Source organism: Salvelinus namaycush, chromosome 34 (assembly GCF_016432855.1).
Source record: "Salvelinus namaycush isolate Seneca chromosome 34, SaNama_1.0, whole genome shotgun sequence".
NCBI lineage: Eukaryota > Metazoa > Chordata > Actinopteri > Salmoniformes > Salmonidae > Salvelinus > Salvelinus namaycush.
Genome location: NC_052340.1, coordinates 5678871 through 5750959, shown reverse-complemented (window position 1 = coordinate 5750959; position 72089 = coordinate 5678871). Strand labels below are relative to the sequence as shown.

General features: G+C 42.3%; 1 protein-coding gene across 1 annotated transcript; it reads left to right on the top strand.

Moving 5' to 3' along the window:
- Positions 1-26581: 26581 nt before the first annotated feature.
- Positions 26582-70674, top strand: LOC120029138 (prostacyclin receptor-like). Its single transcript, XM_038974446.1, has 2 exons — positions 26582-27441; positions 70384-70674. Exons 1-2 carry the CDS (start codon positions 26614-26616, stop codon positions 70672-70674), a joined length of 1119 nt encoding a protein of 372 aa, XP_038830374.1. The 5' UTR covers positions 26582-26613.
- The last annotated feature ends 1415 nt before the right edge of the window (positions 70675-72089 follow it).

Below are 72089 nucleotides of genomic sequence, written 5' to 3'. Positions count from 1 at the left end.
AGACACACGTTGCACACACTTGTTTTTGTCGATTTACATCTCGCACTATTTTAGATTAGCTATTTACATTTTTGAATTTCAATAGCTCTTTGGTCATGTGACCTACTGACTTCAAACAAGGTTCAGAATATACACTCAGTGGGCCTACACATTGCACACCCTTTAGTTTGTCCATTTCCATCTCACAAGATTTTACATTAATTTTTCAAACTTTCAAATGTCAATAGCTTGTGGTTCATGTGGCCTACTGACTTCAAACAAGGTTCAGAATGTCCACTGACTACCCTTATATAGTCGGTGGACTATAGTTATTCCATTGTACTGGATCTAATACATATTAGCATTTTACATACATTCATAAGCGTAATCATTTTTTATGACATACTGTGAAAACCTCTCTTGGCTGCTGGCTCTGTCACTTTCAGACATGCGCAGAGCAGACTGAAAGGGGAAGGGTAGCTCTTGACTTGAACCACAGGGGTTCTCTGTAAAGAGAGAGTAATCCAAAAGGCACAGACACACCCCTTGACTTTCAATTGGCACCCTTGACCTGTATGTATTCTCTCCTGATTGGTCTCCGTGGTGCTTAGTCAATGGGAACTCCATTACCGGCATCATCATAAAGTTTTGACAAAGTCTGTCAGTCTGACTAAAGTGCCAGAGGTATGAGGAGAGCCATCCTCCTTTGTATTTATGGGAACAAATATTTCCTAACACTTAGGATACTATTCTTGGACAGTTAGACACAACGCGTCAATGAAAATAAAATAAAAAAAGTACTAATTACTGTCCATGAGTAACCTCAACCTGGGTCTGTGGGTGTTTGGGCCAATAAAGTGCCAACTCAATTCTACCACTGACTAGTCTCTCATGCCCCTATGAACGGGGACACAGGGCAATAGTTTTTAATCTAAACCAGCCCTTTTTTTACTGGAGTACACTAACCCCTAAGTGGGGCTCTTTTCTTGACACATAGTAGCAGTTTACCAGATAAGAAATCAAGAAGATCAAAAAGTAGATTGTTGTAAGTGTGTATTACGTCCTGTGCTGCCCCATTGTCTTATCCATTCTGGATTCTGAGTGGTAAAATCATAGCTGGAAAATGCCTCTATGAATGTGTATACTGTATGTGGGAATGTCTTATGTCCGTCCTACATGTAGTGTTGATACATGGAATATTCCTCAACTGCATATATCATAAATTGCTATTGCAAATAGAAGTATTATGTTCAACAACTGACATTTTCAGATATTATTTTGACAAACACACTTTAACACACTTTGGTGCTTACAATTCATTCTCTATTGTCATAGACTCGATGGGCACTGTCATCTGTGATCTTTGTGATATGACTTTCTTTAAGCACGTACTGATGAAACTGTCACTTAATATTTTTTTCTTAAAGTCTACAAATGCTCTACATGTATTCACTCTGTGATACGGTTGGATCCTATATGCTACTTTTATTATTGTCCTGTAAATGGTTCAGTGCCTATAATTTAGGCTGTGTGTAGAATGGGGCATAAAGGAAATGACCTCTACTAGATTACAGTGATAAGGAAATCAGCATACAGTTTTTGTCACGCCCTGATCTGTTTCACCTGTTTCTTGTGTTTTGTCTGCACCCCCTCCAGGTGTCACTTATTTCCCCCAGTGTATTTATCCCTGTTTTTCCTGTCTCTCTGTGCCAGTTCATCTTGTATGTTTCAAGTCAACCGGCGTGTTTTCACATGTTCCTGCTTTCTATTTCTCTTTTGCTAGTCCTCCCAGTTTTGACCCTTGCCTGTTTTCTGGACTCCATTCCCGCCTGCCTGACCACTCTGCCTGCCCTAACCTCGAGCCTGCCTGCCACTCTGTACCTCCTGGATTCTGGACTGGTTTTGACCTTTTGCCTGTCCAGTACCATTCTCTTGCCTACCACTTTTGGATTGTTAATAAATATCAAAGACTCTAACCATTTGCCTCCTGTGTCTGCATCTGGGTCTCGCCTTGTGACCTGATAGTTTTGGCCTGTGTATTAATTTGCCTATAAACTAATCAGAATTCCATTATGTTTACATAAAAAAGAGAATACATCAAAATGAGAAGATCCTGCTATGGAAAAGACGACTGGGTGGACATGAAGTGGAAAGGAGGGGAATTAACTCACACCATGTAGCAGGACACCTTCAGGTGCGGGGTCTTGTAATGCAGGTTTGATAGTTATATTTTCAATAATGAATGGTTAGCTGTTATGTGACAATTAGGTCAAAAATTCGATAATTTTTTTTGGTGTAGATGGCCAAGGAAGTTGCACAGAACTTCCCCAACATCCACTTCCAAATTGATATAGAACCTTCACAAAAACACATGGAGCAACTGCGAAAAGAAATGGCTGAGAATATAATAAAAATGTCTGGTATTTAATTCAAAGTGAATGTAAATTCTTTATTTTTATGGATGGCTAATTCGTCATACTGCATTGATATTTGATATTATTTATAACGTGCGATGCTTTGTTTTGTTTCAGATTGAATGTTTTGCATGCCAACGGTGGTTCCATGCCAACGGTGGTGCTGTACCTAGGAATGAAGACAAAAGAGTTCAACAGAGTAAAGAACACAAACTGGAAGTGCAGTCTTTGTTGTTGAAAATGTATGCTATAACCCATCCACACTGAAGAGGCTCTGACATGTACATCAACCAGGGATAAAGAGAAGGTTAACACTGTGAAATGTTTTGTACTTATTTTAAGTAAAGTGTCTGACATGTTGGAAACGATTAAAGGTCTACAATTTCTGTTTAATTTGTCAATATAACATTTTTATTCATTGATTTTCTGGCCACTATTACTGTGGTTACATGTTCAGTATATGTATTGACCAGCAAACCCACTGCAGCCTACCTCACTAGCTCACTCTCCATCCCTGCTTCCTTTGACAATGAACAACATGACTCTCGTAGTTTGCCCTTTTCCTTTATGGTTGATATTAATGACGAAAGGAGATATTATCTGTCTCTCTCCTATTGTGTACCACTTAAATACTGTGGCAAAATAAAAAAAACTGGGAAAATAAGTACTTAGAACTACCAATTATGTAACGTCCATCGTTAAATGAAGACCAAGGTGCAGCGTGGTAGGCGTACATTTTCTTTATTAAAATGTTCCACCAAAAAAACAATAAACCACTCAACGAACGAACGAAAAGCTTAGGAGCGCAACCCATGCAACAAACAAAGACAAGATCCCACAACAGAAGGTGTGAAAAAGGGCTGCCTAAGTATGATCTCCAATCAGAGACAACGATAGACAGCTGCCTCTGATTGGGAACCATACTAGGCCAACAAAGAAATATAAACATAGATTTCCCACCCTAGTCACACCACACAAATTATTATAAATATTAAAGAAAAGGGTAAACACAGCACTGGACTGAACCCCCTAATTGTCAAACTAATAATAATGTACAACAATATAGAAGATACATGACTAGAGGTTACGCAATATGGGTGTATATCCACTGCACGCTTCTTAGGTGTGTAATTGACATGACCAAGGAGCTATTGAAATTTAAAACTATGAAAAATGTTTGTTACACTGCGTGATTTTACAGCACACAAACAAGAGTGCAATATATAATGCTAGTCCGTGAACCTTCTGAAGTTTGAGTCCAGTAGGTCACATGACCAAGGAGCTATTGAAGTTTTAAATTCTGAAAAATCTATGTAAAATTGGGTAAGATGAAAATGGACAAACTAAAGGGTGTGCAATACATAAGGGTAGTCAGTGGACATTCTGCACTTTGTTTGAAGTCAGTAGGTCACATGACCAAGGAGCTATTGACATTTTTAAGTTTGAAAAGTTCAGGTAAAAACGTGTGAGATGAAAATGGACAAACTAAAGGGTGTGCAATACATAAGGGTAGTCAGTGGACATTGTGAACCTTGTTTGAAGTCAGTAGGTCAACATGACCAAGGAGCTATTGAAATGAGAAAGTTTGAAAAATTCATGTAAAAATGTGTGATTTGAAAATGAACAAACCAAAGGGTGTGCAATATAGAAGGGTAGCCAGTGGACATTTTGAACCTTGTTTGAGTCAAGTAGGTCACATGACCAAGGAGGTATTGACATTCAAATGTAAAAAAACATTGTACTTTGTTTACGCTCCCTAACTAATTCAACTAGGAATACAAAATGCTGTTCACATTTCCACATTTATTAGCTTTGGAAAGCGAATTAATGTCCAAATCGTGAAAATAAGGCCTGTGCAATGTTGTGCACAATTTTTCCAACATCATGACACTTATTTGCAGTCTGTGGCTCAAGTGGTTTGAAAGCGGGAATATCCGTTGAATATCCATCTTGAAACTGGCTTTACCTCGGTTGCAGGCCCTAACAGTTTCCGGGCACCGTTTGTCACCGTTATAGTGCAATTAATGTACTGTTTAGTGTTGTGTTTTTGCTTTGCTGGCATGCATCCCACCTTTTTTTTGTTGCCCCACCAAGATTTACATACTGTAATGAAACATGCAGGGAGCAGGTCTTCTAGCCCGAAGTCCAGCACGCTATCGACTGTTCCGTAAAAGCATGCTCCAAAGGCAGAGTCGATTTCCGAGTTTATAAACCCAGGGTCGTTACACTACTTCCTCCTTTCAACGAGCGCGTTCTCGCGCTAGCTATCTACTCTACGTCTTACAGGGATGCGCTCACCGGCCAAGCACACGCACTGTCGTGGATTCAAGGTCCGATCACTTCTGACACCAATGTAATGCCCTGACTAGATCATAAAGGAACAATTGTCCATACAGAGGATTGAGTTTATGAATTGACGGTTTATTAAACCAACTTTACACAGGCTACTGTTTGGCCGTAGCCCACGCAAAATAAATGAAAGATACCCCACAAGCCAACCTTGACCTTCTCATGTGAAGGCCAGACGTAAGAGAAAGAACAATGGCTAAACCTGGTTTTAACTTCCAATGCTCCATCCCCCTGCCCAACCCCCCTCCACGCCACTCCGCCAACCACCAGGATGCCCGGCTTCAGAACATTCCAGGCATTCCCGTGATTGGCAGATAGCAGGTTGATTGGCATGTCGGACCCCGCGAACACTGGTAAGTACAACACAACCCACTAATAGCCTAACACATAACACACCGCTGTCTGTGCGGGTCGCTACAATACTAAAATCGCCACTGGTGTCAGGCCAGAATATTGCTTTTTCCAGTAATTAGTATTGACAGTAGCCTAGGTCTTCTTCATTTGTTTCATCTGATCAATATTGGTTAAATTAAACGTGGGTTAATCGGATGGAGTTAGAATTCAAATAAACTGACAAGGTAAATGGGCTAATGGGACGATTTTAAAACGCATGGTATGAATGTTGCACTTTGACAGGCAAGAGTATCATTCACTCTTCGACTGGTCACGGTCAGGGCATTCCAGTCCTCCGTCCCGACGGTATCCTAATGGTAAACAGTTTTCACCTGTCCGGTAGGCGAGTTCCCTGGGGGTGTGTTATAGCTACACGGGGCTGTTAAGTAAAATGAAAGCAATATTTTATCAAAAGTATTCAAATATGGAAAAGTGTGTAGCCTATTTTACCCAAATATAAAAAATATATATGTTTGTAGATGGCGCACGTTGGTAACACCTCCGTTGAAGTCGTTGAAAGTGTAAGGAATTGTTTCCTAGTTGTAGGCCTATCAGCTATTAATTGATATTTTCGTTTTATGTAAATAATATTAAATTATGGAATCTTGTCATCCTTTTTATCATTGACATTTCAGGAGCCTAAGTAAGAATTCCATTGAACATGGATGGTGACCAGGGCTACGGCAGCGTGGCAGTGGGCCCTGGAATGTCAGGCAGTCTGGGTTGCTCTGCGACGGTCCCGCTGCTGATCACGGACCCCTAACCAGAGACGCCGAAAGGGCAGCCCATGTCCAAGGTGCAGATGGAGCTCGAAGCGGCGGGCTTGGGGTGGAGGAAAATACACTCCCGCCTAGTGCTGGTCTTCTGTTTGGGTTGGCTGGCCTTGCTTGGGCGCCTCTATCGCCATCAAAGTGCAGAGCCCCCGGCCGGTCGCACTGCGGCTACTGTGGTGACAGAGGGCGCTGTTCTACCGCCTACAGCCCCCACTGTTCATGGACGCCCAGAACGAGGTGCCAGGTGGTGTCGACGGTGAGTTAAATTGGGTTCAAGAATACAGTAGCTGCACTGTGTAGACTGTCTTTACAATGTAAAGTGTGCATGCGCAGGGAAAGTGGGAGGGAAAGTGCGCAGGGAAAGTAATTTATTGTTATTGTCCTTAAGCACAAAACGCACGAAAAATGACAAAGCAAACGTAATTAAATTAAGTAAATTAATCCATGATAAGGCCTACTTAGATATACACTATATATACAAAGTATGTGGACACCCCTTCAAATTAGTGTATTTGGCTATTTCAGCCACACCCATTGCTGACAAGTTTATAAATTCGAGCACACAGCCTTGCAATCTCCATAGACAAACATTGGCAGTAGAATGGCCTTACTGAAGAGCTCAGTGACCTTAAATGTCATAGGATGCCACCTTTCCAACATATCAGTTCGTCAGATTTCTGCCCTGCTAGAGCTGCTTCAGTCAACTGTAAGTTCTGTTGTTGTGAAGTGGAAACGTCTAGGAGCAACAACGGCTCAGCCGTGAAGTGGTAGGCATCACAAGCTTACAGAGCGGGACCTGAGTGCTGAAGCGCATAGCGTGTAAAAAGTGTCTGTCCAGGGCTCCCGAGTGGCGTAATGGTCTAAGGCACTGCATCGCAGTGCTAGAGGCGTCACTACAGACCCATGTTCGTTCCCTGGCTGTATCACACCCGGCCGTGATCGGGAGTTCCATAGGGCAGTGCACAATAGGCCCTGCGTCATCTGGGTTAGTGAAGGGTTTGGCCAACTAGTGACTCCTTGTGGCGGGCCGGGCGCCTGCAGGCTGACCTCGGTCGTCAGTTGAACAGTGTTTCCTCCTGCGGCTGGCTTCTGGGTTAAGCGGGCGGGTGTTAAGAAGCGCGGTTTGGTGGGTCATGTTTCGGAGTACGCATGACTCGACCTTCGCCTCCCGAGCACGTTGGGGATTTTCAGCGACAAGACAAGATCGAAATTGGGGAGAAAAAAGACAAAAATAAATAAGAAATCATCTTTCCTCCGTTGCAACACTCAGTACAGAGTACAGCCTCGAAGAAACGTCGGCACGGGAGCTGTTCGTCGGCAGCTCCATGAAGTGGGTTTCCATGGCCGAGCAGCCGCACACAAGCCTAGCATGCTGACCACACCGCTCGGGTCGCAAAATAAATGTAAACATACATGTTATTCAATTATTGCACCCACACTGTTCGCAAGGGTGATTGAAAGATGAACTAAGTTTGTTCGGTCGTCATGGTAACTATGAAAGTTAGATGCCAATCGCCATATAAAGTCCAAAGAAGAGAAAGCCTGGAAGGAGGAAAGATGACTAGAAACGATATGGTTGACCGTTTTATGTGTGGATTAATTGTTGGAGTAGAGGGCATTTCAGGTAAAATAACTCAACTTTTATATCTCAGGACAAATTAGCTAGCAAAAGCAAGCTCTACTAAATAGGACAAATTAGCTAGCAACTGTAAGCTAGTTAGCTAAATTGCCATAAATGTTTAATGCTTTTCGACCTATAATTTGTTCGACCTGTAATTGGTTCAGAGTTTGTTTTGATATTTCAACCTGCGTGTCGTGATCGCGTTTGGTGTAGGGGGACAAAATCAATTTGCGCACGATGGTGCACGCACGCGGCCGATTTGGGTACTGTGTAAGATCACCATGCGCAATGCCAAGCATCTGCTGGAGTGGTGTAAAGTTTGTCGCCATTGGACTCTGGAGTTGTGGAAACGCGTTCTCTGGAGTGATTAATCATGCTTCACCATCTGGCAGTCCAACGGACGAATTTGAGTTTGGCGGATGCCAGGAGAACGCTACCTGCCCCAATGCATAGTGCCAACTGTAAAGTTTGGTGGAGGAGGAATGGTCTGGGTCTGTTTTTTACATGGTCAGGCTAGGCCCCTTAGTTCCAGTGAAGAGACATCTTAACACTATGACATTCTAGAAGATTCTGTGCTTCCAACTTTGTGGCAACAGTTTGGGGAAGGCCCTTTCCTGTTTCAGCATGACAATGCCCCCGTGCACAAAGCAAGGTCCGTACAGAAATGGTTTGAGATCGTTGTGGAAGAACTTGACTGGCCTGCACAGAGCCCTGACCTCAACCCCATCGAACACCTTTGGGATGAATTGGAACAATTAGGCCTGCGAGCCAGAATCTCGTGGTATGGGACAGGATACGGAAGTGTTGACGCCACTTTCCCAGTGTAGGATTAATAACCCCTCCCACGAATTACTTATTCATCACAAATGACCATAGGCCTAATCCATAGAAAACGCTGGTTAAAGGCCAATAAGCCTACACAAGACAGTCTCAGGATGTGAATTCACTAACATTTGATAGAATAAGGTTGCAAAACACAATAATAATTAAATGGGTCTTCCTTGCTCTACTCTTCTAACCATCATAACTAAAGTCCTTCCTTTTAACCATTTGCAAACTGTACATGCAGTTCAACCATGTAAGGAAGTAGGGTGCCCTCTGCTGTTTTTTTCCGAACTACATCGAGAACACATTCCCTGTTTGATACAGTATTCAATACCGGTATGTCTGTCAGCTGTAGACCACTATTGTGGCCCAATGGTCACTGAGTCAAATATAAACATGCTGTGCATTTTCACATTTCCACTCTGTACACTCTCGCATACCTTCCCTTATTTCGTTCATTCTCCTGTTTCATGTATGTTTAAACCAGTCACACGGCCTCAGTCCTGTTGCGTACAATTATCTCAACCTAACAGTATCTTTCTCTGTTTTATGGACTTTAGTCAAGTAATTGACATTGCACCATTTTAGTGTGTGGGGAACCTCTGTTTGTAAAGCTAATCTCTGAGTTGATTTGTGGTGTGTGAGCTGCTACCTGGGTGTGGGGGCTCTTATTCTGGAGGGTCTGTTTCATCGGGACGCGTCCCCTCCGGAACTCAAAGAGATCAATGAGCGAGTGGGTACAGTGCCTCAGATCCAACAACTGCTAATGGAGAGCCACAAAGCAGGTATGTACCCAAAACATCATTGCCCTTACAACAAGACAACTAATGCCAGATCTAAACTGAGGCCATCTAGCCTGTATCCTCACAAGGACATTTCCAGAGCTCTTGAAAGATGCACTTAACTTATCGTATGTTCTGATCCACTATTCACATGGTCTTCCCCCTTTAGGCATCAAAGTACTGCTTGACTTCTGTGAGCTGGACCTATTCGGACCCTAAGACTCAGTAGGCAAGGACTCTGCTGTGCCCTCTGACCTCTCTCGCTCAATACATATAGGATAGGTCTTGCATGAGTAGCAGTGGTGGAAAAAGTACCTAACTCTCAAAGTAAAGATACCTTAATAGAAAATGACTCAAGTAAAAGTCACCCAGTAAAATTCTACTTGAGTAAAAGTATAAAAGTATTTTGTTTAAAATATACTTCAGTATCAAAAGTAAAATGTATTAAATAATTTCAAATTCCTTATATTAAGCAAACCAGATGGCACCATTTTCTTGTTTTTATTTATTTACGGAAAGCCACGGGCACACTCCAACATACAGACATAATTTACAAACGAGTAACAAATGTGTTAAGTGAGTCCGCCAGATCAGAGGCATTAGGGATGTTCGGTTGGTAAGTGCCTGAATTTGACCATTTTCCTGTCCTGCTAAACATTCAAAATGTAATGAGTACTTTCGGGTGTCAAGAAAAATGTATGGGGTGAAAAGTACAATATTTTCTTAAGGAATGAAGTAAAGTAAAAGTAGTCACAAATGTAAATAGTAAAGTACAGATACCCCAAAAAACTACTTAAGTAGTACTTTTAAAGTATTTTTACTTAAGTACTTTACACCACTGATGAGTAGAATTGTTAGATCTTGGTTTCAATTGTTATGTAGACTGAATGAGTTTTAATAATAGTTCTGTTACCCCACTATGCACTCAGATTTTGGTTGGAACAGGGTGTGGCAGGATTTTGGATCTGTGACAGACGCTGCATATTCAGACTGTTGAACAATGCTCAAAATTGGTTGCCAACCAATCAAAGCCAGACCAATTTATTTCCAGTTCATGTAAGCACAGATTTTTAACTGAACGTTATGTTGTCTGTTCGTTTTAGACCCTGACCAAGTGGGGGTTGCATTAACATCTGCTAACCATGTGTATGTGACCAATACAATTTGATTTGATTTGATGTTCAGCACATCAGATGATGAGAGGTGCTGTGGCACTACTAACACTTAACATACAGAACAAATGATACACAACTTACATGTACTGTTATACCTGTGTTAAGCAAAATTATATTTGTGTTTTAGTCACTAATATTGGCTGATATATGTAAGGAATCTGTTAGGATTGAGGAATATGTAGTTAATGTTTTATAGCAAAGTAGTTGTGGTTGAAGTTGGAATGTAACCTGCGTGTGTCATCTGTGCAGGATTGTAGTGGTGAAACAGTCTCCACCTGCCCTGAATACCTCTAGCACATCAGCCAACATCTCATTGGTGGAGCTAGTTATGATGTCACTACTGCCGCACGCGCATCACCTCCTGTCCGGACAGGAAGTGGCCATTGCTGTGGAGCGACACCTGTCAACATCCAACGGCAAAATTTGGCCCAGTTGGACGGTAATGACCCGACATTCTTTCTGTTCGTTCTTTCACAGGCTAGCGAGGATGGTGTCCAACTACTTATTTGCAAAATTACATCAATACGGTGTGTGTGATGCCAGGTGGGCGGTGAAGCATCACCGGTGTTGCACAGAATACTCCTGGTTCAGATGATGACACTACCTGGATCACCTGTTGTCAAGTATGGAGAAGAAATAACCCATTCACCGGTAAGAGACCTGAGTCCTAGGGATGCAATACAGACTACCTGCATCTGATGTGCTCATGCTTTAGTACAGTGCAACACCAGTGAATCGTTTTCTTTCTGTGGTGAAGAATGTGTCTGCAGAAATGAGCTGGGAACATGAGGCAGATAAGACCAATGGACTGAACGACTCTGTTGGGGTTTGTAGTCCAAACGGGCTATTTTAGTCTAAAATAATATCAAGCTTGTTGGTCTTCACATACCTACAGTATTACCACATCTGAGCTCCGTGGTTCTACGACCTCTGGCAAGTGGTTTATGTTTATACCACAGAAAGTCTCTCAGAATGACAGGCCGATTTTTCATTTGATCTGTTTCTCCATTTGACACCTCTGTTCCTCCCTTCTTTCCTTCAGGAACAGAGGATGCTCAAATGCTCTGCCTTGGCTCTTGTTCAGCTCCCTCAGTCGCTGTCGCCTCAGAGAAGAATCTCTCATTTATGGGAGCTTCACCTTGCTCCCCTTCAACACCACCTCCCTCCCCCCTACTCCTCCAACTCCACCCTGTCCCCCCCCCCCCCCCCCGTCGACCCCTGTGCTAGCCTTCCTGCGCTCCTTGGGCTGTGTCCACTTTGTGGTGCTGCTCAACCTGGGGCCCGAGGCCCAAGCCCTGGTCCCAGCCTGGGCTCCCAGCCTTCCCACTGCCGGGGTGTTTGTGACCAGCACAGGGATGGACCGCCCTGGCACCACCTCCCTGGAAACACTGAGGCTCCAGCCAGAGGAGTCCATAGTCATCAAACTGTTTGAGTCTGGCAGCTCCTCCTCCTAGGGCCTGTGGTCTGGGGCATTGGGCATAGTGAGAGGGGCTAGGACTGGATGCAGGGGAGGATAACTAGGCAGCAATGGGAACTATTTAGCCATCGCTTCTGTTGCGCACAGTTGGTAATATGTGCCAGGGAGGAGTCAAGAAATTGTTTTTTAAAAGGCTGTATCAAAAGGTTTTTTGAAAGGTCTTAAAATAATAAATTGTATAGTAATAATTAGTTCTGACGACAGTGTCAACTTCAGAGGGTGCTAAATATTTGGAATACAATGCAAACACATTTTCAAGGCTATGGCTATATTTACACAGGCAGCCCAATTCTGATCTTTTTTTGACCAATTGGTCTTTTGACCAATCATATCAGAACTTTTTCAGAGTGTATAAACACAGGCATTGTACTGTTTGTTGTCATGAGTAACAAACACTTGATTCAACATGTTTCAGTCGAGAAACAAACATTGTATGACGTATCCTGAGGTATGTAGCTGAATAATGTGGTGGAACATACAGTAAATCACTGGATGAACCACAATGATTGGTGGGAAGGTCACACATGTTTCTGGTTCATCCATTGTACATTACTGCCTTGAGTGACGTATTTGTGCCTAAAATCAAACCAGTTTGGAACTTAACATGGTGTGTGTGTGAACACACACTTCCTTTTTGCAATATGCATCCCTTCTAACTCTTATGTGGAGAAAAAGCTAGACATAAATAATTTTAGGCCAACCAAACCCCAACAGCGTCAGCAGCCAGAGGAGTGAGTTTAAAGTAACACTTGCAACATGTCTGGGCCTGGCGAATGTTTGCTGATTGCCCATTCTCATCTATTACAGGGTTTCCCAAACTCGGTCCTGGGCCCCCCCAGGTGCACGTTTTGTTTTTTGCCCTAGCACTACACAGCTGATTCAAATCAAAGCTTGATGATTAGTTGGGAAACCCTGCTTCTAGGGAATGACACTTCTCCAGTGTGTGATCTAACCCCAGAATATATGCCGCGTTCAAAACAACTTGGAATTGGGAACGGGGGACGACGACGAGATGAGCTCCGACTGGGGAAAAATAACTTTAAACGGTCATCCAAGTTGGAAACTCAGGCATCTTTCTAGAGCTCCATCTTGCCGACCTGAAGATCACGGATATGATTTGACCTCGTTCCCAGTTGAAATAACCAATAATCCTTGATGATTATGACGATGATGCAATTCAAGGGCCAATTTTAAAAGCCGGTGCAGAAGGGTTAAACTGATCGAGTGATTGACGGTTTTTACTGTGTTTGGTGTGAGTTGACCAGCCACAGAGGCGCGCCGGAGGGGATGGCTGACGTTTTGCGTGCTCCTAACCAACTGTGCTATTTTGTTCCTTTTTTTGCACTTATACATAATGTTGCTGCTACTGTCTCTTACGACCAAAAATAACTTCTGGACATCAGCACAGCGATTACTCACCTCGAACTAGACCAAAAAATATATATTTAATGAGTCCGACGCGAAGGATATACTGCTTTCTCCGGAATGGGCCCAAATCCCTGTTATTTTCTTGAAGAAAAGACAGAGAAAAAGGGGGCAGAGGTCGGAGTGCCTTCTGAGAATTCTTAGGCGAGTGAGTAAACCCCCTCTACCATCAGTCCTATTAGCCAACATGCATCATTGGATAACAAAATGGATGAGCTCCGATCAAGGATATCCTCCAACGGGACATTAAAAACTGTAATATCTTATGTTTCATCGAGTCATGGCTGAACGACGACATGGATAACCTACAGCTGGCGGGGTTTTCGGTCCATCAGCAAGATAGAACAGCTGCCTCCGGTAAGACAATGGGTGGCGGTCTGTGTCTATTTGCAAATAACAGCTGGTGCACGAAATCTAATATTAAGGAAGTCTCAAGGTTTTGCTCGCCTGAGGTAGAGTATCTCATGATAAGCTGTAGACCACACTATTTACCAAGAGTTATCTATATTTTTCGTAGCTGTCTATTTACCACCACAAACCGATGCTGAAACTAAGACGGCACTCAACAAGCTTTATAAGGCCATAAGCAAACAGGAAAATGTTCACCCAGAGGCAGCGCTCCTAGTGGCCTGGGACTTTAATGCAGGGAAACTTAAATCCGTTTTACCTCATTTCTACCAGCATGTTAAATATGCAACCAGAGGGGAAAAAATTCTCTAGACCACCTTTACTCCACACACAGAGACGCCTACAATGCTCTCCCTCGCCCTCCATTAGGCAAATCTGACCATAACTCTATCCTCCTGATTCCTGCTCACAAGAAAAAACTAAAGCAGGAAGTACCAGTGACTCGCTCAATAAGGAAGTGGTCAGATGACGCGGATGCTACGCTACAGGACTGTTTTGCTAGCACAGACTGGAATATGTTCCGGGATTCTTCCGATGGCATTGAGGACTACACCACATCAGTGACTGGCTTCATCAACAAGTGCATCGATGACGTCTTCCCTACAGTGACCGTATGGACATACCGGAAGCCATGGATTACTGGCAACATCCGCACTGAGCTAAAGGATAGAGCTGCCGCTTTCAAGGAGCAGGACTCTAACACGAACGCTAATAAGAAATTCCGCTATGCCCTCCGATGAACCATCAGACAGGCAAAGTGTCAATACAGGACTAAGTTTGAATCGTACTACACCAGCTCCGACGCTAGTCGGATGTGGCAAGGCTTGCAAACTATTACAGACTACAGAGGGAAGCACAGCCGCGAGCTGCCCAGTGACACGAGCCTAGCAGACGAGAAAATAACTTTGAGGCAAGCAACACTGAAGCATGCACGAGAGCATCAGCTGTTCCGGACGACTGTGATCACTCTCTCCGTAGCCAATGTGAGTAAGACTTTTTAAACAGGTTAACATTCACAAGGCCGCAGGGCCAGACGGATTACCAGGACGTGTACTCCGAGCAAGTGCTGACCAACTGGCAAGTGTCTTCACTGACATTTTCAACCTGTCCCTGACCGAGTCTGTAATACCAAAATGTTTCAAGCAGACCACCATAGTCCCTGTGCCCAAGAACACCAAGGTAACCTGCCTAAATGGCTACCGACCCGTAGCACTCACGTCTGTAGCTATGAAATGCTTTGGAAGGCTTGTCATGGCTCACATTAACACCCAGAAACCCTAGACCCACTCCAATTTGCATACCGCCCCAACAGATCAACAGATGATGCAATCTCTATTGCACTCCACACTGCCCTTTCCCACCTGGACAAAAGGAACACCTTCGTGAGAATGCTATTCATTGACTACAGCTCAGCGTTCAACACCATAGTGCCCTCAAAGCTCATCACTAAGCTAAGGACCCTGGGACTAAACACCTGCCTCTGCAACTGGATCCTGGACTTCCTGACGGGCCGCCCTCAGGTGGTAAGGGTAGGTAACAACACATCTGCCACGCTGATCCTCAACACAGGAGCCTCTCAGGGGTGCGTGCTCAGTCCCCTCCTGTACTCCCTGTTCACACATGACTGCATGGCAAACCATGACTCCAACACCATCATTAAGTTTGCCGACGACACAACAGTGGTAGTCCTGATCACTGACAACGATGAGACAGCCTATAGAGAGGAGGTCAGAGACCTGGCCGTGTGGTGCCAGGATAACAACCTCTCCCTCAACATGATCAAGACAAAGGAGATGATTGTGGACTACAGAAAAAGGAGGACCGAGCACGTCCCCATTCTCATCATCGGGGCTGTAGTGGAGCAGGTTGAGAGCTTCAAGTTCCTTGGTGTCCACATTACCAACAAACTATCATGGTCCAAACACACCAAGTCAGTCGTGAAGAGGGCACGGCAACGCCTATTCCCCCTCAGGAGACTGAAAAGATTTGGCATGCGTCTTCAGATCCTCAAAAGGTTCTACAGCTGCACCATCGTGAGGATCCTGACTGGTTGCATCACTAACTGCTCGGCCTCCGACCGCAAGGCACTACAGAGTGTAGTGCGTACAGCCCAGTACATCACTGGGGCCAAGCTTCCTGCCATACAGGACCTCTATACTAGGCGGTGTCAGAGGAAGGCCTAAAATATTGCCAAGGACTCCAGCCACCCTAGTCATAGACTGTTCTCTCTGCTACCGCACGGCAAGCGGTCCCAGAGCGCCAAGTCTAGGTCAAAAAGGCTTCTTAACAGCTTCTACCCTCAAGCCATAAGATTCTTGAACAGTTGATTAAATGGCTGCTCGGACTATTTGCATATTGTCCCCACCCCCCATTTTTTACGCTGCTGTTACTCTCTGTTTTATTATCTATACATAATCACTTTACCTCTACCTACATGTACATATTACCTCGACTAACTGGTGCCCCCGCACATTGACTCTGTATATAGCCTCGCTACTGTTGTCGCTACTTAATTATATGTTATTTCTTATTTTTTCTTATTTTTATTAACTGCATTGTTGGTTAAGGACTTGTAAGTGAGCATTTCACTGTAACCTGTTGTATTCGGCGCATGTGACAAATACAATTTGATTTGATTTTATTGCAAGTATTTCACTTTGTGTTGTGGCCCCAAAGGTATAATGTTTTTCATGGTACATTTCTGATTATCAAACAAGCCAAACCCATTTAATTTAATAATAGTATCTAAATATCAGTATCTGAACACGCTGCTAATCATTAATTAGTTGAATTAGTTTGAAGAAACAAGTGTAACTATTGGCAAGAGAGCTGATCTGATTGGTCAAAAGACCAATTAGTGGAAGACGATCAGCATTAGGATGCCTGTGTAAATGCAGCCTTCAACAGTCACAAACAACCACCTGCCGTAAAACCCAACTGTTCTGAACAACTTATCTTTGCTTCTCACCCCATTCCTACCTTTAGCCCAAATTGCTGGCACTCAATTGTTAATTATTTTTTTCTTCCCCGATTTCTTAAGTCTCACTCCTTTTACTTCCTCGGTAATATTCAAGGTTTCCAATAATATCTGCTTCTTACCATGTAAAATCGGAGTATTTGACAATCAACCAACCGGATCTACAGACATGGAATACCAAAACCGGTACGCCCACTTCTCATACACCCACAGGGGGGTGCACTACTCAATATTATGAAAGTGTTCTTAATGTTTGGTATAATCAGGCGGCCCAGTTCTGATCTTTTGCCCAATTATTGGCAAAATAGCTCATCTAATTTGTCAGAAGACCAATTAGTGTGGGGGGGGGATCAGAATTGTGCTGCTTGTGTAAATGCATTCCATTGTTTCTGGCATTTCCCTACAGTTCTTACACATCACATACCTACCTTAACCTATAAACCCTAGGGGTCATTCGGGCTACGTTAAGATAGGCAGCCCATTTCTGGTCTTTTTTCTCACTAATTGGTCTTTTGACCTATCGGATCAACTCTGAAAAAGATCTCATGTGAAAAGCTCTTATGTGATTGGTCAAAAGAATATCAGAATTTGGCTGTCTGTGTAAACGCACCCGTTGTGAGCTCAATTTCTCAGGAAGGATCTGTTTTACATCATGTCACGCCTTCTCTCTCTCTCTCTCTCTCTGGTGTTTCAAATCAGGCGAACATGTGATATGGAATCCAATTGGACTGTCGTCACACTGTGCATTGTTGTCCATAACAAACTGCACTCCCAGATGAGGTAATTGTTATACCCAGGGCATGTTATTTTGATTACGCTGTACTTTCTGCTTGTTGGGAATACTGCATTTGTATTTTAAAATTGCATTATGTTTTGCTATTGAATTAGACATGGTCAAGTGAGGCTGGCCTGGCTGAATCATGCCAGTATTGTATGGAGGAACACAATATGCGTTCCATCACAGGGGTCTTCCCCAACTAAGAGGGGACTTACTCAGTGTTCCTTTGTGTCAACCGCTGGTACATACATGGAACTAATGTTAAGACTTGTACAACAACCAGGTGGTAAATTAACTGGTTGACCCTCTGTGCTGCACTGCCTCTTGTGAAATCTAGATGTTAACGCCAGTTCATCTCAAGGCACCATTAGGGTCAGGAATGAGAGAGGTGGGGGGGGGGGGGGGGTGATTTCTCAGTTACATGAAGTTACTTCTCGTTGGGCATGGCAAGATACCACATTTGACCCCGTGTCTTTCTTATGCACAAACACAGAGACTGGCGTGCACGCAACGAGACATGCACTCGTGCATGCACACACAAACTGATTAAATCAGGAAAAGTATTTCATATTTTCATTACTTATTGCCTAAACCTGATTCTTATCTACCTAATAGCAAGTTAAGCAACCAGACGGCCTTTCTTCGGGACAGCCTCAATAACAGAACAGATCTCACCACAGAAATGGGAAAGACCATTTAATAAAGGTTAAAAAAATAAAAATACTTCATTTTGATCAAATTTATTTTTGGAAGTCTATGAACAAAAATATATTAATGTCCAGAATAGTCCAACTGCAGTTCCCAGACAGACTGAAGAAAAAACACACAGTCCCTTGTAGCTTTACATTCTCCCCAACTGGAATGTCTGTCATTGGGAGATTCCATAATGCTGGGAACTTTGAGAATCTACAGTAGGAGATGTATCTCTGTGTCCCCAATAATGATCTGCTTTCGGTTACAGAAGAGACAACGGGACCACATCAAAGCACATTTTCCCTTCCACCATCATGCTCTTCGCAGATGAAATGTAACTCTTTCTTTATCCATTCTCACAAAATTTGAAATCAATCTCCATGACATTTTATTACCTATTTGTGCCATCCAGAAATGCATGATATTAAATATATTAAACTATGATATAAAACCACGATTCTCTTTATATTACACCTTACCCTTTCTGACATTAGCTAATCAATTGAGCTGAGGGAAGTGTCCAGTAAACCAGGGACTTAAATGACACTTGACGCCGAGTCAGACTTGCTTGGCCACGTCATCTACAGTACATGTCGTGTACACGTCTAAAAAGAGAAGTGTTACCAAACACTACTTGTCAAGCATAGAACCAGATCCAGACTAGCTGATTTACTGTTTTCAATTCATAAATGGAATGACGATAAACTGTAAAACACCGATTTCCATTCATTTCCATAAAGGATGTTAAACTCATGAGTTCATAGTAATGGCCATTCCTCATGATCTGTCTGTCTGTGATAGGTGGTCAACCTTTCATACAAGTCAATCTCATCATGTGCCACATCATCCATCTTGTCAACCGAGGCAGGGAATCAATGTTTACCAGACAGGGGAATCTATCTTAAACGCAACCCTGACCCAGACGGAACAAACACAGGCGCCAGAAACAAAGAAATTGGCTGGATGTTCATGACTTTATGATGAATTGTGATACCTTTTAGTGCTACTTGTTGGATTTATCTTTATATGTCTGTGTGTGGGCTTGCATGCGTGAGAGACTGCACGTATCACCAGATGTCTAAGACCTGCTCTATTTATTGCTTCTGCAAACCTTGACTAGCTTCTACTCCTATCTCTGACAAAGGCCATAACACACCAGTCTTAGTACACTAGAACAGATCCCAGGTGAGATGTCACCATCTGTGAGTGAGCAGAGCAGAGCACTGAGCAGGCTTCAAAGAAACAGCAGCATTCTTCTGCCCTTTCGTTTTTCCCCAGGCTAACTCCCGGGCCAGGGGCACCGTCTCTGTGCCGCCAAACCTGAGACGCACACAAAGTCCTTTTGGTGTTTCGTTTATTACCAACAGCGCTGACGTCCCAGGCCAGGGCTCTTGTTAAATCATTTCAGGGAGATATTTAAAATCTGTAATATAAAAATATGTCTCTCAAAGGCTTCAATTCCGCAGTTTATTTCCTCTGGTCCATTTCACGTTTCTATTTCTGCTCTGGTCTCTGGCGAAGTATCCGGACAGGCACTTAACCCATTACAGAGTAGGTCAGCTGTAACAGTGGAACTTTACCAAATTCAAGACAAAAGTGACTTCATAGTGGTTTGTCACTAGGATGCATTGAGAAGGGGATTCAACTCAAATAATACTTCACAAGGTCACATTATGTGGGTTTGTGATTGTTATCATGCAGTACTCAGCCATCGGACCACTTACCTAACCTGTTTGTTCTTCCACCAAGGAAGCCTAACAGTAAAAACCGAAGACATCAATAGATACCAATCAATAGTGTATGTTCTTTAAACATGTTCATCTCAGAGAGTAAACCCTATGACCCTGGTGCAACAGGCATAGGTTTAACGTACTCTACCGCTACCATTATCCTCAGCTTACTCCTAAGCTCCAGTACATTAAAGACCCAGTTCTCCAACAGACACAGAGGCTCTGCGATGAATCAACGTATAGCCCCAACTGTCTGCAACAATCTATCTCAATATGGGGCTATGTAAATAACGTCAGAGTTATGACATTGGCGTGGTAGTTGGTATATTGATGCTGGTCTCCCTGGTTCTGCGTGCCTATTCTCTCCATGGCCCATGCCCTCTCTATGGCTTTGTCTGGGTGGAGTTTATTTAAAAGATGCCACTGTGTTTTGTTTTATGGGCAGTAGACTTGTAAACACTCCCAGGCATCCTCTCAGTAATAATCTGTGAGGACTTTTTTTCCCCCCTCTCATGGTGCCAGGGAGCATGGGGGAATGATAGCGGGACGGGAAGGACAGATCAGGGGAAAGGGGTAGAGGCCTTAGCTTTTCTTTATTGCAGGCCCCGCTTACATGTTTGATAAGAGAATATGGCTGACATGACGGAAATGCTTCAGACCCAATATTTTGGTCCAGTCTTGTTGCCACGACAAAAGGCACTGAGTGTGTTTGAGTATTTCAAAGTGCAGGCCATATTGTATTGTTTCACAGCATCTTTTTGGCCTGTGCCGCAAGCGAGAAGGGGCCAGCCCGTTCGAATGACAAACCGTTAGCAGCATGAAGGGACGTAGGTCAAAGAAACAAACTCTTACCACAACCCAACAACCATTGGCTGAAAAAATGTGTCGACCATTCAATGCATTCTATGCGTCTAGAAAACGACTGCTTAAAAGGTGAAAGCTAAACAGAATGCTGCAGAGGCAAAACAGAGCTACCCAAGTGTTATTACTAATTTGGCAGCGATGATGGGTTATGTTTGACGGCAGCGTTCCGCAATGGAAAAGCACTCACTATGGAGAACGGGTGCAGGTGCACTTAGTGTGAAGCTGCTGATGATTGTTTTTTGATTTTTCCAGATAATTCCATATGGGCATATACATATTTTATAATGAGAGCCTGTAACAAGCCTCGATAGGCAAATAGGCCGCCAGGCAGACTGATCATTCGTGGAGAGTGTGTGTGTATCCTACTGTTGGCAACATCATGTATCAGATGTTGTTAAAAAATTAGCTCTGTCGGACAAACTAGTGCCTCCAGGTGCAGATGAGACAGATGTGATGAATCAGAGTACTGTTTTAATCAGACGGGTGGAGGAGGTGAAACTCAAATCTCCTGTCTGTAAAAAGAACCACAATCTAACACACACACACACACACACACACACACACACACACACACACACACACACACACACACACACACACACACACACACACACACACACACGACCACATACACATGCAGGCACCTGGAAGTGAGTCAGGCCAATAAAGACATCTCCAAACTCTCCACGTAACATCTGTTAACATCTGTCGAGTACAATTCCTAATGGTAGTGCTCAATGAAAACACCTTGACTCAACAGAAAAGACACGTTACACGCCAAGGAAACCATTTCTCTGACAGCCCTAGTTAGATTTTCTCTGCGCCAAATCAAATCACATTAAAGGCACATTAAACATTGGAGCTAAAATTAAATCCAACGGCCTTGCTCACACCACCACACCGTTATAAGTGATGGCACTATGATCTGTAACACCTGGGTAGTATGTAGAATACCAGCACACATCCATCGTCATTACAGACCAGTGTCACGGGGGGATGTTTGGAATGGGTCTTCTGGACAGAGGAGAGCATGGCTCATTTCTGCCAGGAAGCTTTACAGCTTGAATGAATCTTCTTACTCCGCATCTCTGTGATGGGTACATGAAAACCAGTACGCACACAAGTGCGGACGCGCGCGCACGCACACACACACACACACACACACACACACACACACACACACACACACACACACACACACACACACACACACACACACACACACACACACACACACACACACACACACACACACACACACACACACACACACACACACACACACACGAGTGACAAATTAGCAGGGGTTTACACAGGCATTAACACCAGGGAACATGTTTGACTGGCCATTAGGAAGGCAAATGCCCTGTAAAAACTGCTACACTGCACAGGGTCTGCTCTCTCTCCCACTTTCCCTCAATCTGTGAAAAGTAATGACGAAAGTAATGATTTCTACCGGTTGAGACAGTGCACCCTTGGGTGTCTACGTTTTTGTAAAGCGCTGGTAGAACATTCCAGTGTCATAGCCTAGGGCAAACTGTAGGTCGAACAAACACGTGCAAAATTCTATAAATCAATACTGGTAAGGTCAGATACAGCGCATTTGGAAAGTATTCAGACCCCTTGACTTTTTCCACATTTGGTTACGTTACAGTCTTATTCTAAAATGGATGAAATCTTTTTCCCCCGCATCAATGTACACACAATACCCCATGATGACAAAGCAAAAACAGGTTTTTAGAAATTTTGGCAAAAATAGTTATTATAAAAAACTATCACATTTACATAAGTATTCAGACGCTTTACTCAGTACTTTGTTGAAGCACCTTTGGCAACGATTACAGTCTCGAGTCTTCTTGGGTATGACGCTACAAGCTTGGCACACCTGTATTTGGGGAGTTTCTCCCATTCTTCTCTGCAGATCCTCTCAAGGTTTGTCAGGGGGGATGGGGAGCGTCTCTGCACAGCTATTTTCAGATCTCTCCAGAGATGTTAGATCGGGTTCAAGCTTTGGCTGAGCCACTCAAGGACATTTAGAGACTTGTCCCGAAGCCACTCCTGCATTGTCTTGGCTGTGTGCTTACGGTTGTTGTCCTGTTGGAAGGCGAACCTTCGCCCCAGTCTGAGGTCCTGAGCGCTCTGGAGAAAACTTCTTCCTTTTAAGAATGACGAAGGCCATTGTGTTCTTGGTGGACCTTCAATGCTGCAGAAATGTTTTTGGTACCCTTCCCCAGAAGTGTGCCTCGATACAATCCTGTCTCTGAGCTCTACGGACAATTCCTTCCACCTCATGGCTTGGTTTTTGCTCTGACATGCATTGTCAACGGTGGGACCTTATATAGACAGGTGTGTGCTTTTCCAAATCATATCCAATCAATTGGATATACCACAGGTGGACTCCAATCATCAAGTTGTAGAAACATCTCAAGGATGATCAATGTAAACGGGATGCACCTGAGCTCAAGTTCGAGTCTCATAGCAAAGGGTCTCAATACTTATGTAGATAAGGTCTTGAAGTTTTATATATATATATATATGTTGACAGTTGACAGTATTGCATTCTAATATATTTTGCAGTATGTCTGGGATGGACACCATGGGATTTTCTTTGCCATATGTCTTTTTCAGCAGCTTTTCTCTTTCTTTCTCCGTCTGTTTCTTTTCGTTATAGATCCTTGCCACCTTGTCCAGGTGGGCTTTCACCCTCTCCTTGTTCTTCCTGACTTCTTCCTCACTAGCTGCTTTCCTAGCTCTGAGCAGCTCTTTCACTTTGTTCTTCTCCAACATCTCTCTTTTCTCTCCTCCTCATTTTCTCCTGCTTTACTGGCGATTTTCATTTCTATCTGAAAGAGAAAGTCCATATATGTTAGACAGTGATCTGAGATATTATTGTTACTCCTTCTCTAGCATGCAGTCAACTTAATCCATTGAATCTGATGTATAACCATTAGGAGGTGGCTTGTGACCTCCCTGAACTGTGACTGGTTAAATGGAGTACTGTACCTGTGCCTGCTCTTGCTCTCTGAACCTCAGGACCGTCTGCATCTGGTACAGCTTTACAGTATGTAAGCCTCCTTCATCCTCTCCACCATATCTATCTTCTCTATTGCTCATCTATCTTTCACCATTTGCATTTTCTTAATTTCACTATTCTTTCTCTCCCACTCCCCCGTAAGCTCCAACCTCTCCTTTTCCATCTGTCATCCCTTCTTTTCTTGTCCATGCAGGTACAGAATCATTCCAGAGCCTCTATCGCTCTCTCCTTTTCTCTCAGCTCAATCATCCACACCTCTGCTGCCTGCGTGTTCCCTCCACTTAATCTCCAAATCCTAGTCCTCCTTCATCCATCATTACCCCCGTTGATCCCAGAGGCTTCATAGGCCAGCCTTGGCCCATCTCCAAACTGTCCTCCTTCCAGCCTACTAGTGTCTGATTCCTCTCCTGGTCTGCTGTGGCCAAAGCTGTCTCCAAACTATTTCTTATGAGGTTCCATCCATTCCTCTCTCTTACCCTCTCCTTCTCCACCCTTTCATTCTCATCTAACAGTATGTTGTTCTCCACTGTCACCTTCCATTACTTGACTTGGCTAAGGACATCTTCTTCACCTTTGCTATCCTGTCCACCAACGTGTGTGTGTCGGCTGCTGTTTGTCCAACACCTTTTTCACCCTTTCATTCTCAGCTAACAGCCTCGTGTTCTCCACGGTCAACTTCCCTATCTTGGCCAAGTGCAGTATGTTCTCCATCGTCACCTTTGTCATCTTGACTTCTATCTTTTCTTCGTCTGCCATTTAAGCTTTCTCTGTTTCTCCAACATCTCTCCCTTTCATTCTCAGCTAACAGCTTGGTACTCTCCACTGTCACCTCTCCTATCTTGGCCAAGTTCAGTATGTTCTGAACCTTCAGCTTTGCCATCTTGAGCTCCATCTTTTTTTTCTCTGACACTTCACTTTGTCTCTGTTTCTCAAACAACTTTCTGTCTAGCTTCCATTGGTAGTGGTTTACCTCAATAGAAGCCTCAGTCTCCCTGATCTGTCTCAGCAGCTCTTCAATTAGCCTTTCTCTTTCTTGCCCTGGTTCCACCCTCCCCTTGTTGACTTTCTCCAACACCTCTCTATCCAGCTTCCATCGGTTGTGTTCTACCTTGTTACAAGTCTCAATCTCCTTTCTCATTCTCAGCAGCCCTTCCATGTCTTTCTTTCTCTCATTCCTCCCTCATCTTGTTGCCTTTCTCCATCTCCTCACTTTCAGTAAATTATTTATCCAGCTCACTGACCCCTCTCTGCATGGAGAAACATGCATTTGTTTTATTTATCTGATCATGCCAGATTGTTGACTTGAGTTACCCTAAGGATAATTTTTACACTTTTGGCAATTTTTTTTCTGACCAGCGTTGGCCAGATTTAGCCTCACCTCCGCGAATTCCGTCCAATTACAAAGAGTTAAAAAAGTATACACTTGAAGTTATAGTTTAGTGAATGGATGCGTTTTTTTTCGTTGGTTCTTCTGGTTGTTGTAACGTTCTTGGGTTCTAATATTTAGCCAAGGAATGTAGGCTAATTGTTGCATCATAATGAGATTGGAATTGTGGTTTGTGTTCTGGCCAAAAATCTCTGATTTCGAAAGATATTAGAACGCTATTTTTTAAAATCTTAATGACCAAGGAATGTAGGCGAATTGTTGCATCATAATGAGATTGGAATTGTGGTTTGTATTCTGGTCCAAAAATCTCTGAATTCTAAAGATATTAGAACGATATTTAAAAAAATCTTAATGACCTAATACATAGAATTACACAATTCTAGCTCATGGATGAGGTATCAAATTAATAAATCATTAATTCCCAGGCAAATAAATTAGGTTTATTTCAAATAGATTCAAAATAAAGATGACTTTGTAAGTAATTAAATGTCTAATTTTTTAATGTAGGCTATATAGTACGGTATGGTTCGTCACTGGGCTTCTTGAAGGTGGTTAGAGAAAATGAAAGAGGAAAAATATGTGTGCCATATGCAAATTATGAAACATTTGAAAACCTACCAAAATCACCTCGAAAAGCGTATAGTCTTTGAAACATGTAGCATTTCTGATAAGTTATATGACCTAAAGCAGTACATTTAACAGTCTCGGGGACTGAGAGCGAGAGAGAGAGAGAGAGAGAGAGAGAGAGAGAGTGTGTAGGCAACGCGTGGGCGAGAGAGAGAGAGAGAGAGAGCGGAAAGTGACACATGCACTACCCGCTCTTTATCATTAGCTGTCAGACAGATGCCTGCGACAGTCGGAGAGTTAGAGTTTCGGAGGAAGGACAACGGGGACTATAGAACAGACTGATCAAAAGATATGGAGTGGCAGTCGATTTTTGTCGCCAATTGAGACCCGTTTGGTAAGAGTTGAGCTTGTTTCGTTCCTATACACAGTGTTATTTACTACTCATTAATGCCAATATCGTTTGAACTGCTCTTGCGCAATGGAGCCCTAAATAGTTGCATGTTTTCTTTAAAAAAGAGAACCGTTTTATACCTTGGAGACTTTGGAAACTTTACAGAAGAGCAACAAGAGAAATGGAAGCAATTTGGGGGAAATCCACTGAATCACAATGATTCAACAATGCCAGCCCATTGGTCACAGACGTCAGTTCAATGTCTAGTTTTGAGTTGTCAACTAACTTGAATTCAACCTGAAATCAACCAAACATGTCACCATGTCATTGGATTTAGGTCAAAAGTTGGGTGGAAAAAAATAGTTTCCCAGGTTGACTCAAGGTCATCAAATTAACATTTTTGCTTGAAATGAGTGGAAAGAATGTTGATTCAACCGTTTTTTGCCCAGTGGAATGGGTCTTAACACTTACCATAGCCCTTTCTGCTGCCAAACAAGGGTGACTTTAAGAGCTTGAGGCGGCACACCACAAAACTGACAGCCTGGCACACACACACACTGAGCCTCGAGTCATGCTGTCGAACGAGAGCTGCGAGAACAGCACCCATATCCACACGGACGGGAACCCGGTGGTGAGCACGGTGATGTTCATCCTGGGGGTGATGGGGAACTTCATCGCCCTGGCCATCCTGGGTGTCCACCGGAAGGAGCGGCGCACCAAGTCCTCCGTCTTCTGCATTCTGGTGACGGGACTGGCCCTCACTGACCTGCTGGGTACCTGCTTCCTCAGCCCCCTGGTGTTTGTGTGCTACGCCCGCCAGCGGTCCCTGCTGGGGCTCACTGGGGACCAGGGACTCTGTGGCCTCTTCGCCTTTGCCATGACCTTCTTCGGCCTGGCCTCAATGCTCATCCTCTGTGCCATGGCCGTGGAGCGCTGCCTGGCCATCAGCCACCCCTATTTTTACTCCAAGTGCGTCCGACGCAGCTTCGCCAAGGTGGCCCTCCTGCTTATCTACGTCTTCACCTGCGCCTTCTGTGTTTTGCCATTCTTCGGCTACGGCCGCCACAAGCAGTACTGCCCGGGCACGTGGTGCTTCATCAAGATGGAGGCGGTGGGCGAGGGGGCGGACGAAGAGAGGAAGGTTCTGGCATTCTCGCTGTCCTACGCCTCGGTCATGGCGCTGCTGATTGTGGCGGTGTTTGTGTGCAACGGGTCGGTGATCGTCAGCCTGTGCCGGATGCACCGCAGCCAGATGACACGGCGTGGTTCGGTGGTGAATGGAGGGAGGAAGAGGAAGATGAGTCTGGGCTGGTTCGGACAGGGGGAGGAGGAGATGGACCACCTGATGCTGCTGGCCTCCATGACGGTCATCTTCGTTGTCTGCTCCTTGCCGCTCACTGTGAGTTGACCTCTGACCTCTCTCTCTCTGACCCATATCCCTGGGTGTTTGTTGTTGTGTGTGTTCATGTATGTGTGTGCATGCGTGTGGCCCCAAGCTATGACTGACCCACGTCCTGTGACTTATCTGCGACTCAAACTCTGTGTGACTCACTGTATTTACTCACTTTTCCTGTGACCGAGTGACCTCTTTTTGTGGCTCTTCAATTGTCTTATCCTCTCTGTCTGGATCTCTCTGTATGTGATTCTGTCTGATACCTAAGTCATGACCCTAGAGTACACTGTCATACTGTGGCTATTAGACATTAAAAACCACTTCGCTCAGCACCTGATCTCTCTCTATACACACGTTCTGTGTAAACAATGGCATGCTGTGCCATCTCGCTCACTGTTAGATCGCTTCAGTGTCTTGATATTGACGTGAAAATAAGAACCACAGTGCTTTTGAGGAAGTATCAGATATGGGAGAAACCTTTGTTCCAAGGAAGAAACTGTTTTTAAAAAACAAGCGGGCCTGTCTCTTCTCCTCTATTCCCAATGGGGCCGTCCTTTATGACATATCCAATGCCCAGAGAGGTTTGGTTGCGTAACCAGACCGTCATTTGGATTGTAAATAAACCCGACCGTTGATGTTTTGCCTCTAATTGAGAGGTGTGTGCTAAACCTGCCAGCCCTGGAGGACTGGATCTGGCCCCTCCCTTCCCAGAGGGCTGTGGGGCGGGTCTCTGCTTGTGGGTGCTGTTCAGTGGGTTTGACACTGAGCTGGGGAGGCACCCTCCTGTCCCTGTCCCTTCTGGCTGTTAACACACACACACACACACACACACACACACACACACACACACACACACACACACACACACACAGCAGACATATGGACATTTTTTGAAATACTGTTAAAGTGAGGGTTGAAACCAAAACAATCTATGTTTTGCTGAAAGTCACTGTTTGAGTGTAAAGATATAAGCCTGCTATCCTTGATTACAAACGAAATAAGCTTGCCAGTTTCCTTTGATTTAAGTTCAATTATTGATTTGTGCTACTAAGTACAGTTGAGTAATGACATTCCAGTTGCCAAAGTAGTTAAAGAGTAACTCCAAGGAATGAGGATGATTGACTGTAATGTCAACTGTTGCCCTTTTTCTTTGAGTCATTCCATACCAATCTTCTCCCTGAGGTCTCTCTGCTGCCTGTGGGTAATACTCCATGATGAGACAGAAAGATGACAGAGCGGTTTTTAAGGAACTGTCTTGTTGCAGTCTGTCAGGATCTGTGGTTGATACCTTAGGGAAATATGCAGGCACGTCCAGACTCCTGAGTCACTTCTTGGACCAGACGGTGTCTGTGGGTGTAGAATTTCCTCCAGCCTCCAGCAATGATTTGGCATACTTGTTGAAATTCAAATCTAACCAAATACTACTAAATGTGTAGATAGAGTCAGTTTGATTCATATGCAGATGGTAAGAACGATTACCCTGCAGGTTGGGCCTGGGCCTATGATACCCGCTAAGCCCCCCCCCCCCCCCCCCCCAAATATAAAAAGGGAACTCAGTCTGGGTCTCAACTTACTGTTGAGGACCTCGTGCGCCATCGTGCATACATCTATTTTGTCCCCCCACACCAAACGCGATCACGACACGCAGGTTAAAATATCAAAACAAACTCTGAACCAATGACATTAATTTGGGGACAGGTCGAAAAGCATTAAACATTTATGGCAATTTAGCTTGTTACCTTGCACTTGCTAGCTAATTTGTCCTATTTATCTAGCTTGCTGTTGCTAGCTAATTTGTCCTGGGATATAAACATTAGGTTGTTATTTTACCTATTTTAAGGTCCTCTACTCCGACAATTAATCCACACGTAAAACGGTCAACTGAATAGTTTCTAGTCATCTTTCCTCCTTCCAGGCGTTTTCATCGTTTAACTTATATGGTGATTGGCATCTAAACGTTCATTGTATTACCACGACTACCGGCGAAACAGTTCGTCTGTCAATCACCCACGTGGGTATAACCAATGAGGAGATGGGAGAGGCAGGACTTGCAGCGCGATCTGCGTCAGAAATAGGAATGACTTCTATTTTAGCCCTTGCCAACGCAGCCTCTCGTTGACGCCCGCGAGCAGGGTGGGTGCAATAATTGAATAACATAGATTCCTAAATGTATTTTGCAACGCTCGGCGCACGCGACGCGAGCGGTGTGGTCAGGGTATTAGAATAGTCGAATATTCAAGGTGCAAATTTAGTTGTGCATCAGCAGTTTCTCTCTTGTTTCTCTTGACAGTCATTCAATTAGACGTCAGCTAACAATTGTTAGATTGGTAAGTTAGTCTAGCCAGCTATCTAAACTTGTAGTAATCATGGCCAAATACCGACCAGGCAAGCAGGGCACGTTAAGGCCATTAATCTGGTGATTAATTGAATAGCCTGTTCTTAAGGAATCACCCAACTGACTGACTCACACACCACCTCATACATGCCATACTGCGTGTGTGTGTGTGTGTGTGTGCTGTGCTGTGTGAATGTGACTATGAGTGGATTAGAGCGAGGTAATAGAGGAGTGTGTCTAGGATGAGACGAGTGCAGTTCAGCATAGTGCATGTCAATGCAGCAGTCTCTCTCTCCTCCCAGCTAAGCCCTGCTGCTTTGCCTACAGCCCCAGACCTGTAGTTAAGATGTGGGTTTAGAGTGTAAGACTGCTGGAACGTGATGGAAACCTGAGCAAGAGGAGATGCAGGATGGAGGAAAGAAACGACTCTAGTTTCTATAATTCCCTCTTTAATATGGTTGAGTGGCAATGGGATAGAGAGTCTAGTTTATGTAATACACTTACCACTCCTGTCAATACTGAGCACACATACAGTACAGTACAGTCCACACACACACACACTTAGACTCACAGGCACGCCGCCGTCTCTCTGTCCAATTCTTATTAATGGAATGCAAACACGTTGATGTAACACTATACAGTAGAGCACAATGCCAGGCGCTGAAGAATAGATGCTTTTTCTGACAGCGGTATGCTTTCAACAACGCCACAAGATCTAGTGAGGCTTGGCTGGAACAAGTGAATATGAGCGAGATGGAAAGAAGAGATAAATATGGTGCATTTGGGCTGATAAGGGGAGGATGTGTTAGCTTTCAATCTGTCTACTCTGGAAGGAATGGATGGGGTGAGGGAGAGGGAGGGAGAGGGAGATTGAAAACCAGAAGAAGAGGAGAAGAGATGAGTAACCAGCTGGACTGATGCTGCTTGATACAGTGTAGGTAGGTCATATTCATGGAAAAGGCTCCGTGACAACTAACGTGAAGTTTGCAGAAGCATATCAAATTTGGTGTAAAATGAAAGCTAAGAGTCAATTATATATATATATATATATATATCTTTTTTTATGAAGGCATATATCAATTCTTCAAACATTTTCCATCCTAAAAATTAGGAATAAGAAAAGGCTTTCTGGTCAAACGGATGGAAAAGGGGTATTTGCCTTCTGTAAGTTTAAGAAATGTTGCCTAGTGTCTTGTCATTCTGCCACCAAAAATATTGAACGTTTACAGAAGTACCAAGTAAAGGTAGACCTACCGATTAGTTAGTGTTTTTACTGAAAGCAATTTGGTTTATGATTTTATTTAAGTGATTCAAATGTGTCATTCGGTTCCCAAATCGGTAACAGAGTGACCAGAAAATCTGTAACAAAATGACTGCAACTGAATTGGCTACAATGGGAATTCATAGTAGTCACCAAGTCACAAGGTACAGTACAGTATAAAACAAGTAGAGTATAGGACAGTACAGTAAAGCACACTAGAGTACAGTATTATTTAGTGTACTGTACTCTACTTAACAATACATTACTCTACACGGCTGTGCTGTGTTCTGCTGTGCTGTACTCTACTCTACTGTGCTAGTCTGTGATGTCCAAACGTGTCTATGATTATAGTCTAGATGTCTATGATTGGTACAGACTTGGTCCATTCCGGACCAACCAAATTTGGTCTTGTTTGGGGGCGGAGCTCATTAGAATAATAGCCAATGTGTAGAATAATACCCAAGCATGAGGATATTACATTTGTCTACCTTCGTGTACCTATTCAGGATATCACCATGAAGAGAATGACATTCATAATTATGCATTTTTTGTATAGTACAGATCAGGGACCCATGATGTCATTCTGTTACCATCATTCTGTTATTGCAGAGGTGTTAAACTCGTTCCATGGAGGGCCTAGTGTCTGCAGGTTTTTCCTTTCAAGACCTAGACAACCAGGTGAGGGGAGTTCTTTACTAATTAGTGACCTTAATTCATCATTCAAGTACAGTCGTGGCCAAAAGTTTTGAGAATGACACAAATATGAATTTCCACAACGTTTGCTGCTTCAGTGTCTTTAGATATTTTTGTCAGATGTTACTATGGAATACTGAAGTATAATTACAAGCATTTCATAATTGTCAAAGGCTTTTATTGACAGTTACATGAAGTTGATGCAAAGATTCAATATTTGCAGTGTTGACCCTTCTTTTTCAAGACCTCTGCAATCTGCTCTGGCATGCTGTCAATTAACTTCTGGGCCACATCCTGACTGATGGCAGCCCATTCTTGCATAATCAATGCTTGGAGTTTGTCAGAATGTGTGGGTTTTTGTTTGTCCACCCGCCTCTTGAGGATTGATCACAAGTTCTCAATGGGATTAAGGTCTGGGGAGTTTCCTGGCCATGGACCCAAGAAATCAATGTTTTATTCCCCGAGCCACTTAGTTATCACTTTTGCCTTATGGCAAGGTGCTCCATCATGCTGGAAAATGCATTGTTCGTCACCAAACTGTTCCTGGATGGTTGGGAGAAGTTGCTCTCGGAGGATGTGTTGGTACCATTCTTTATTCATGGATGGCAAAATTGTGAGAGAGCCCACTCCCTTGGCTGAGAAGCAACCCCACACATGAATGGTCTCAGGATGCTTTACTGTTGGCATGACACATGACTGATGGTAGCGCTCACCTTGTCTTCTCCGGACAATCTTTTTTCCGGATGCCCCAAGCAATCGGAAAGGGGATGCATCAGAGAAAATGACTTTACCCCAGTCCTCAGCAGTCCAATCCCTGTACCTTTTGCAGAAAATCAATCTGTCCCTGATGTTTTTCCTGGGGAGAAGTTGCTTCTTTGCTGCCCTTCTTGACACCAGGCCATCCTCCAAAAGTCTTCGCCTCACTGTGCGTGCAGATGCACTCACACCTGCCTGCTGCCATTCCTGAGCAAGCTCTGTACTGGTGGTGCCCCGATCCCGCAGCTGAATCAAGTTTAGGAGACGGTCCTGGCGCTTGCTGGACTTTCTTGGGTGCCCTGAAGCCTTCTTCACAACAATTTAACCGCTCTCCTTGAAGTTCTTGATGATCCGATAAATGGTTGATATAGGTGCAATCTTACTGGCAGCAATATCCTTGCCTGTGAAGCACTTTTTGTGCAAAGCAATGATGACGGCACGTGTTTCCTTGCAGGTAACCATGGTTGACAGAGGAAGAACAATGATTCCAAGCACCACCCTCCTTTTGAAGCTTCCAGTCTGTTATTCGAACTCAATCAGCATGACAGAGTGATCTCCAGCCTTGTCCTCGTCAACACTCACACCTGTGTTAACGAGAGAATCACTGACATGATGTCAGCTGGTCCTTTTGTGGCAGGGCTGAAATGCAGTGGAAATGTTTTTTGAGGATTCAGTTAATTTGCATGGCAAAGAGGGACTTTGCAATTAATTGCAATTCATCTGATCACTCTTCATAACATTCTGGAGTATATGCTAATTGCCATCATACAAACTGAGGCAGCAGACTTTGTGAAAATTTATATTTGTGTCAATTTCAAAACTTTTGGCCACGACTGTACAAGGGTGGAGCGGAAACCCGCAGACACTTGGTCCTCCTTGGAATGAGTTTGACAGGTTTTATCGGATGTTAATCCACTTCACTTACTGTAGTTCATTAACCAAAATAGATTTTTTCGAACTCAAGGTGTCATATCATAGCGGACACCCCATTCTTTCTGCAGACATTTTTGAACCTTGATTCGTAGTAAATATAGATATTTACAGCATTTTTGGAAAACGTGGTCACATAAAAAACTGAGGGAGATTTTAGTGTCATTCTGTAACCAAACTTTACATCTGTACAGTGCAATTGTGGTTAGAATAAGTCTTGTTCCCCAACACTAAATTTAATCCAGACAGAAAATGTGGTTGTTTAATTAACATTGCAGGCTCAGACCAGTGTTTGATGATGGAGTCTGTAGGTATTTATAATATTTGCTTTGTGGTTTATTCAGGAGGGAATTTTTCAGGTGTGAAAAGGTGAAAGGTACAACAATGTGTAACATAACAGGACTGCAGACATTGCACCAGCTGACAAAGTTCCCTTTTAGACTTCTTTTCATGTTTCAATCTGGAGCCTACTTCTCAAATCTGACTCAAGGTCAGCAGCTATGTGCAGTATTGTAATTTGTTGGTCACTGGCAGACTATTTACCTAGGCCTCTCAGCGCTGTCCATATGGCCTTCAGTTCCCTTTCACCCTGCTTTGATTTCCATCCTGCGTGTGGTTGCATAAAGCGTTTGTGACACGGAGCAGAATAGATTGGTATCGTTAAACGATCGCCCTTGACGCTCTGAGGGCTATTGTGCGTCACTGTGGCCGATCTATCACTCCGAGATGTGACTGTGTTTTGGGATAAGGTTGTGTGTGTGTATGTAATACATCTGTCTGATGTGTATAAGAGCTGAAGTCCTTTTCTCTGGTGAACATTCGATGGTCTGATGCTTTTATCGATTTGATTGTAAATGTCATTGGTTATTTATAGTGCCTTGCAAAAGTATTCAGACCCCTTTAATTTCTTCACATTTTGTTGTGTTGCAAAGTGGGATTCAAATGGATTTAATTGTCATTTTGGTCAACAAAATACTCATGTTAAAGTGGAAGATGATTCATATTTTTTAAAGATGAATATAAAATGAAAGAAATAAAATATAGTCGTAGCATTAGTATTCATTCTCTTTGTTTTAAGCAAGCCTAAATTAGTTGAGGTGTACAATTTGGATTAACAAATCACATAAAAAGCTACATGGACTCACTCTGTGTGAAATAATAGGGGTTGACATGGTTTTTAAATGCTATGTGGATTTTTTTAAAGAAGTACCATACCAAGGATAATTTTTCTATTTGATTTTGAATTTTAAGACCACTTAAAAAATACAAAATACAGAGAATGCCAAGAGTGTGCAAAGCTGTTATGACGGCAAAGGGTGGCTACTTTGAAGAATCTCAAGTATATAATATATTTATTTATATTTATATTTAATATATTATTTCATAGTTTTGATGTCTTCACTATTATTCTACAATGTAGAAAATAATACAAATAAAGAAAAACCCTTCAATGAGTAGGTGTTCTAAAACTTTGGACTGGTACTCTACTTCCATTCATTTTTTCCAACTGGTACCGGGGGACATTCAGACGAGTATTGTGAGGCCTGTGGGCATCCTAGAGCAAAACAACATATTAGTGTGTAGCCCAAAAGGTTCGGACACTACAGACAGAAGTTGGGAGATTGGCTGTACCGACTTCAGACGAATCCCATCTTTCCATAGAGGGGTCATAATAGTTTGTAGGCCAAAACGTTCGGACGCTTAAGGATGTTTTTGAGAGAAGACCGATTTTTAGGGATGTTTCTCCCATTCTTCTCTGCAGATCCTCTCAACCTCTGTCAGGTTGGGTGGGGAGCGTCGCTGCACAGCTATTTTCAGGTCTCTCCAGAGATGTTCGATCAGGTTCAAGTCCCGGCTCTGGCTGGGCCACTCAAGGACATTCAGAGACTTGTCCCGAAGCCACTCCTGCATTGTCTTGGCTGTGTGCTTCGAGTCGTTGTCCTGTTGAAAGGTTAACCTTCGCCCTCAGTCTGAGGTCCTTAGCGCTCTGGAGCAGGTTTTCATCAAGGATCTCTCTGTACTTTGCTCCGTTCATCTTTCCCTCGAGTCCCTGCCTCTGAAAAGCATCCCCACAGCATGATGCTGCCACCACCATGCTTCACCGTAGGGATGGTGCCAGGTTTCCTCCAAACGTGACGCTTGGCATTCAGGCCAAATAGTTCAATCTTGGTTTCATCAGTTCAGAGAATCTTGTGTCTCATGGTCTGTGAGACCTTTAGGTGCCTTTGGCATACTCCAGACGGGCTGTCATGTGCCTTTTACTGATGAGTGGCTTCTGTCTGGCCACTCTACCATAAAGTTCTGATTGGTGGAGTGCTGCAGAGATGGTTGTCCTTCTGGAAGGTTCTCCCATCTCCACAGAGGAACGCTGGAGCTCTGTCAGTGACCATCGGCCCTCCTCCGATTGCTCAGTTTGGCCGGGCGGCCAGCTCTAGGAAGAGTCTTGGTGGTTCCAAACTTCTTCCATTTAAAAACAATGAAGGCCACTGTGTTCTTGGGAACACAGACATTTTTTGGTACCCTTCCCCAGATCTGAACCTTGACACAATCCCGTCTCAGAGCTCTGCGGACAATTCCTTCAACCTCATGGCTTGGTTTTTGCTCTGACATGCACTGTCAACTGTGGGACCTTATACAGACAGGTGTGTGCCTTTCCAAATCATATCCAATCAATTGAATTTACCACAGGTGGACTCCAAGTTGTAGAACCATCTCAAGGATGATCAATGGAAACAGGATTCACCTGAGCTCAATTTCGAGTCTCATAGCAAAGGGTCTCAATACTTATGTAAGTAAACAAGGTATTTCTGTTTTTTATTTTTAATACATTTGCAAGAATTTGCCATTGACACAAAACATGTAAAACGAAAAGTCGGGAAGACCTGGGAGATTCTATTGATGATGATGAATGTATACAGATATGTTAGAATGCCCAGTCATGTTCATATAATCTCAGACATCAATTTATGCAGTTCAAGACCATCCATAGAGGGTAGTAACTGCCCGTGAAACTGAATATTATGCACTCAGAAATGTTATTATTCTGCTGGAGGTGTAAAGCACAAAAGGGGACATATATATATATTTTTATTTTATTTATCTAGCCAAGTCAGTTAAGAACAAATTCTTATTTATAATGACAGCCTACCCGATACCATATGTTGAGGTCTTGTGAACGCTGGCTGAATTCTGACAAAGAGTATGTCCTTTTATCTCAGCATGTCTACGGATTCTGCCTTCTCCCTGTTTTTATTTGCTTTGAAATGTTGATACCGGAGACTGTTATCAGAAGAAACTGTGTAACCAAGCATTTAAAGTGGCTAATAAATGCATTGCCATTCATTGGAAGGTTGGTTATCCTCCCACAATTTATGGAAGAAATGTCAAGTTATGTACAGTATCACTAGATTTGTTTTAAGATTAAGGTTATACTGTGCAACATTCATAAGGTCTGGAAGCCTTATGTGGAATACTGTACGACAAAAGTAGTTTGTATTGAAAACATGTTCACGTCAGGGGAGATTTAGGCAATCGCTAGCTGCTGGGCTGCTCATTCCTGGCCCTGGGAGTCTGCTGTACTGTTGACAGTCTGAAACACCTGAAACCAATAATGTTTCACTAAGATTCTAAAGCTGAGAGGGGTGTGTTGGGTTGGGGCGCTGCGGGGCCGTGGACCCCTCGGGGCAGGACGAGGTGACCCAGGTGTATTGTGTGCAAGTAAAAAGAGCTCTACAGTACTATTAGGCCTATGATATGAATTATATGGATGGTGTACGGTTTCTGTGTGTTAATGTGTAGGTGTATGTGTATGTGTATGTTCAACTTTTGTTTTCCAAACCTTTCCCTTGAGACATAAAAAAAACAACATGGGTAGGAAGTTGTGTAGGGGGCTCGGGTTGGCTGGGCAGTCTGACTGAAATTTGATATAGAGCAGGTATTCCCAAACTGAGGGGTACACACAATGCCGTCGGGGGTACCCCAAATAAAAATGTGATTCACATTTAAAATATATATATACAGTATATATATTTAAAAAAATAAAATCATTCTTCACATTTTCAAACAGTCCATTTATATTTTCCAACAGGGCTAAACATTTGGGTGAGTTTTTTTTCTCGCCTAAGTAGCCTCGTTTCACTGCCAAAAATCAAATGAAACCATCTAGTGTTGTTATTTTGCTGAACACAATGTCAAATACAGGTAGCCTAGTCAAATAATTAACATCCAATCACATTAACCGTTACTCTCTCGCGGGAATACCACTAACTGTCCGTATGTAGCCGAACATAGCTGCTGCTGATGGCGCAAAAGCCATGACAGGGAGACATAGTGGAGTGGTGACGCACGTGCAAGCAGTTGCTCCCGACGCCACTTGGGTACACTGCAGCATCCACCTGACAGCTTAATGCCTGACAGCTTAAAGACGTTTTGAACACTACAGTGAAAATGGTTAACTTTGTTAAAGCAAGGCCCCTGAACTCTCGTGTATTTTCTGTGCTATGCAATGATATGGGCAGCGACCATGTAACACTTTTACAACATACAGGGGTGTGCTGGTTATCAAGGGGCAAAGTATTGACACTTTTTTTTAAATTGAGAGACGAGCTTATAGTTTTCTTTACTGACCACAATTTTCACTTGTCTGACTGCTTGCATGATGACGAGTTTCTCACACGACTGGCCTTTCTGGGTGACGTTTTTTCTCACCTGAATGATCTGAATCTAGGAGTACAGGGACTTTCTGCAACTATATTCAATGTGGGGGACAAAATTGAGGCTATGATTAAGAAGTTGGAGCTCTTAATCACACAGGTCTTTCCATCATTGTATGATTTTTTTGTGTGCAAATGAACTCAAGCTTACGGACAATGTCAAATGTGATATATCGAAGCACCTGAGTGAGTTAGGTGCGCAATTACAGAGGTACTTTCCCGAAACAGATGACACAAACAACTGGATTCGTTATCCCTTTCATGCCCTGCCTCCAGTCCACTTACCGATATCTGAACAAGAGAGCCTCATCGAAATTGCAACAAGCGGTTCTGTGAAAATTTGAATTTAATCAGAAGCCACTGCAAGATTTCTGGATTGGGCTTCGCTCAGAGTATCCTGCCTTGGCAAATCCGCTGTTAAGACACTAATTGATGCCCTTTGCAACCACGTACCTATGTGAGAGTGGATTCTCAGCCCTCACTAGCATTTAAACTAAATACAGGCTCAGACTGTGTGTGGAAAATCATTTAAGACTGAGACTCTCCAAAACAACCCAACATTACAGTGTTATGTGCATCCTTTCAAGCACACTCTTCTCATTAACATGTGGTGAGTTATTCACAATTTTCGATGAACAAATAAGGTTTTATATGTAAGATGGTTAAATAAAGAGCAAAAGGATTTATTATTATTATTTGTGCCCTGGTCCTATAAGATCTCTTTGTAACTTCCCACGAGCCGGGTTGTGACAAATTCACACTCATTCTTATGTTTAATAAATGTATCGTATAGTGTGTGTGTGTGGCAGGCTTACAATGATGGCAGAAAACAACATTTGAGAGTGAGCTACACGCTGGTGCTAGAGGGGGTATGCAGCTGGAGGTTGAACATTTGAAGGGGTACGGGACTATAAAAAGTTTGGGAACCACTGGTGTAAAGCACAGTGGTAATGCATTGGGTATTCAACAAACATTTGGCCGTCTTTTTGAGTGGGTGAAAATAGGTTCTCATCAACGTATCAACCAAGTATTACCCAATTCTCCACGTTGAAATGACATGGTGAGCCCACAATCAAGACATCTTCATTTTGTTATTTGTAGTTAATTCGGACAATTGTCTATAAGAAAATGTGAATTAGGTTGTGTAGATCGGTAGGAAAAGTGTAATCCTTTTGAGATTGAATTTTAAGGCAGCAAAATGTGATTAGTGTGCAAGGGGTGTGTAGACGTTCACTAGCGACTATCATCTCGAGGTAGTGTGTGTGTGCGTGCATTGCTGCATGCATGTTCACCCTCTAGTTAGTCAAATTGTGATTAGTGTAATTCACCCACATGAAAAAAATAGTATAGTATACTATGGTAGAAATACTATAGTATTCACTGTAGTGTTTTTGAAAAGTTAAGTCTGCAAATGACATGACTGTAGTGTCGTTTTTTTTCGAACTGTAGTATGCTGCAGTATTCACTTTATTGTTTTTGAGGAGTGTAGCACATTTTCCATAACCTGTAGGACAGAGCCTGGATAGGTCAGAGCTTCTGCTCGTTTCTATAAGCTAAGATAACCTCTTCTCCCTCAGTCAGTGTGATAAGAGGTTAAGAATCATGCAAGTTGATCATAACAAACCCTTTTAAGTGTGAAAGATGTGGGAGTGCAGCACTGCGTGGTCCTTTGTTTTGGTCTGTGTGCTATTGCTCAAAGGCACATTTAACAGATTTTTCACCTAGTCGGCTTGGCAACCTTTCGGTTACTGGCCCAACGCTGTTAACCACTAGGCTACCTGCTTCCCCTGCTGCATACCTTATCCTGCTGTTGTCACAGTTCCGCATGTCTAGTTTGGAGTCTTCCGGAGAGTAGATGTGCTCTGTGAAAGAGATAACAAACCCACTTCCATGACCTCTCCCCCTGTTATTTCCTTACTATATATGGTTAACACATGCCCATTCATCTGACAGGGCCAGACTAATAGCCTGCCTGTAGCGTGCCTTGCACCTCATTGACCCTCAACCCTATCCCTCCCCCGTACGTCCCCTAACCACCCTCTAGGGAACTACCCACATGGAAAAATACTATAGAATACTACAGTACTTGCTATAGATTTCTATAGTAAACTGCAGTATACTGTAGAATACTAAACTACACTGTAGTATCCCTCGATAATGTGTAGTACTTACTGTAGAATGTTGTAGTATACTGTAGAGTACTACAGTATATACTACAGTGTTATCTGGAGACAAAAAACACTAGTAAATACTACAGTAATGTCTGAAAAAATACTACAGACACCAAAAATACTACACTTTTCTAAATTATAGTAAATACTACAGTATTTGATTTGCATATACCATGCCCATTCCCCTCCACCATATCGCAGTTTGTGACACCATAAGTAAGAAACCTACATGTCAAGTGTAGGCCATATTGTTTTCCCCACAGATTATTGAAAATGTGGTCTTTAACTATTTCTCCAGTAGGTTTCCTGAAGGAGAAAGCCTCCACTTCTGTGTCAAAAATGTTTAAAAAAAGACTATAGTATATACTACGATCTGCAAAAACACTACATTAATTACTGTAGTATAAACTACAGTTTTCTTTTACTACAGTGTTTATACTAGAGTTAACTGCATATATATTTTTCTTTATTTAACCAGGCAAGTCACTTAAGAACAAATTCTTATTCACAATGACGGCCTAGGAACAGTGGGTTAACTGCCTTGTTCAGGGGCAGAATGACATAATTTTACCTTGTCAGCTCAGGGATTCGATTTAGCAACCTTTCGGTTACTGGCCCAATGCTCTAACCACTAGGCTTCCTGCCGCTCCTAAATATACTACAGTCAATACCACAGTAAAGTCAGCAAAAACACTACAGTGAATACTATAGTATTTATACCATGGTATACTATAGTATTTTTTTAGTGCGGGTGAAGCATCAGTCAGGGCACTTCAGGTTACTCATCAATACAGAGATCAAAAGAGGGCAGGGTAGAAATTGGGAAAGAGGGATATGGGATCAGTGATTCTACTAGGCACTTCCATAACACTTTAGTGTACAGTAAGCACAAAAGTGTTGAAATGTTAACATTGGCACCTACATACGCAAAACCTCTATCAACATCGGTCCAAAACACTATTTAAGCCAAAAGATGCTTTGGTTGAATGACTCAGGTTCTAGATTGACATTTCGTACTTTGCCTTGCTCAGCAGTATAATATTGACCTGTTCTTCTGCAATTATATGTCTGTGACCTCCGTAACGTTCAAAGGGTACTTTGTTAATGGCTTTTGCAATGTTCCAATGAATGTTCCGTTGTCTATATGTTGTACAGCCGTTGAGGCTAACGTGCCTTTGTCATGGGTCCCAGCCTGAGAAATGTCCTTCTCTTTCAGTCTGGAAATTCCAATGTAATCACATGAACTAAGCAGATCCCGACTGTGGGATCTGTCACGCCTGCTCCCGCTCCCCCTCCCTGGCGCTCGAGGGCGCCAAGCTACCCGTCTTTACACGCACCTGGCACCATCATTACGCGCAGCAGCGCTCGTTGGATTCACCTGGACTCCTTCACGTGGCTGATTGCCCCTGTATATCTGTCTGTTCCTCGGTGGTGTTCCCTGTGTCCGCGTTAATTCTTGTTATGTGTTCCTGTCCAGACGCTGTCCCTGTTCTGTTTCATGTCCGTCAGCTATTAAACCTTCACCCCTGTACCTGCTTCTCATCTCCTGCGTCGATCCTTTTCAGGATCTGAGTGGGAAAGAAGACAAAATCCCAGTGTGACGCTGAGGCTACTTTGAGCAAAGATTAGCTTGTAAGGTAAGGGGAGCTGTTTGCTGTTCTCTGGTAATGTAATGCCAACTGGCCTTAGAAAGGCATTCACCGCTCAATAATAGCTAGTGTTGCATGTGTGGGGAGAAGTCATCCAATCATCGATCCATATGAAAGTTTAGGCCTTACTGGATGGAGAGAATCCTGTAAAGGGGAGAGTGAGTGAAACACTTAGACAAGCCAGAGCCTCCATTTAGTCCCAGGTGCTCTAGGCAGGATTTAAAGAAATCGAGAACCCTATTGTCAGGATCATCCAGGTCTCTGGTGGAAAGGTCACCACTGTGTTGTGATAAAAAGCCAGCCTTTGTGACCTGAACAAAAAGAATTCCGTCTCTGAATGAATTAGGACTCACACACACCAGTGCAGCAGGCTCTCTGTGTATGTCTCCGCCCTCCAGATCTACTAGTAATTGCTGTGTCCAAAGGCTCCCAGGCACAGCTTTAAACGCTGTTATGTTACGTCTCAGTGAAACACAATGTTCTGTTTAGTCTAAATCACTAACTGCTCACAGACAACTGGTTCAGATGGGTTTGGCAGTGCACAGACTCAGCCACCACAGATGGGGTGACGTTTGGCGCGTCACACTTTCCACCTGCCCCTGTACCCACACGTCCAATGTGTGGCACAGAGGGATTAAGGTAAACGTATCACAGGAGCAGGAAGGATATATCCTGCAGGATAAATGTCCACCCTTTGTCGTTGGCATCGAGAGAATGATTGACAGTGGTGAGCTGTTGCAGGAAGATCTTGAACAGATATTGCACAGAGAGAGAAAGAGAGGGGAAACTGAGGTTTGGGGAGGGAGAAGAAGAGCGAGAGAGAGAGAGACTATTATTGCTATTGAGAAAGGCCGCCATAGGCAGACCTGGCTCTCAAGAGAAGACAGGCTATGTGCACACAGAATTTGAAAACAAACCCAATTTTGATAAACGTCACCATGAGCCATCCCCTCATAGTAGCTGGCAGCATGATGCCACCCTGTTAGTCCTACTGACCTCAGGTAGCCCGGCTTCTTCACTAAGAGGTGGAGCAATCGGCTGAAGTCCTGCATGCTGATCAATGGATGGCTCGGGACTCGTTTGTTAATTTATTTACTAACAGGAGGTCCTTACCATCTGGTGGTTTGTTTGGGGTATAGATTGATTTGTTGGTCTGGTGGACGATGGAGTGGTAGATACATTGCTGTTTTTACAGAGGTTGGAGTGCGCAGTAATATTTGATATGCGAATATACAGTATATTGTATATACATTACATGCGACTCATAATAAGACTAAGCAGTTAGCCTATTAAAATGCTTGTCTGACTCCATAAAGATAATTAGCAATATGCAAGAGACTATGGTTGTGTTACAGTAATAGGCAATAAATAAATGTCTGACAATGGAATTTGAAATACAAGTGTATTTAATTACTTTGTAAAATGAATGGATTCACATACAAGGCATGAAGCTTGAGTTTACAAAGCATTAACAAGCATTACAGGGCATTGTTCCAAGCATGGTCAGCGAGAGAGAGGGAGAGATCGTAGCCTGAAAGGCCATGCCCCAAAAGTCCATGGTGTGGAGAGAGAAAGAAAGAAGGAGAGTATCACCACAGCAGGTCAGGAACAAAAAAGTGCTAGAACAATGGAGCTAAGACCCTTTCTTAAGTGTCTGAGTGTTCTGGATTCAAAATCTGAGTTGTGGTACAATAGTATTGGTTTAAAGTTAACCTCCGATCAGGTGTCAGATCTACGTGATGCGACCTCTCCTTCTCAGAGGTGAGACAATGGGAGATCAACACAGAGAATGCTGAATTCCTAAGAGGAACTTCTTGCGTACAGTTCATAAGAGTCGGGCTGCCCTACAAGGTTAAGCATAGAGAGAGGAGTGATGCACTGACATGAACCTTTACAGACCTCATTTCAAAATGTACATTCACGAAGAATAGTTCCCAATGTAGTTGGTCCATTTCTTTTCCATTAGCCTTTACCTTGTAAAGGAAGAAGGATTAAGCTTCATTCTGTTCTGCCCTCTCTCTCTCTCTCTCTGTCTCTCTGTCTCTGTCTCTCTGTCTCTGTCTATGTCTCTCTTTGTCTCTGTCTCTCTTTGTCTCTGTCTCTCTTTGTCTCTGTCTCTCTTTGTCTCTGTCTCTCTTTGTCTCTGTCTCTGTCTCTGTCTCTGTCTCTGTCTCTCTCTCTCTCTCTCTCTCTCTCTGTCTCTGTCTCTGTCTCTGTCTCTGTCTCTCTCTGTCTCTCTGTCTCTCTGTCTCTCTGTCTCTCTGTCTCTCTCTCTGTCTCTTTCTCTCTCTCTTTCTCTCTCTCTCTCTCTGTTTCATTTACAGTAAACATTACACACACAGAAGTCCCGAAAGTCTACATACAGTGTTGTAACAATGTGCAAAAAGTACAAAAGGGAACATAAATAAACATAAATATGGGTTGTATTTACAATGGTGTTTGTTCTTCACTGGTTGCCATTTTCTTGTGGCAACAGATCACAAATCTTGCTGGAATATTTTGATTCTGTACAGACTTCCTTCTTTTCACTCTGTCCGTTAGGTTTGTATTGTGGAGTAACTACAATGTTGTTGATCCATCCTCAATTTTCTCCTGTCACAGCCATTAAACTCTGTAACTGTTTTAAAGTCACCATTGGCCTCATGTTGAAATTCCTTTCCAGCAACTAAGCTAGGAAGGATGCCTGTATCTTTGTAGTGACTGGGTGTATTGATATTAGCTACTCAAGCTAAAGTTCTTCAGAGACCCGTCCCTGCTGTGAGTGATGCAAGACCAGCTCAGTGTTGCAGGCTGGTGTATTTGTACTTGTTATGGATCCCCATTAGCTGCTGCCTTACTCTTCCTGGGGCCCTGCAAAATTAAGGCAGTTATACAATTTTAAAAACATTACAATACATTCATTACAGAATTCACAACACACTTAAGTGTGTGCCGTCAGGCCCATACTCCACTACCACATATCTACAACGCAAAATCCATATGTACTTGTGTATAGTGCGTATGTTATCGTGTGTGTACGCATGTGTCTGTGCCTATGTTTGTGTTACTTCACAGTCCCTGCTGTTCCATAAGGTGTATTTTTACCTGCTTTTTAAATATGATTCTACTGCTTGCATCAGTTACCTGATGTGGAATAGAGTTCCATGTAGTCATGGCTCTATGTAGTACTGTGCGCCTCCCATAGTCTGTTCTGGACTTGGGGACTGTGAAGAGACCTCTGGTGGCATGTCTTGTTGGGTATGCATGGGTGTCTGAGCTGTGTGCTAGTATTTTAAAGCAGACAGCTCGGTACCTTCAGCTTGTCAACACCTCTGACTTCCTCATTACTTGTTTTTGTAAATCTCTCTTCCACTTTGAGCCATGAGAGATTGACATGCATGTCATCAATGCTAGCTCTCCATGTACTTTTAAGGGCCAGCCGTGCTGCCCTGTTCTGCAATTTTCCCAAGTCACTCTGTGGCACTTGACCACACGACTGAACAGTAGTCCAGGTGCGACAAAACCAGGGCCTGTAGGACCTGCCTTGTTGATAGTGTTGTTAAAAAGGCAGAGCAGCGCTCTATTATGGACAGACTTCTCTCCATCTTAGCTACTGTTGTATCAATATGTTTTGACCAGGACAGTTTACAATCCAGGGTTACTCCAAGCAGTTTAGTCACCTCAACTTGCTCAATTTCCACATTATTCATTACGAGATGTAGTTAAAGTTTAGGGTTTAGTGAATGATTTGTCCCAAATACAATGCTTTTAGTTTAGGAAATATTTAGGACTAACTTATTTTTTCCTACCCATTCTGAAACTAACTGTAGCTTCTGTTAAGTGTTGCAGTTATTTCAGTCGCTGTAGTAGCTGACGTGTATAGTATTGAGTCATCCGCATGCATCCGCATTACTCAAAGCCAGTGGCATGTCGTTAGTAAAGATTGAAAAAAGCAAGGGGCCTAAACAGCTACCCTGGGGAATTCCTGCTTCTACCTGGATTATGTTTGAAAGGCTTCCATTAAAGAACATCCTGTTCTGTTAGACAAGTAACTCTTTATCCACATTATAGCAGGGGGTGTAAAGTCATAACACACACGTTTTTTCCAGCAGCAGAATATGATTGATAATGTCAAAAGCTGCACTGAAGTCTAACAAGACAGCCCCCACAATAATTTTATCAGCAATTTCTCTCAGCCAATCAGTAATTTGTGTATGTGCCGTGCTTGTTGAGTGTCCTTTCCTATATGCGTGCTGAAAGTCTGTTGTCAATTTGTTTACTGTGAAATAGCATTGTATCTGGTCAAACACCATTTTCTCCAGAAGTTTACTAAGGGTTGGTAACAGGCTGATTGGTCGGCTATTTGAGCCAGGGCTTTATTATTCTTGGGTAGCGGAATGCCTTTAGCTTCCCTCCATGCCCGAGGGCACACTTTCTAGTAGGCTTAAATTGAAGATAGGAGTGGCAATATTGTTCGCTATTATCCTCAGTAATTTTCCATCCAGATTGTCAGACCCCGGTGGCTTGTTATTGTTGATAGACAACAATATTTTTTTCACCTCTTCTACACTGACTTTACGGAATTTAAAAGTACAATTATTTTCTATCATAATTTGGTCAGATATACATGGATGTGTAGTGTCAGCGTACCTAAGTTTGTTTATCTTGCCAATGAGAAAGTCATGAAAGTAGTTGACAATATCAGTGGGTTTTGTGATAAATGAGCCATCTGATTCAATGAATGATGGAGCCGCGTTGTCTTTTTTTTTTTTTTTTTTTTTTTTTTTGGGGGGGGGTGGATCAGCTTAATATTGCGGAAAGAATGTTGCTTCCAATGTAATTGTCTGCATCATTTCCAATCCCCCATATTTTTTTGGGTAAATATATATATCCATTCACGTATGCATACATATACACATATATACATACACATACCTACATAGACATACATACTTTTTTAAAGAGTATACCTTTATTATTATTCCCCGCAAACCCTACCACCGATCCCCCAATTGGAGTAAACTGATAAACATTTCTGTTTTTACCTTCAATTTATACATCTTATACACATTTTACAGACACAGTCTACTTTATAATAGTTCTCTCTTGTTTGTTCTTAGTCCTTCCTCTATTTCTGTTGTCCATCCAGTTTGATTTCCACTTGTAACTGTGCTATTTCACAATAGCTCCGCACCTATACACATTTCACAGATCCCGTATGCCCTACATTGTTTATCTTGTTATTAGTCCCACCCTTCAGCTCCACTCAACCTTTCCCATCTATCTTCCAACATCATCCATTTCGGATTTTTATTTGCCATATATTTTTCAACTGTGCTGTGATGCTTCACAAAAGATTTGAATCTTCCTATTCTCATAGCTTCCACGGATTGTAAATTAAAAATAAACATTTTTGCTAAAATAATTATTATATTATTGATTGATTGACTATGGCTTTTCAAATCCCCCAGTATTGCTATCTGTAGCGTTAGTTCTACGCAAATGTTGCAATTCTTCAACCATTCCTGGACCTGTGACCAAAAACGAGCTACATGCGGACAATACCAAAATAAATGGTCTAATGACTCTGCCTCCTCACAGCAGAATCTACAGAGCTGGGAAGATTGTATCCCCCATATATATAACATTCTATTAGTTGCAAGAATTTTGTACAATAATTTAAATTGAAAAATTCGAAGTTTTGAATCCGGCGTTGTTTTGCGTATCAATTCATAAACCATGTGCCATGGAATGGGTACATCGAAAATCTCTTCCCAACTATTTTGCAATTTATATGGCACAGCTGTAAGTTTTTTGGTCCTTAAATGAAATTGGTATATGTTTTTATTTATCACACTTTTCTTTAACCATTTATGTTCTTTAATATAAGGCCGACATACAAGTTCCTTACTTTTATCCCCTTCCACCTGCCTCTTCCATTTTTGTGGTAATGCCGCAATTAATTGGTTGTAATTTTGGGTAGAGCAGACATTTCCATATGTCTGTGTTAGCTGCATGTGTGACATTACTCCACCAGTCCTATTTATGATATCATTCACAAAAATTATACCTTTTTTAAACATTTCTTCGATAAATACAGTTTTTTTTATCAATTACTATATTTGAATTTAACCACAAGATTTGTTGTACTATTTGTTCCGTCCTTTCAGGTGGATTAAACTGAAATTGCAACCAACTTTCTAAGGCTTGTTTAAAAAATAAAGATATTTTGGAAATTATTTCCTTTTCAAGCAACCGAAAGTGAGCAGGTGTAATCTGAATAAAGGGAAAAAGGCCCTTCTTGAACATAGGATGAGACATTCGTACCAATCTACTAGAGAACCAGTTTGGATTTAAGTATAACTTTTGTATGACTGATGCCTTTAGTGAGAGGTCTAATGCTTTAATATTTAATAATTTCTGCCCTCCGAATTCATATTCGTTATATAAATAGGCCCTTTTAATTTTATCTGGCTTGCCGTTCCAAATAAAATTGAATATTTTTTGTTCATATAATTTAAAAAGCAGGTCACTAGGTGTAGGCAAAACCATAAGCAAATAGGTAAACTGTGATATGATTAAAGAGTTAATCAGGGTGATTTTCCCACAAATAGACAGGTATTTTCCTTTCCATGGTAGCAAGATCTTATCTATTTTTGCTAACTTTCTATAAAAATTTATTGGAGTGAGATCATTTCTTTCTTTTGGGATTTGTATACCGAGTATGTCCACATCACCGTCAGACCATTTAATTGGTAAACTACATGGCAATGTAAAATGTGTATTTTTTAGTGATCCAATACGTAATATGGTACATTTATCATAATTTGGTTTTAATCCAGAGAGGATAGCAAATGTATCTAGATCCTCTAAGAGGCCGTGGAGAGTTTCTAGTTGTGGTTTTAAAAGAAAACATGAATCATCAGCGTACAATGGCACCTTAGTTTTTAGGCCCTGGATTTCTAATCCCTTAATATTAATGTTTGATCTAATTTTAACAGCTAACATTTCGATGGCAATAATAAATAGATATGCCGATAGTGGACAACCTTGTTTTACTCCTCTAGATAGTTTAAAACTTTCTGAGATGTAGCCATTATTTACTATTTTACACCTAGGGTTACTATACATAATTTTTACCCATTTTATAAGAGATTCCCCAAAATTGAAATATTCTAGGCATTTATATATAAACTCCAGTCGTACTTTATCAAAAGCCTTTTCAAAATCAGCTATGAAAACCAGGCCTGGTGTCCCCGATATTTCATAGTGTTCCATTGTTTCCAGTACTTGCCTTATATTATCTCCAATGTATCGTCCATGTAAAAAACCTGTCTGATTAGGATGAATAATATCTGACAAAACTTTTTTTATTCTATGCGCCAAGCATTTTGCTAGGATTTTTGCATCACAACACTGAAGTGTAAGAGGTCTCCAATTTTTTAAATGGACTGGATCTTTATATATACCACTTGGGTCCTGTTTCAGTAATAATGATATCACACCTTCTTGTTGCGTGTCTGATAATCTATCATTTATATAGGAGTGGTTAAAACAAGCTAATAATGGTCCTTTGAGTATATCAAAAAAATGTTTGTATACTTCCACTGGTATGCCATCCAGTCCTGGAGTTTTCCCATCCTTAAAGGCCCCAATTGCATCAAGTAGTTCCTCCTCTGTAATTAGGCCTTCACATGAGTCTTTCTGTACAGATGTTAATTTTACATTATTATTAGGGAAAAAATCCATACAATTAGTTTCAGTTAGTGGAGATGGAGGAGCCTGAAACGAAAATATATTCTTAAAGTACTTTACTTCCTCTTTCAAAATATCATTTGGTGAATCATGCGTGACTCCATCATTTGTAACAAGTTTTAATACGTTTTTTTTGGTAGCATTTCTATATTGACGATTGAAAAAGAATTTGGTGCATTTTTCCCCATATTCCATCCAGTTCGCTTTATTTTTGTAATATATTACACTGGATCTTTCTTGAATAAGTTCCTCCATTTCTTTTTGTTTTTCCTCTAACTTATTCTGTGCCTCTATGGTACCGTTTTTATTGTTATCTAACTGTACTGTTAGTCCTTCAATTTCCTTTGTTAATATGGACTCTTTTGATCGAAATTGCTTTTGTTTTATAGATGAGTACTGAATTGCATGGCCTCTAAAGGCACACTTAAAAGTGTCCCATACAATATGGGGATCTGCTGTACCTATGTTATGTCTAAAAAAGTCAGTTATAAATTCTTCTGTCCTAGTTCTAAACAATTTATCATCTAGTAGGCTTTGATTAAATTTCCAATATCCTCGCCCACGTGGAAATTCTGTAAGAGTAATATATATGCCAATTATGTGATGGTCCGACCGCATTCTGTCCCCTATCAAACACTTTTTAACTTTTGGTGCCAGAGAGAATGATATAAGAAAGTAGTCAAGGCGACTAGCTTGATTAAGCCTCCGCCATGTATATCTCACTAGGTCAGGGTATTTAAGTCTCCATATATCCACTAATTCCAATACATCCATGACATTCCTGATTTCCTTAAGTGCCTGAGGGTGATAGTTTGTAGTGTGATTTCCTTTCCGGTCCATAGAGGTATTTAAGACCGTATTAAAATCTCCCACTATAATAATAGAGTCTAGTGTTGCTTGTAGAGTTGATACATTCTTATATATATTGTCAAAGAAGCTTGGATCATCATTATTCGGACCGTATAGGTTAATAAGCCATATCTGTTTATTGTCCAATAACATATTTAAAATAATCCATCTACCTTGAGGATCTGTTTGGACAAGTTGCACATTTGGATCAAAGTTATTATTAATTAAAACCATCACCCCTTTTGAATTTCTTTGCCCATGGGAGAAATATATTTTGCCCCCCCAGTTCTTTTTCCACAAAACTTCATCTAAAACTGTCGAATGGGTTTCCTGTAAACAGTAGATATTATAATCCTTCTCTTTTAGCCAGGTAAATACTGATCGTCTTTTCTTATTATCTGCTAAGCCATTACAATTGTAACTGGCTATACTTATTTCACCACTTACCATAATGAGACACACCTTTCAATTATTTTTATCAAAATATATGTTTGTAAACGTCCTATTAAAAAGTAACATAATGATTGAGTGTCTATATAGTTGTACCATGACATTTGCATCTCCACTAAGCAAACCTCCAATTGGTCCCCACTATTCCACCCGCCAAAAGCCCCCATCTCGAGTTGGGTTGTCATCCCAATGCCCGGCAGACCACCCCCGACCCCCCGCATCGCACAGCCCCGGACCGACTGGGATCCATCCTTCGAAAAGTGCACACAGCACCATCCACCGAACCGAAGCAGATCCATTGCCAAATGCATTTCCATCGCCCTCACCTCGATTTTTATTACATATTGCTGTGAATCATCCTCTATAGTCCCTAACATCTTTTACTTCTTCCTTCGCAACAGTTGTGGGATACACACATACACCCACACACATTCAGCCCTTACCCCCACACAACCATAAGCTCACCCTCTCAACAATTGCACCATCCCAGAGCCCAACTCAAGATGGGTCATGATTTACAAATGTACTTGCAGTTGCAGCTGCATGAGAAGGCCTGCAAGACCGCGCAAAAAATGAGCATAAATGTAGAGATTTATTTACCATTGTCACATCCTAGATGATGGAGGTCAAATGTACACCTTCTTCCTGAAACACCCACAATACGGTCATCCATTTTGACCATGTTCCCAAGCATCTCCATGCAGTCCGATTGGTTTCGTGCCACCAGGGGCACAATAATATACCCCCTCTCTGAATGTCCGAGTGTGACCCCCTCCCCATGGGTTACTGCAGCTAGTGTTGCCAGCACTGCCACTGCCTGGGTGGGGGCACCCCACCGGAATCCCCACCGGCTAGGTACAAGGTCGTCAAGGTTCTCATTAGCAGCTTTGAGAATTTCCTTGTTTATTATGCTCTCCCTTTAGGGGGCTTTGGCTTTGCAGGACCAACCCTGCCAAGCAGGCTCAGAATCTTGAGGGGGCAGTGCTGCTCATGGTCCCTGTCCTCATTTTGGCTGCATACAGACCGTTTACAGCATGCACATAAAACAGTTAGTGACTTCTCCTTAGTATCTGGGCCATTCATGTGGGTGTCTAGGGTATAGGGCCATGGACCGTACCATTAAAATAGGATAATAAATAATTAGATATAATTTATTTTAAAAATGTAGTTCCCCATGATAGGACAATAAATAAATAAGACGTATAATTCATTATAAAAGTATATCCATCATTTGAACAACATTGAAAGCCCTCTCATACCCGGCCCACAGCAATACACTGGCTCTGGGATATGCAACTATTTCATTACTCACTCACTCGACTTTCCAAACATAACAAATAAAAATAAACACACACCACACCATCCACACATACTGTGCCTTCTGTTTACTTAGTTTTTATCTTCACTATGTAGAAATAGTGCTTGTGTTCAATTAGTTATATGTGAAGATTTATAGAAAAGCTATATTTTGTATTGTATTGTTACAATCAGTAACCGGGCTTGAATTGTGTTTATTTTCCTCATCTATGAGAACTTTGTAATTTTTAAAATAACCATGGAGTAATCTTTGTGTCTCTGAACAACTGGTTATCAATATATAGTTTATCCACGACGAGAGCTATTCGTTTCGCTTTTAATCTATTTTCTTTGAAAATTGGATACAGAACTTTGCGCCGTTCTGCAATTTCTTTCGGAAACTGATCATTCATGCCAATTTTGGTCCCAGCAAGTCTTTTACCCAGGCTTTTAACCATTATTTTATCTTTAAATGAAGCAAATTTGGCAACGATTGGGCGTTCGTACCTCTGCCCTCTCTGTCCGAGGCGGTGTACACGTTCAAGTTGGATCTTATCGATAACTTCGCGTGGAATCTGAAGCGCTGCAAAAAGGAACTCTCTAACTACAGATTCAGGAACCTCTCCTTCTTTCTCTTGGATACCTGTAAGTACCAAATTCTCTCTCATGGATCTAGTTTGTATGTCCAGTAAGCATTCTTTCAGAACGTTGTTCTCCTTTTTAAATTCATTCATTTCGGTTTCAATCTTATTGACCGTCACTTTTAGCGCGTGTGTTTCCTTCTCCAATGTCGCAGCTTTTTCATCACTCATCTCTAGGCTTGCCTTCAAGTCTTTTATATCTTTACTAACTAATTCAAGTATACCCAGTTTGTCATTTATTGATTTTAACAGATCGGTTTCGACCTTTACCATTGCTGGTGTTGAGAATATTAGATCATCCGTGTCGGTTGAGGAGTCACGTTTTCGTTTTTGATTCGGTTCCCCTGTCTTATTCTCCGTCATGTTTGGGTGTTGCTTGTTTTCGTAATATTTGTCGATAAATGTCTCTAGTCTTAGGATTTGTTTTGTGTTATTATCCAGATTGAAGGTTATCACCCACCAGATTATTTAGTGCTAATATTTTAGTCTAATTTAGCAGATATTTCGAATATTATGTTTTATCTTGAGGTGCTCTACATAACTTCGTTCAGTCCGCCATTACCTTTACGTCCGCCGTCTTACGTCCGCCGTCGCGTTGTCTTTTTTCCCCAAAATGTAATTTAAGGTGCTCCAAAGCGTTTTACTATCATTCTTTATATAGTTTATCTTTGCTTCATAGTATAGTTTATTTTTATTTAGCTTAGCCACATGATTTCTTAATTTGCAGTACATTTGCCAATCAGTTGGGCTGCCAGACTTATTTACCATACCTTTTGCCGCATCCCTCTCAACCATACAATTTTTCAATTCCTCATCAATCCAAGGGGATTGAACAGTTTTTACAGTCATTTTCTTAATGAGTGCATGCTTATTAGTAACAGGAATAAGCAATTTCATAAATGTGTCAAGTGCAGGGTCTTGTTGCTCCTCTACACACCACAGACCAGCAAATATTCTTTACATCATCAACATATGAATCACTACAAAACTTATTGTATGACCTCTTATACACTATATTAGGTCGAGCCTTTGGATCTTTGGTTTTCCTAGATATGGCTATTATATTGTGATCACTACATCCTATGGATTTGGATACTGCTTTAAAGCAAATTTCTGCAGCATTAGTAAAGATGTGATCAATACATGTTGATGATTTCATTAGACCACCAAGTGCTAACAGTGCTGTTTGTAAATACCCTGGTAGGTTGACCGACAACCTGATCCAGGTTGTAGGCACTGGTTACAGTTTGAAGTTTTTTCTTGAGTGGGCAGTTTGATGAGAGCCAGTCAATATTTAAATCACCCAGAAAATAATTCTCTGTTAATATCACATACATTATCAAGCATTTCACACATATTATCCAGATACTGACTGTTAGCACTTGATGGTCCATAGCAGCTTCCCACCAGAATGGGCTTTAGGTGAGGCAGATGAACCTGTAGCCATATTACTTCAACAGTATTTAACATTAGATCTTCTCTAAGCTTTACAGGAATGTGGTTCTTTATATAGACCACAACACCACCCCCGTTGGCATTTCTGTCTTTTCTGTAAATGTTATAACCATGTATTACTACCACTGTATCATCAAAGGTATTATCTAAGTGAGTTTCAGAGATAGTCAAAACATAAATGTCATCTGTTACAAGGTGTGGTAGGTGAAGTGTGGCTGTAATGGGTGAGATTAGGGGAGATTTTATGACAGATGGGGAGTTGTCATAGCTCTTAATCTGACTACGCTGCTCAAATGATTGAGAATGTGAAATCTCCCTCTTACTCTTTTCTTCCCCACGCATACTACACCACACACAAACCCATCACTCAATTTCTATCCTCCTTTTATTCTCCTTTGGCTCATATACATTTTTCCAGAGCCTTTTTGTTCATCCGTCAAAACTGAGGTTGTTGGCACAGTGTTGTCTGCACCTTGAAGCACCACAACTTTGAGGATTTGTCCCGGTGTTCACCTTTTACTAGTGTTTGACTCTAATAAGACAGCAGAATCTTGGTTCAAACTATTGTATGTAGAGGAGGGTGCAGCAGGGCTGTAGACGGTTGATTTTGTCAGAGTGAGGGGTAAAGACTGTGAGAGGGTTCGGAAGAGATATGGCATACAGAGAGCGAGCGAGAAAAGATTGCGGGAGACAGTCAAGTTAGAGGGAATCCGAGGCTAGAGGGAGAGAGCGCGAGATGGTAACAGTTAATTAGGAGCACAGCTGGTTTGTGTCGACTCCACCGTGGCAGCTACTGGTACAAAGTGATGACATCACAGTCTCATCCAGGACGCAGTCATCAATCAGATCTGACACTGAATACCGTCACCCGTTTCTACATTTTCCCCGACAAAAAAAGCATGAGCATCTGTTTGGCCACCACCAAGGGCTTATATTTGATGTTGCACTTTGTTGTGGCTGTAGACTTGTGCAACCGTTTTAACTTTTGTGGGAACTCAACTCATCACAGGTGGGAGGACATTTTGACAGCGTTCAAAACTAAGATTCACCTTGGTGCAAACAAGAACAGTCAGTGTTTACAGTAATTACTTTGGCGTCATTTTCACAAGTATCTGGTACATTTTCGCAAGTCTAAGCACAAATATAAACAGATCATCAAAATGGCTCATGTTCCAAAACTCTAAGCACATTTTCAGTTGACTGAGTACAACAAACTATTCAATATCGGCTTTTCAAAATGCAATATTCACTTTACTTTCGATATGATTTTCTTGTAATTCGTTGACAATACAATTAACTCAATGGCTACTTAAATGGGAAGAGGTCTGTCGATGATAAGGCGTTGCTCTGCTTTCTTGATATCTCAGTCAACCAGACAGGTCCTACTTTGTCACACCTGGACAACTGTCCAGTTGATTGGTCAGGTGCGGCAAATATGGACACATGCAAATTGCAGTTGGTCCAAAACAGAGCAGCACGTATTGCACTTAGATGTACACAGAGGGCAAATGTCAATGACATGCATGTCAATCTCTCCTGGCTCAAAGTTGATTAGAGATTGACTGAGTCCCCATGTCCAGAACAGAGGCTGGGAAACGCACAGTATTAAATAGAGACATGACTAAATGGAACTCTCTGCCACCCCAGGTAACTCAAGCTAGCAATAAAAATAGATTTAAAAAAAACAGATAAATGAACACCTTATGGCACGACGGGGACTGTGAAGAGACACACAGACATTTTGTGTTGTATTGTATTTTGCATTGTATAATGTATGTGAAACATGGTTGAGATACGACTGTGTTGTGTGGTTGTCTCACCTGTCTATCTTAAGATGAATACACTTGCTGTGGGTCATAAAAATACTGGAAAATACAATATGTGGTGTTATTTGCATATTGCATCCTGATTGGCCATACAATGCTAGAGGGGAATGTAGGGGTTCATGAGGAGAGCATCTCCCTCTCTCACGTGGCCTGTAATGTGAAGCAACGTCAAGTAATAGCAATACATTTGCCTTCATAGAGATACATCGTTAGTAGTTATCTTACTCACGTACAGACACAATACACGATTACAATACAGGTGGAAGATGTATGATCGCCATCCCCATGAGCGTACCACCCTCCTTCTGACCATGGATGAGGCATGCAATGACATCAATCCAGACCTAATGTATGCCAGGCTTGGGTTCGCCATGTCAAAAGTTTTTTTCCCCAAGGTGCACGAGTATTGACGATATATGATTTCGATGAGAACCTATGGCCAAATGCTCAAGACAGGCTCGATGCAAACTAGTGCCTGCTAAACATTGTTCATTTCATTTGTTTCATTTAATTACATTGTGAAAGATGTCTTCAATGATCACACCTTTTGATCACACACGGGATAGAAATGATTTGATGTTCAGTCAATTTGAAAGTGTATTGTGAATTTTTAAACATGTAGCCTATGTTTTTTTGCTATTGGATTAACAGGTTGTTAAAACAACTAAATTGAGAAGATATCGTTATGTTGTGTTTGATTAAACCAATGAATGTACTCATTATTGTTCACGGTAAACATATATTTTGAATCAATGGTCGTGTGGTGAAAGATGTCTACAAACAAAATTAACGCACAATGAAAGGTGTTGAGTGTAAGACTGGCTGCTATATTTGATTTTTTTTTTTTTTTACCTCATAAATGTATCCATTTGACATCAGTTTCTGTTGGAAGGTGAAACAAATCATATATGGATGTGGCTGTAAATTCTAATCATCATTTTCCATCAGCCAGTGTGCTTCAATTGGACGAAGTGGAACGAGTCAGTCTCTGTTCTACCATTTGGAATTATAATGTAGTGTACAATGCACTGCTGAAATACCTGGGTTGTATATATTCCACTCATTATCTGAATTTCCCAGATACACTGTAAGCTGATGCATTTCGAGCAGAGAGACAGGCGATAATGTATCAGCTGACAAGTCACATAAGAAAAGGTGATCTTGTACTATGTTGCATTGGGCAGAAATGGCTTACAACACTGTACTATATTTTTACACTAGACAACTGCTTTACAATAGCAATATTTCTGTTGATTTCGCCCACATACAGTGCTCTCTCGGAAGTATTCAGACTCCTTGACTTTTCCCATATTTTGTTATGTTTCAGCCTTATTCTAAAATGGATACATTTTTCGTTTTTCTCATCAATTTACACACAATACCACATAATGACAAAGCAAAAACAGGTTTAAAAAATGCAACTGAAATGTCACATTTACATAAGTATATATATATACTTTACATAAGTATATACCTTTACTCAGTACTTTGTTGAAACACCTAGGGCAGTAATTACAGCCTGGAGTCTTTCTGGGTGTGAGGCTACAAGCTTGGCACACCTGTATTTAGGGAGTTTCTCCCATTCTTCTCTGCAGATCCTCTCAAGCTCCGTCAGGTTGGATGGGGAGCGTTGCTTCACAGATATTTTCAGGTCTCTCCAGAGATGTTCAATTGGGTTCAAGCCCGGGCTCTGGCTGGGCCACTGAAGGACATTCAGAGACTTGTCCTGAAGCCACTCCTGCATTGTCGTGGCTGTGTGCTTAGGGTAGTTGTCCTGTTGGAAGGTGAACCTTTGCCCCAGTTTGAGCTCTATCAGAGTGACCATCGGGTTCTTGGTCACCTTCTTGTCCAAGGCCCTTCTCCTCCGATTTCTCAATTTGGCCGGGCAGCCAGCTCTAGGAAGCATCTTGGTCGTTCCAAACTTCTTCCATTTAAGAATGATGGAGGCCACTCTGTTTTTGGGGACCTTCAATGCTGCAGAAATGTTTTGGTACCCTTCCCCAGAGCTGTGCCTTGACACAATCTTGTCATGGAGCTCTACAGACAATTTATTTGACCTCATGGCTTGGTTTTTGCTCTGACATGCACTGTCAACTGTGGGATATATAAACAGGCGTGTGCCTTTCCATATCATGTCAAATCAATTGAATTTACCACAGGTGAACTCTAATCAAGTTGTAGAAACAGCTCAAGGATGATCAATGGGAACAGGATGTACCTGAGCTCAATTTCGAGTCTCATAGCAAAGGGTCTGAATACTTATGTAAATAAGGTATTTTCTGTTTTTTATTTTTAATACATTTGCAACATTTCTAAAAACCTGTTTTGCTTTTTCCTTATGGGGTATTGTGTGTAGATTAGTGAGGGGAAAAAAGAATGTAATCCATTTTAGAACGAGGCTACGGTAACAAAATGTGGAAAAAATCAAAGGCCTGAATACTTTCCGACTGCACTGTGTGTACTGTGTGTACTGTGTAAGGATAATGAAACTGTAAGACTGACATATTTCTCTACATGCTCACAACCTGCCATTGGATAAAACGATTTTTTTTATTGCATGTGAAATTATAGTCAAATACTGTATAGAAAAGTATATTTACCATCTACGGTTCTTTCTATTCAGCAATTCAAAAATAACAGTTTTGAAATGTGTATCTTGTATTTTTTTATTTTTATATTTGATATAATGGAAGTTAAAATGACTAAATGGTGAGCCCATCATCATCTGATTTATTGGTGTCTAAAGTAAAAGTTCTCATGGTATTTCACAGAAAACTTTGATTTTGTATGAATGACTGACGGGTGAAAGATGTGTGAAACCCCAATGAATGCACAATCGAAGGTTCTGAACATACGATTGGGACCATTACAAGTGTTATTAGTTCAGAGTTTTGCTCTTAGTTTTGAAAATATATCGCTTACATCTGAAAAATGTGCCAAAGTGATACAAGAAAAACTGCAAGAACGCAGAGTTAAAATTGCTAATACTGTATGTAACGACCAAATCAGAATGGATGTATCCCTTATTACAACCGATTGGTTTCTATTACAAATATTGATTATTAAGCAGCCGGAACACAGTTGTTTAACACGGTTGTGTCAATATTGACGGTTGTTCATATACGTCGTTGGGGCAGTAAAGAAAAGCCCTACGACAGGATTCAGAGGTGTAGGTGTAGAACAATAGGCCACTTGTACGAGGTGTTGGTTCACCCTCCTTATCCCAGAACATGATCTAATGAAGTCTGCCAATACACACATTGAAGTGAAATACTGCACACACACATTAGAAAAACCCTATATCTAACCCAGGAGTCATGTGACTAAATCACCTGAACTACTGATATAAAGCAGCATGCAATGATGTCTGATATGGAAATATTCTGGGTTTTGAGTTGACTGCACTACAGACTTGGTTGCAGTTAGCTTTTTTAAAACTGTGAGTTATTGCGAGCTTTTCTCTGTTAGGAAATAATCCACGTTTTTCTGAATGATTGGCGAAAGTTTGTGAAGTTTTGTGGATTCCTTGGATTGCCTTACACCCTTGTAAAGGGAAATGGGAATTCCAACAGTCGAAGTCATAATGATTCACCATGCGAAGAGTTTATTTCCAAAACGCAATTTTCAAAAAAAAGTCACATTTTATTAAAAACATTTCATCAGAAATGTTTGCTAATGGGTACCTTCATGTGTGGAAAAATATTACTGTTAATATTACAGATATTTTAGATATGTATGTAAATGTTTTTTTTTCGTAATGCTGTACATCCATATTGTTTACCTGGAATGGAATGTATGTATCCTGTATGTTTGACTGGGATATGAGGTAGTCTCACCTAGCTATCATAAGACGAATTTACTAACTGTAAGTCGCTCTGGATAAGAGCGTCTGCTAAATGACTCAAATGTCACATCTAGATGTAATATTGATGTCACAAATGTATCATTTGTCCATTTCTCTATAAAAAATGTAGTTGTTTGATACATTTGACTGTGTAAAACCAAGCAGTACTACTTATTTTTCTGCGAGCGAGGCGGATATATATAGCGTCTTGCAAAAAAACATGACCATTTGTCTCTCTGAAAGGGAAAGATTTTAAACAAATGAATATCTGTCATTGAACAACCCCATGCCATGATTAGATAGTGAAAAATTAACAAATCTCTTTCATCATTTCTTTAAACAATAGAAGCTAATTTACCAACATTTCCAAAAATGGATATATAGAGTTTTTGAATGAAACTTTTCATATCCTATTGGAATATTGAGTAAAATCCCTCCATCAGTTACACGTACACCCTTGTAAAAAAGACATGGGAATTCCAACAGTGGAGCAGTCTTAATGATTCACCGTGACGTGTCCTATTGGAATATTAAATGAAATTCCCCAGTTACAAATACTATGTCATTTCTGAGTTCACTGTCAGGTTTTAAGTTTCCCTGCATTTAGTAAATAAGCATACCGTTAAAACATAGATAGACCCGATCCATTAATCCTACATCGTAAAACCAGCAGGCAATACTGTGCCCTTTTTTTTTCATCTCTTACATAGTACATTCAGATTTATTTACGGGCTGTTTAGAGAGCGTTTTTGTTCAATCTCTGTTTATTAAATATCTCTCTGATCATTCTAGAAGTCTCGGTTCATGTGGAGAACACATGTTCCGCCCGCAGAACGCTCAGAGCTAGAGAATGGGGACGGCGGGGACTGCACCATTCTAATAATTGAAACCAGGCATCCAGGAACCCATAGCGGAATCGGTGGCTTTGTGTTTTAGCGACCACTGACCCATAGTTAGGGTTACTGCTACACTCCAGCTAAAAGCCCTCTCACCCCCTTACATATCCCATTACAGGCCTTGCCGAAACTGCTACTATGTGCCCCCTACCCCTAAAGGAGCCAAGGGAGCATCATTCTGTTCCCCTGAAATTCAACTTAATTATGAGATATTCATTTTAACGTTGCTAAATACATAGCAATAAACAAATATATAGCAATAAACAACCAAGCATAGTTGCTCTAACATGGGACTGTTGGTTTCAACCTAAATCCCTTCAGGGATGTGTGTGGCTGCAGCTGTATTGTATTTAAAGGGAAGGTTTAGTGACACCATCAGTAATATAGAGGTCCAGAGGGTAATGGGTGGGCATTGCAGAGGACATGTCCCTGGAGTGGGAATTGAGAGAGTTCGTTGAGAGTTCTCAACAATTCCTTTCATAGCCATCCACACAGGGCATACACTGGATGACTCAACGTTGAATTGACGTCTGTGCCAGATGGAGACTGTGATCAGGTTTTGTTCATGTGTACCTACTGTGTGTTAATCAGTAACTGGGTTTGGATCACACTTTATGTCACTGATCAATCACCTCAGGTGTCCGCTGTGTCAAATCAAATCACATTTTGTATTGGTCACATGCACATGGTTAGCAGATGTTATTGCGAGTGTAGCGAAATGCTTATAAAACAAATATATATATATTTTTTTTTAACACAGAAAAAAACAAATACTGCACAGTTTCCTAAGGACTTGAAGCAAAGCTGTCATGTCTATAGGCGCCCTCTTGCACTTATAGGTCATATTTCCTAGAAGTGTGTGCGTGTGTGTGTGTGTGTGTGTGTGTGTGTGTGTGTGTGTGTGTGTGTGTGTGTGTGTGTGTGTGTGTGTGTGTGTGTGTGTGTGTGTGTGTGTGTGTGTGTGTGTGTGTGTGTGTGTGTGTGTGTGTGTGTGTGTGTGTGTGTGTGTGTGTGTGTGTGTGTGTGTGTGTGTGTGTGTGTGTGTGTGTGTGTGTGCGTGTGTGTGTGTGTGCGTGTGTGTCTGTGAAGGAGGAAAGTTATAGGTCTGTGTGTTTTTGTTTCAGTGTGTGACAGTCAGTGCGTGTATCATTCCGGTCCACACTCACCCCTGTGCCCCTCTATCTGTCGTCATTATACGGCGTGTGTGTGTGAGTTCACCTGATATGCCCCTGTACTCCAGCACAGCACCTGTGTGCTGCCAGCTCCACCCAGCTGACAAGCCTTGCATGAGGCTTGGCTTGTGCAATCAAGAAGGGCTCATTGGAGCAGGAGCCTGTTTATCCTGTTTCTGTAGTGTGAGGCAACTTTTGACTGGTACTGTACAGTACAGTACACGTACACTCCCTGGACAGGATGCTAGTCTATCACATGGCCTTACCCCCCAATCTGTCTCTTTAAAGTAACTGTCCTGGGTTTCCATATTTCTATGAAATATGACCTATAAGTGAAATAGTTTTCCTTCCACAAAATGGTAGTTAAAACATTTTACTGCAGTGGGCTAAATCAGGGTCACACAGTGTTTTTTGGTAGTCTTAAACAAATCTACTTTGTAACAAAAGTATACACCTCATGGTTATAGGCTTAAAAAAAGAAGACACCTGTACCAGGCCAGATAAAGAGTTGAAATGTATTAAATATGAAACTTTATATACATCACAGAATAATTGTCATAATTAATAAATATTATTTCAAAAAAATCTGGTGTTTCTATATCAAAAGTTATACACCAGATTTTTTTGAAATAATATTTATTCATTATGACAAATATTAATAACATTCCGCCCATGAGGCCACTGGAGTTCGATTTGGTAATTTGACAGCAGGACTATGTATGTTAAGAGCAGCTTTTCTGTGTTGGATGGTGTGGGCTTACCTCAACAGAATGAAGTGGGCGTATACCGGTCATTAAAAATATTCAAGTAAGTAGACCGCTGATTGGCCAGCTCATCCTCCTCAGAAATTTGATATCATGAGGAAATAGCAAGCTTTTTTGAAATGGCCTGTTTGAGATACAAGTTTGAGGTGGGGTTTTTGAAGTGTTTTTTTAAATCTACAGTTTATGCTTTGGCAACATACGAGTATAGGACAGGATTAGAGAAACTGCCCACTGGGCAGACACTGGTTGAACCAACGTTGTGTCTATGTCTTCTCAATTACATGACTTTCAACTAACGTGGAATATTCGTTGAATTGACATCTGTGCCCAGTGGGTGGAAGCATTCCTCACTTTTACCGGATGAAATTCTGACTTGTTTTTCCTTGAATATAGACTACACATACTGTGTAAGACATTAGTCAACTTTCAGATATGTGTATCCTCTTAGTGTTGATAAGACAGCGAGGACATGGAGTAGTAGAGGTAACTGGATATGACCACGAAACCAAAGCACAGAGACAATACAGTATATCCCTGAAGTAGAAGCCGTCTACCACATATGGTTCTTTTTCATGCTCTCTCCCTAGTCAACGCGCCCTGCCAAATTATTGAGTCGATCATGTATTCTGCATACCACAACAAATGGCCTGCCAAGCTCTGAAGCCTTGTTCTGTCTCTCTCTCTCTCACTCTTCCTTTCCCTCTTCGTAGTTTTTTTTTTGTTGTTTACGTTTGTAGCTGTCTCTAATTTGAGCGAACACGCGAAACAGCTGTAAAGTTTACTCATCAATTAGTTGTGGGGAAAACTCTCTGTTTCTCCACGACCAGCCCCAATGCCAACAACTCTAGCACATGTTTTGGAGCAGCCCTGTCCCCGAGGCTGTCAGTGGGTGGCTTCTGCAGTGGCTATACCGAAGAGGCCTAAAGACAACCCCGGTTCGTGTTCAGTAGGGAGAAAACGTTTGGAAACTGTGTGAAACGGGGACGCGCTACCAAAACTACTCAAATAAAGAAACAACAATTATCATTTTCTGTTGCAGAACGTTTCAAAACATTTTGCTATGGTGTGTCCTGCTTAACACTCCCTTATATTACCCCTGGTTTGTAGTAGTGTGCAGGAAGAAGTTTGGTGTGTTCTGGAAGCCGTTAGTCACAGAGAATCCTAACGAGAGTCTACGTGTCAGGGCTTGTGAAGTGGCTACAGTGACAGATCGTGCTGTCTCGGTGATGTAACATAAACTCATCCCACGCTACCTGCCTCTCTCACATGCCAACAGTTTTAATAGTAAAATACATGCAAAGACATGTACCTGCTAGGTAATCACAGTTGTACATCAGAGTGACAGTCAGTAAACCCTGTGGTGCGGATTTCTGTCTTTAGAGATTCTATGCTACAGAGGAAGGGACTCTGGGGAAAGGTCTAGTGTTCCTCATTGACCCCACAAATATTCTGCTATTTCTGCTATTTCCTGCCACGTTTCTTCTGCTCTAATTTGGGCACAAAACTGGAGAAAGCATTTTCAATCACAAAACAAATATGAGCGTTTTTATTGGACAAGCTTCCTCCGTGTGTTACATTTTTTTCTCTCCCGTTTTCCCCTCTGTTGAGGTGTCCTGGTCACTCCTGGTCTGTTCTTGTCCCTTCCGTTCTCTGTCTGTTGGTCCTAGTCCCACCATGTATAGCTGGAGAAGATGGGCTATGATCTCTGCCCCATTTCCCTCATCCTCTGTAACTCAGCCACACTTCCTTCCTTCTGGATGTGATTTGTGCCTCCTCGTTCTCCAATTATCGTCGTCCGGTGAGTGACGGAGTCTCTCAGGAAAACGATAGACGGCGGTTCTTAGGAAGTTGCTCTGATCATCAGATCTGGGGGAAAAAAGCCCTGAGAAGATCCAACGGTAAACGCCTACCCAGCCTATTGCTGAAACCTTCTATTGACATTGCAACATGGCTAGATGTGCTTACAGCTTATCCAGTCGTCTTCTTTCGCCGTCTGAAAGTGGGGACTCCGACACAGTGGCTACAGTTTCACTTCCTCTTTAATGTGGCCTCTATTAGCAGGTTCTGAGCTGGCTGCTACACAGCAAATGCAGCACTTTTCAGTCTTTATTTGTCTGTTTTATGGGTCAGACAGTGTTTGTGCTGTATATCGAGCCACATGCTGCTTCACGTGAAGTTTTTTATATTTTTTTTACAACACCTGCCCTCAGTTCCCCTTAGTGGTAATGAAAGAGGACTTGGAACCGGAACAGGAGCTTTCTGAAGGGGAGAGTGCAAGCAGACCGAGGTGCGAGTGAGAGAAAGTGGGAGTGGAAGGAGAGGAGAGAGGTTTGAGCTTGTGAGGGGAGATCAAGATAATGGCAACAATGAAAAACGGGAGATGATAAGAGAGGATGGAGAGACTTGTAAGGAGGGGAGAGATAGGGAATGAAACAGAGGGGGATTAGGGGAGAAGAAAGAGAGGGGGAACTGAAAGAAGAGGACCACAATTTGAGGGGTTAGTCTGAGTGGGTGGAAAGATGTCAAAGCCAAGCTGCCACACCACTCCTAACTCACTGAGTGTGATGTCACGTCTCTGTGCGGCTGTGTGTGTGTGTGTGTAAGTGTGAGTGCGGATGCGTGGAAACATGTTCTCAGGGCTAGAAAAACAAGACTTAAGTAGATGTTTTCAAAAACATTGTGGTGGGACAAAACATGGGTGTGTATAAAGTCAGTGAAAGTGTAATATTTCCTGGCAAACATCTGTTCTTTGTTACTTCAGTAGGCATCTGTTAGAAAGACTGTGTAACAATGATTAACAGACAAGGATAATTATCAGATAATTATGAACAATACGCAGATAGTTGCCAAGAAAAGCACAGGATGACATTGGAGCTCGATTGCTGGGGTGAGTCATCATCATTTGAGGATGAGCTGAAGGAGAACTCTCTCTCTCTCTGTCTGTCTGTCTGTCTGTCTGTCTGTCTGTCTGTCTGTCTGTCTGTCTGTCTGTCTGTCTGTCTGTCTGTCTGTCTGTCTGTCTGTCTGTCTGTCTGTCTGTCTGTCTGTCTGTCTGTCTGTCTGTGTCTCTCTCTCTCTCTCTCTCTCTCTCTCTCTCTCTCTCTCTCTTTCTTTCTTTCTTTCTTTCTTTCTTTCTTTCTTTCTTTCTTTCTTTCTTTCTTTCTTTCTTTCTTTCTTTCTTTCTTTCTTTCTTTCTTTCTTTCTTTCTTTCTTTCTTTCTTTCTTTCTTTCTTTCTTTCTTTCTGAAGTTGCCCTCTGGCAGAGGAGATATCGACCTCGTGTTAGCTCTGGTCTGCGATGCCCAGTATCTCTTATCGTTGCCAGGCTCGGTATGAGTTCTGAACAGACCACAGGCCCTGATGGGCTGTGTCTACTGGCACCTGCCTGGTCAACATTGTGTTTGCATCTAGAACTGATGCCCCCTCCTCAGAGCATAATACTCTTTCCAGTAAGGGTACATTAGAGGCTTTATACAACCGCTTGAACAGGTCACCTATGTATCGTGTAGTTGGATACTTAGATAAAAGCTTTGTTTCCTTGCCGGTGCATACACAGCAGGTCCAGACCCCGCCTGGGGATTGAGCCTTCCGGGTAAATAACTCTCCTATTGTTACCAGTCAATACACAGAAGCCTGCCGAGCACGTGTACAGTCTTAATGGCTGCATTGAAGTCTCTCTGTAGCCTTTTTGGTCTTTCTTAATGCACACACACACACACACACACACACACAATGATTCCCCAGACAGATGACAAAAGGATTGTGTAGACTGGTTCTAATTTTGGTGGACAGACGGAAGATATTGACAGACCGAGTGATTCCACAGATAGAATTCCCACGCGCACGCAGACGGGACACGCACGTTGTCTGAGAGCTGGACATCTAGACGTTTCTTCTCCATAATGGCTTGGCTGTGGGGAATAGGGTTTTAAAGGGTGTTTCTCATATAAAGTCCAGCTACACACACACACACACACACACACACACACACACACACACACACACACACACACACACACACACACACACACACCGTTTTCTCAGTACTAAGTAGATGAAAAAACTCTCAGGCAATCTTCCTAGAGTAGAGTATAGAAAGACCTCCATGGACCAACATAGATGAACGCTCACAGTATAGGAATGTCTCCCCTGGAAGAGTCCAAGTCTCCGGCTTTGCATTGATGCAAAAGTTAGCCCTTGTTTGTGACCTTTCATGGTGGCAGGTAGCCTAGTGGTTAGAGTGTTGGGCCAACACGAAAAGAATACTATAGTATACCATGGTATAAATACTATAGTATTCACTGTAGTGTTTTTGCTGACTTTGTTGACTGTAGTATATTTAGGGGCGGCAGGTAGCCTAGTGGTTAGAGCGTTGGGCCAGTAACCGAAAGGTTGCTAGATCGAATCCCCGAGCTGACAAGGTAAAAATCTGTCGTTCTGCCCCTGAACAAGCCAGTTAACCCACTGTTCCTAGGCCGTCATTGTGAATAAGAATTTGTTCTTAACTGACTTGCTTAGTTAAATAAAGGTTAAATAGATCAAATTCAGCCTGTGTTCAGAGGGTGGACTGTAATAACAGGCTGAGGGAAGGAGGAGGAAAGTGAGAGAGTCACAAAGACAATGTGGTGACTGATGGGTGTAACGAGTGAGGAAAGATGGGTATTGAACCTGGTTTTCTGGTTGTGTTAGTGCTGCGTTCGCCCACTGAGCTATTGACAGTGATGCCCTAGTGCCATGTCTTGGTCTATAACCTCTCCTACAAAACACAGGAGTGTTACTTTGTGTGCTCATTCTCAGGAGCAACTGAAGTCATTATTGGACTGCGAACTAACACCGTATCATCAAGACTCTGTTCACAGAAAGATGTATGAAAACAGGAAGTGGTACTCTAAGTGGTTGTTTTCACGTAGAGTTTGCATGTCATACAAAAAGTAAGAATGATGCGCTCTCCTCTCTCTCTGGGATCCACTGCTTTGCTGTCTCCGAGGTGTGCAGATGCAGAACTTTATCCTCCCATTGAAACAGGATCTGAGGGGAAGGGGAGTAACAGTCCTTCAGGAGCCAAGATGGAGACTAATAGGCCGCTATGGACGTCCATTATGGGGCCTATTTCCTTATAGCAAAGGCCATCACCAGCACCAAATGGCCTATAATGTATCCATGCCTCCCTGATCCGCCCCCCACACAGACAGACTGTACCCAGGTAGATACACCCTTAGGTAGGTGTGTGTGTGTGTGTGTGTGTGTGTGTGTGTGTGTGTGTGTGTGTGTGTGTGTGTGTGTGTGTTTTATTATTCTTGTATATGCCTTTTCCTACTGATGGATCGTCCCCCCCAGACTGCCCTGCTGCTGCAGCCTGTCACAGAGCCTTATAAACCACACACATTCATCAGTACGGAGCATGTTTAACCAGCGGCTGATGCCTCTCATCTATCCTGCGTTCTAAACCCGCACTCCATGGCAGCACCCGTGATTTGTGTCTCTTTTAAAGGATACCAGGTCTGCCCAGAGAGCCATATGTGGCAGGGTGGCAAGGAGAAGGTGGTAACTGAAGCAGTGTTGTTTGTGAGATGCTTTGGCAACGCGTAACAACAAACATCATATTAAGCTTTTTTTCACAGTACACATCCAAATCACATTTCCGACAGGCTGTAATATATTAGTCTGGCTGTCACCAGCTCTCGAAGTCACGGCTCACTGAGTAGTCACCAGGGTCGTGCGTCTGCCCGGGTAATAATATATGACATTTAGCAGACACTTTTACCCTAAGTGACTTACAGTCCTGCGTGCAGATATATATATTTTTTACATATGGGTGGTCCCGGGAATCAAACCTACTATCCTGGCCAAGCACCATGCCATGCTCTACCAACTGAGCTACAGAGGACCACAATTATCAGCCTGTATAGTATAGGGCCTCTTAACTCCTCTACTGTCTCGGGAGCTGTGTGTCAGACCTTTAACCTTACTGCCGCTGTTCAGACTCAGAGAACAGCCCATATAACATATACCTCCTCTAACTCAGCCTGGGGCTACAGTAATGGCAGTAATGGTAGATTTACTTCACTATCCCTCAGCATCCTCCATTGGATGACACATATTTCACCCCTACAGTAGGAGACCCTTTCACTGTGAATGAATAAATGACAGTGCAGCCCAGCACCAAGCCGTGGGACCAACAGTTAAATCAGGGAAAACATGCTGCATTTATAATTGATCCTCCACTCCCATGAATGTAATGAATTACACTAGCTGTGGTCCCATGTAGCCATCGTTAGTCCTTAAATTAGGAAGCTTTCCTGCACAGTGAGATTTGTCAGCTTTGAAGAGGAAATAAGGGTCCTCGTGAGAGGGAAGACAGGCTATTCTCTCTCTGTCTCTGTCTCTCTCTGTGTGTGTGTGTGTGTGTGTGTGTGTGTGTGTGTGTGTGTGTGTGTGTGTGGTGTGTGTGTGTGTGCGGGCGCGCGTGTTGGTTCTTCTATCCTTGTTGGGACCTAAAATCCCCAACGGTCCCCACAAGGATAGTAAAAGACAAAGGCTATTTTAAGCTTAGGGTATGGGTTAGTGTTAGGTTTAGGGTATGGGTTAGTGTTAGGTTTAGGGTATGGGTTAGTGTTAGGTTTAGGGTATGGGTTAGTGTTAGTGTTAGGTTTAGGACTAAGGGTTAGGGAAAATAGGATTTTGAATGGAAATACATTTTTGGTACCCACAAGGATAGAAAAACATAACGTGTGTGTGACGAGTGACTCTTTCGCTAACATCATTTTGTGCAATTTGGGGATTCACTTCCCTCCAAAAGGCATTACTACATTTCTACAGAAACATCAGTTCATTTTGTATTGTGTCTGTAGTTGTGGCAATGCAAATACAGTGTCTGCACAATGTTCTCTGCCTTTTGATCATCTCCAATGTCTGTTAGTGCATTACAGGACATCGTGTCTGTTTTGGCTAGTTAGCCCATGGTGGAGAGGAGAGAGCGTCGTGCTGTTCCTGCTCCCTCCTGGATGAGGATTTGGCACAGCTCAGGCCTGTAATGGTCCCTGGGTTGCTCCCATTCCGTCTTGGGTTATTACTTTTCACTCCCAGGCCTTAGCAACAGGGAAACAGTTGACACTGTGACACAATAACACTCCACCAGGCCACGTAATCAATTATGAGACTGTTTGTTGAATATATCACAGGAAATAACGGGATTGGAATGGGGCGGCTGAGATGCTTTTTAGCCAGCTGCTCTCTGTGGGCAGGATCTCTCTCTCTCTCTGTCTGTCTGTCTCTCTGTATGTCTGTCTGTCTGGCTCATTCCGTCCTGTCGTATATACTGGCATATACACTGGCCTTTTTATACAGGGTCTTGTCCCTACTCCTCCCTCGCTCTTGTTGCCTCCCCCTTATTACTCTCTCCCCCACCCCCAGCACTCTATTTTTCTGTATCTCTCCCTCTCCCTATGTTGACCAATAAGAGTAACTACTGGGGATCCTAATAAACTGAACTCTTTCGTATTTAACTCTCCTCAGATTGCCGGTTTCGCCAATGCCATCGAGCCGGTGGGTGACGACCAGGAGAACCTGCTGGCATTCCGTTTCCAGGCCCTCAACCCCATCGTTGACCCCTGGGTGTTCATCATCTTCCGCAAGTCCGTGTTCCGCCACCTCCGCCTGCTGCTGCGCTGCCGCTTCACGGGGGGAGCGGTGAAGAACACGGCCCACTGCACCGTCTCCTTACCCCCTGACGACCACAGGGAGTCTCCCAAGCCCTCGCCCTCCGTCTCCCTGCAGCCCAAGCTATACTCCAGCCGGCCCCTCTGATGTGAGGGGTGGGACTCGGGGCAGGAAAGAGGATGAGAGTTATGGATGTATGTATTTGGGAGAGCAGACAATGGGGGAAGGGGTTCTGGATAGAGGATTTGGAGTGTTCACTTTGCTGACCACCAGTTCTTACAGGTGCCTTATCCGCTGTTAACTAGAATACATATGCGTATACTGATGCATGAGCTACATATTTCATACATGGCCGTGCCGTATAAAAAGACTGCAAAGGAGTGGATAAAGTGATTGATTGTGCCTTTAAACTCACTGAAAACTTAACTCAAAGCAACTGAAATGGACAGAAACTCCTGTTCGGTACTGAATGTATGCAGGAGAGGACCACTAAGAGGGATTTAATATGGACAACCAGCCCTGGAAGGGCAAAGGTCAGGTCAATGAGCTCTCTGTCAACGTACAGTACATACAGTGCCTTCAGAAAGTATTCATACCCACTTGACTTATTCCACATTTTGTGTTACAGCCTGAATGAAATACGTGTTAAATCGATCTTTATTCTCACCCATCTACCCACAATGCCCCATAATGACAAAGTGAAAACATGTTTTTAGAAATGTTTGCACATTTTTGAAAATTAAATACAGAAATATTACATTTACATACGTATTCACAACCCTGAGTCAACACATGTTAGAATCACCTTTGGCAGTGATTACAGCTGTCAGTTCTTCTGGGTAAATCTCTAAGAGCTTGCACATTATTATTAAGAAAATTATTCAAACTCTGTCAAGTTGGTTGTTGATCATAGCTCGACAGCCATTTTCAAGTCTTGCCATATATTTTCAAGACGATTTTAAGTCAACTGTAACTAGGCCACTCGGGAACATTCAATGTCATCTTGGTAAGCTACTCCAGTGTACATTTGGCCTTGTGTTTTAGGTTATTGTCCTGCTGAAAGGTTAATTTGTCTCCCAGTGTCTGTTGGAAAGCAGACTGAACAAGGTTTTCCTCTAGGATTTTGCCTGTGCTTAGCTCTATTCCATTTATTTCTATCCTAAAAACTCCCTAGTCCTTGCCAGTGACAAGCATACCCATAACATGATGTGACTACAACTATGCTTGAAAATATGAAGAGTGGTACTCAGTGATGTGTTGTGTTGAATTTGCCCCAAACATATTACATAACATTGTATTCAGGACACAAAGTTAATTTCTTTGCCATATTTTTTGCAGTTTTACTTTAGTTCCTTATTGCTAACAGGATGCATGTTTTGGAATATTTTTATTCTGTACAGGCTTCCTTCTTTTCACTCTGTCTTTAAGGTTAGTATTGTGGAGTAACTACAATGTTGTTGATCCATCCTCAGTTTTCTCCTATCACAGCCATTAAACTCTGAAACTGTTTTAAAGTCAGCATTAGCCTCATGGTTAAATCCCTGAGTGGTTTCCTTCCTCTC

What these genes read in the sequence shown, in the direction of transcription:
- LOC120029138 (XM_038974446.1), top strand. Translation starts at nt 26,614, where the DNA reads ATGCTGTCGAACGAGAGCTGCGAGAACAGCACCCATATCCACACGGAC. An exon ending in TCTGCTCCTTGCCGCTCACT is followed by an intron (nt 27,442 to 70,383) that starts GTGAGTTGACCT and finishes AACTCTCCTCAG; the next exon opens with ATTGCCGGTTTCGCCAATGC.